The 53,146-nt window shown below is 44.4% G+C and overlaps 1 protein-coding gene across 5 annotated transcripts; it reads right to left on the bottom strand.

Moving 5' to 3' along the window:
* Positions 1-4,999: 4,999 nt before the first annotated feature.
* bnc1 (basonuclin 1) lies at positions 5,000-38,443 on the bottom strand. Of its 5 annotated transcripts, none has more exons than XM_052063868.1 (5): positions 38,067-38,442; positions 21,173-21,275; positions 16,420-16,620; positions 10,540-12,587; positions 5,000-8,179 (listed from the first exon to the last, which is right to left on the bottom strand). In XM_052063868.1, exons 2-5 carry the CDS (start codon positions 21,188-21,190, stop codon positions 7,378-7,380), a joined length of 3,069 nt encoding a protein of 1,022 aa, XP_051919828.1. In that variant the 5' UTR covers positions 21,191-21,275; positions 38,067-38,442; the 3' UTR covers positions 5,000-7,377. The 5 variants fall into 5 exon arrangements, with proteins under 5 accessions (XP_051919828.1, XP_051919827.1, XP_051919830.1 ...); XM_052063867.1 differs by having other exon boundaries at positions 16,420-16,655; positions 38,067-38,439; XM_052063870.1 differs by lacking the exon at positions 21,173-21,275 and having other exon boundaries at positions 16,420-16,655.
* Positions 38,444-53,146: the final 14,703 nt, after the last annotated feature.

Below are 53,146 nucleotides of genomic sequence, written 5' to 3'. Positions count from 1 at the left end.
AGGAGGAGGATGGCGAGTGAACCGGAGTCAGCAGAGAGAAGAAGGTCATTGCATATTTTGAGGAGGGCAGTTTCGGTACTATGGAGGGGACGGAAGCCAGATTGAAATTGTTCATAGAGCTTATTGGAGGAAAGATGGGTGTGAAGTTGAGCAGCTACTGTTTTCTCTAGAAGTTTGGAGATGAACGGAAGGTTTGATATGGGACGAAAGTTGTTCAAGTCGCAGGGATCAGAGCCAGGTTTCTTCAGTATGGGAGTGACAGCAGCAGTTTTGAGATGAGATGGTACAATGCCAGTAGAGAGGGAAGTTTGAATAATGTTAGTGATGAGAGGGGACAGGGCCGGGATAGAAGCTTTGACTAAAACAGTAGGGAGAGGGTCAAGTTGACAAGTAGAGGATTTGGACTTCTGGATTAAGATGGAGACTTGGTGGACAGATGGGGATGTAAATGCAGAGAATAGGTGGCTAGGAACCGGGGAGAATGGAGAAGGAGGGTTAGGAGCAGCTGAAGGGGTGAGTTGCTGGTGGATAAGTTGGATTTTGGATGTAAAAAATGAGGCCAGAGTATTACAAAAATCAGTGGAATAGAGATGTGAGGGAAGAGTGTCAGCAGGTTTAGTGAGTTTAGAAATGAGTGAAAAGAGTGATCTGGGGTTGCCTTCATTGGAACTGATTAATCCAGAGTAGAAGGTTGATTTGGCTTTGGATATTGAGTCCTTGTAATGGAGAAAGTGGGTAGTGTACATTTCTTTATGAATGGCGACTCCAGTTTTTCTATATAATCTTTCAAGTTGACGGCCTTTTGATTTAAGTTGTCTGAGGGTAGGGGTAAACCAGGGTGCTGTTTGGTTGAAGGAGACAGTTCGGGTTTTGAGTGGGGCCAGGATATTGAGAATGTTATGGAAATTTGTATTGTAGTGTGTCAAAAACTCATCTGTTGTAGAAAGACAATCAGTACTGGGGAGGTTGTTGATAAGTGATTCTAAATTGTCCGGGTTAATGTCCTTGATTATACGGAAATGTATAATGCGTTGTGGGTTGGATTTGAAAAATGACAGGTTAACATTGAATGAAAGCAATAGATGATCTGTGTATGGGAGGAGATCGGTTTTACAGTTTGTTGGTGATGCACTCTCCCCACAGCTTTTCTGCATAGGACTGAACCCCCTAAGACAAGTAATCACCGAGACAGGCTATGGATACCGCCTCAGAAATGGAGCTACGATCAGTCACCTCCTCTACATGGATGACATAAAGCTGTATGCTAAGAGCGAAAGGGACAGAGACTCTCTGATCCACACAACCAGGATCTACAGCAGCGACATCGGGATGTCATTCGGGCTTAAGAAATGTAGTCGGATGGTGACTAAGAGAGGAAAGGTAGTCCGCACTGAAGGGGTCTCACTCCCTGAAGGAACAATAGCAGACGTTGAGGACAGCTACAAGTACCTCGGTATACCACAAGCCAATGGCAACCTCGAACTGGCAACAATGAAAGCAGCTACGGCCAAATAACTCCAGCGAGTGAGGCAAGTCCTAAGAAGCCAGCTCAATGGCAAGAATAAGACCCGGGCAATAAACAGCTATGCCCTGCCAGTGATCAGATACCCTGCAGGAATAATAAGGTGGCCAAAGGAAGAGATTCAGACCACGGACGTTAAGACCCGAAAGCTCCTAACCATGCATGGAGGGTTCCATCCCAAATCCAGCACCCTGAGACTGTACGCAAGCCGAAAGGAAGGAGGACGGGGACTAGTGAGTGTGAGAGCCACTGTCCAGGATGAAACATCCAAGCTCCATGAATACATCAAGGAGAAGGCTCCAACGGATGACGTACTCAGAGAATGTCTCAGACAATGAGGAACAGATGGATTATCTCCATTGAACCCTCAAGCTTCCTGGCCTCTGGTAGAGGACCCGAGGTGAATGAGGGACGGACACCACCCGAGGGGTGAGATGAGGATTTTATATATATATATATATATATATATATATATATATATATATATATATATTCATGAATATAGTCATTAACATCCATCCCTTACTCATCGGAAGGCAGGGTGGTTTGCTCCGGTAACTTCCCACTCTGTGTACCAATTGAATGGAGTCCGGCCGTCGGCAGGATGTGTGCCGGTCAAGTTCCTCGGGTTGAAATGGCAGCACATCACTGGCTTTGTGTGTCACTAACATCGGTGTCCAAACTTTTTTGACCGAATATCTACTTTTCGATCAACCGACGTACCAGGATTGATCCGTTTCCGCGCATGCGCGCATACACACGCATCCACGCACATACAGCCTGATGCTGAGGCATGCGATGCACTTTTGCAGCCTGTTAACTATCATAGCTCTCGCGTACCGTTTTAAAATTCTTCTCTCGGTCCTCCACATTACGATTCTTTGCTCGTCCTCTTGGTGAATTGTACAAACTTTGAATGAGAATAATGATAATGATACTTTTTTATATACTTTTTGTGAAAGTGAGACTGATAGAATTATTCGGGTGCAATGTGCTTTAACACAAAAAAATATATTAATGACGTGCACAGAGACACCGTTTTTTTTTTTTGGCGGGGGGTTCCCCTCTACACACCCCGATTTGGGACCAGTCTCTGATCGACGTAATGGGCACCCCTGCTACACCAACCAACCCCAATCAGTTTGTGCATTCCATGAGTTTCTGAGTCCTTCTGCACTTGGGCCCTTGCGTCGCGTGTCGTCTGCCAGCTCCACGCAGTGTGCCTTGCCCAGGAACCCATTGTCAAACCTTTTAAACTTTGATGATGTGTGAGGTGGCCCTTCAGTTGAGCATCAGGACCCATCGGTCCACTCCTGCAGCTCCCTCGCTTACTGGGACAAAATACTCCCTGTCCTGATCAGCCGTCTCCCAGGACATGCGGTGTGCATCGTCTCAGTTCCGCCGATGGTTCTGTCTGCAGGTCATGTCCCGGTGTGTGTTGCTCTTGCCGTGGCTGCACCACAGTTTACGCTGGCAGGCTCTGGCCAGGTGTCCCTTCATGCCACATTTCAGACACACCATTTCGGCTGCTGCTCTCTCGGCTCCCCAGTCACCTGCCACTGCAGGTCTACCTCTCTGCTGGCACACGCTCATCACGTTGTCATCTGTTGCTGCTTCGCACATCTTCTGTGTGCTTGTAGCTGCGCAACTTTGTTTTGAACTCAGCAAAAAATTATTGTCTCATCACCCTGTGTGATATGGATTGCAAATAGTTTGAGGGCCTCCGACAACATCATCGCTCAGCAGCATTACTTAATATTGTCGTTTGCGCCGGGATCACTTACTCCATCACTCTCTAACGTCTGGAGTGAAGTTAATTCTGTGCCGAGACTTATGATGCCTGATCATAGTTAGACTTGATAATTGTTCTCAGAATGTGCAAGGCTCTTCACCTGTCATCGGCAGCTTCCCTCGTGACCAGCACCAAACTTTTATTGTCTTGAAACTGAATTGCCAAACCTTCCAAACGAAGGTGGCACAACAATTTCACCTCCCATATTTCTTCTCATCTCCATCAAGCAGGAGCCGCAACCAGCGACTGCTGTGCCTCGCGTCGGCTCGTCCGCTCATGGTGCAAGCAACATGCTATCTTCACGACATACCAGTGGAAACACGCTGTTGCACGACTGAGTTTCTTTGGGCCCATAACCTGTTGGCAGAGTAAGCCCTTCCTGCGGCAACACAAACTGAACATTTCAATTGTAGCACCAAACATGAAGAACGAAGGGAATTGGTGGCAAATGAAAAACCAAGGAAACACTCCACTGCTTGTTCAGTCACTCACTGCAATCCACAGCATCTGTGTGCATTTATTGGCCACGCCCGCACAGGTACACATCAAACCACAAATCAAGATTACATCACAAAATGGTGGTTTCTCCATGAAACACATGAAGGAAATAAACAATAAATGAGAGTATTGTTCATTGTGCATTGCCACAAACGTCTTGTTGCAACATCATAAAGACCTAAACACTCTTCCAAGCAAATATGAGGTATTTTTGTTATCCCACTAGGAGAAAAACATCGAAAAATAAAACATATATCAGGTATCCACAACTATGACGAAAATAGGTTTGCAAATGTCTAGGCCTAGACTTATCAAATGTGCCCATTTTTCTAAATAAAATATGATCTTATGGGTCAAGTTATAGCAGCTTTTGAAGTCAAGAGGATGATTTAAAGTAAATTCAAATGGTGGTCTTCCTGTTATGTATGGCTCCTAGATGCTTTTCTGTAGGTCTTGGGCTGTTACATAAACCACCAAAAATTCTAAGGGTACTCGTGCGCCTTTTTTTTTTTTAATTCCACGATACCCTAATAAAACATTAATGGGTTAGCCAGGCCTGATATCTATGCATCTACTGTTGTTCAATGAGAAGAGGTTCCATATTTTCCAGCATTTCATACCAGATGTCGCCACGCGAAGGGTGACATTCACACGGGCAGAAAGAGTGCTTAATTCCAGTGCTAATGTGAAGTTTGGCCTCCAGTACCTCCAGCCACTGGTATGTTACATCATCGTGTTCCATGGTGTATAATTCTCCAGTTCATTCCACATCTAATGTGGGTAGCCACTATCGTGGTCTTTTGCCACACTGGCTAAGAGCAAAGACAATGCTCCAGTCATGCATGGATCACTGTTCCTTTCCTGCACAGAAATGTTTCCATGAGAAATGTGAGTGCACTACAAGTGCACGAGAAGAGGCTCTTTGCTTGACAGCAGATGAGGGTTGTGTTCATGGCCACAACAGCATAAACAGTGCGTTTTTAAATGTGCTGGCTTACGTGCGTCTGCAAATTTTCGAACACCTAGTCTAACATGCAAAGCGCCGTACATGCGATGGTCACAGAAATAGAGCTCAACAGTTCTGTCTGATATTTTTCTGCCTTTACACATATTACAAGAAACGTATTTAATGTATTTACAAATGGAAAACAGAAAAATGTTGATGGAACACCGAAAAAGAGTAGCCATTCAAATATATGACTTTTTATTCTATGTCCTGTTAATAAAAATAAACTGGTGAAAAAATAAAATAAATTATAGTCACTTAATTTCACTTACTAGTAAAAAACAAACATACAAACAAAAAAACGACAGAGAATACAATCAACAATGTGTGTTACCAAACAATGATTCACCTACAAAGAAACAAGTAACAGGAGCACTATAAATTATCCTAGTCAACAACATGACCTTTTTGTCATTCATTAAAAAATAAATTATAAAACCTGGAAGGCCATAAAATGACCCTAATTACCATTGTTACCGGTATGATTTAGTTTAGCAAAGCCACTTATGTATTCACATTACAATGACCAATGTCTTTATGGCTTTTCACATCTGTATGTTTGTGTAAACACATTTGCATTATCTTTATGAATATTTTGTCTTTCAGTGTTTGATGCATTCACAGTACATATATTGCAAACCTCCAGACATGAAGTTTTTTTTGTCCGGTCAGTCAGGCCACTTGACAACCAGTGCAACACAGGAGAATACTCATAATTTTTGGACTATGAACCGCTACTTTTTTCCCCATGCTTTAAAGTTCATTTGTGGATGAATTCATGCCGCCAATAGATTTAACCGTCGTCTCGTCACGTCTGACCAATGACATTACAGAGTATGCCACAGTGGACCAATAAAACTATGTGAGTCCGTGTTCATACTGAATATTCATGTCAGTCATTTGCATAATTCAGTGTGAGACCTGTATGATGATATCTTCGGCCAAAAAAATTTTAAAGTCAGCCAAAGAGTGTTTAAAACTCCCTACATGCGATACACAACATTGGTGCTAGCCATGAGATTAGTGCCCTGGCATTTGTAACTATTTTCCCTTTGGCCAAAACATTTACTACAGTAATTCGAAACTTGTACTATTATGGAGTGAATCTGCTGGCCCCATTTATTCATAACAACTCTCGTGAACTTCGAAAGGCTTGGACTACAGTGTGGTGAAGAGGACTGCACAAGCTCTCTAACGAATTTCAACCATGGAACTAGCCTTGTTCAGCATTGTTTCGAAAAAAAAAACTGACTGGTGTTTATGCTAATTAAAAATTTCAGAAAAGAACATCCTCTTAACCTCTCTTTGCAGGTACAGTATCCCATGTTATAACATGGAGACACGTTGCTAAGAAACGGAATACAGTATATGTAAATATTTGTTTTTATGACTAACTTTAGCTGCTGCGGCTTTTAATCAGGTATGTAGTCTGGAAATATGGTACACTCCATGGGATTTGAAAATCCCATAAACCTGTGCTTTTAAGAGGCATTTTTTAAATTACAATTGAGATGATGCCTGAATACTGGTGGAACGTTTTTAAAGTTTTTTTTTTTAAATACTGCATACTCCCTCCCTTCATATGAAGGTTTTTTTTTTTATCCATCTATGATTAGAAAAATCTTTGGTCAACATTTGTATTATACAACAGAACTGAAAAGAAAGACTTATATATATCACAACAAATAATATAAATTACTGGTCAAGTAACACCACAACAGATCTTTTTTGAAATCTATTGTCAAAATTAACAACATGAAAGAGAAACGTTTTTTTCACAAGTTTGATTATTACATTATGCCCATATTTATACGAAATATGTGACTAATTGAACACAAAAACATCAGGATATCTTTACACACACACATACACACACCCACACACGCACACGCATAGTCACACAAAAACATGATGGTCGACTGGTTAGCACATCTGCCTCACAGTGCAGAGGTGCAGGGTTTGATTCCACACTTCCTGTGTGGTGTTTGCATGTACTCCCGGTGTCTCCGTGGGTTTTCTCCAGGTACTCCCGCACTCCAATAAAACATGCATAACAGATTCATGGATCACTCGAAATTGTCACAAGTGTGATTGTGATCGCAAATGGTTGTTCGTCTCTGTGTGCCCTGCGATTAGCTGGCAATCAGTTCAGGGTAAACTCTGCCAACTGCCTCAAGATAGTTGTATGGACTTCAGCACAACTGCGACCCTCCTGGGGATGAGCAAATTAGAAAAAGGATGGATGGACGTCTATATAATGTGTGTGTGTGTGTGTGTGTGTGTGTGTGTGTGTGTGTGTGTGTGTGCGTGCGTGCCATTTCTTTCTGCAATTTTATGTGTATTGAAATTTGGACCATTTTAAGTGCACAAGATTTGCACTGGCACATGTGTTGTTCAGTTGTTCTTTTTACACAGACAATTATATTTTCATCGTTTTCCTTTCCCCGAAACATTTGGCAAGGTAGACTACACTTAAAAGTTCAAATCGGTGAGCCTCACAGTTGCTCTAAAAATGAACCACATAAGTATGAGCAGACAGAATGAATTCTGCCACAACCACTATCCCTGGTCCAGAGATGCACCTGTGGTAACAACCAGCTTTTTGTGGAGGTTTCGGTTCTGGCTATGCCTGTTTCTGCTGCGTACTGAAGAAAATGTCATGTAACACCCAGGAACTTTACATTTGTGAAGCAATTTGAGATGCACAGTCTTGTAGTGGGCCCTGAATGTCCCTTTGTTGCAGTAGACTTTTTGGCACAAATGGCAGGTTATTGGCGACTCACTTTCTCCTCCCGGAAGTCCATTCTGTGCCTCACCACTGTAAATCAAGATCTCGCTTCCCCCATGCAGCAATGTGCCTCCTTGAGGCCTCTCTATACCTACATCACAGCTCTCAGCACTGTCCTCCATATGGAGCGCCGCAACATCCTCCTCTGCCCCATTTCCTTCCTCATGGTCAACTCCATCTGAGTCCCAGCAGGATCGACCACTGCTGGTGCAGTGATTTGGAGCATAGGAAGAGGTGCTTAGATCCAGTACGATCCCATCGATCCCATCCTCACCGCTTTCCCCTCTTAATCCCGGAATGCCATCTTCGTGAAATGTTTCATTGTGTTCTAAAGGTAAAGGATTTTTTCTGATGGCGTACACCAAACCCATGTGATTGTGTCCTCTGAAGATCACGGAGTTCTGGCAGGTTGTGTCTTGAAAAGACAGAGCTTTGTCTGATAGATCCTGGTCGTGGTTCCTGGCAACAGAGTCTCTCACTTGGCAGTGAGTTGAGGGAGTGTAGAGGAGTTTTGTTTTGTTTTCATGGACTTTGGTCATCAGCTTGTGGTGAAGGTTGAGATTTCCACTATGTCTGCAGAAAAAAATACCATCATTTATTAATCATTCATTCGTTCATTCATCTTCCTAACCGCTTGATCCTCACTAGGGTCGCAGGGGGTGCTGGAGCCTATCCCAGCTGTCTCCGGGCAGTAGGCGGGGGACACCCTGAATCGGTTGCCAGCCAATCGCAGGGCACACAGAGACGAACAACCATTCACACTCACACTCACACCTAGGGACAATTTAGAGTGTTCAATCAGCCTGCCATGCATATTTTTGGAATGTGGGAGGAAACCGGAGCACCCGGAGAAAACCCACGCAGGCCCGGGGAGAACATGCAAACTCCACACAGGGAGGCCGGAGCTGGAATCGAACCCGGTACCTCTGCACTGTGAAGCCGACGTGCTAACCACTGGACTACCGGGTCGCCCATCATTTATTAATCATTTTTGCGAAACTTTAGTCCAGTGCCTAATGCAGGCATGTCCAGCTCCGGGCCTGGAGGGCCACTGTCCAGCCTGTTTTCCAGCTCTTCCGGTTGCAACAGACAGCCCAACTCGGGAACGACCTCAGAGTGGTGTTGGACGTGCCTTTGGGTTAAAAACAGTTCCCACTCAACAGCCGACAACTGGATCTGCAGATACCAGTCAGATGTGTGACTTTAGAAGTCACTTAAGGGACCCAGTTGGATGTTGCTCAACAGCAACAGCAACAGACCTGATTAGGATGACCAGTTCATCATCCAGCTCTTTTTTTTTCACTTGCAAGGAGCTTTTCCATGGTGATGGAGGTTTGGAGTTTTTAAACATTGATCACAAATAGCTAAAGTCACAGTAATGAGTTACAGATTTTTAATGTTTTATTTTGGGGGGGGGTGGAGGAGGGGATTGCTTCAGGCGTGTTATTTGAAAATGTATTTGATTGTGTGATTGTATTGCATGTGACACAGCATAGGTCAACCGAACACTCACCTTCTTTGCACCGGCTACAAACATGGGTTCTGTCATGAGCGCAGTATTCTGATTAAATTGCTTTTATTATATTTATTCAAAGCAGATTGCAAAAACACACGCCCCTTCAAAGTAGCCATTTCGATAAGCCGCGCCAAGGCGATTCCAGAGAGCTGGGAGGGGCGCGGTAAAAAGACTTCGGTGCACACCCGCACGACGTGCCGCAACTGTAGCGATGAAACTCGCTTGGCTCCGCCAAAGCTTCACCAAGCCAGGAGGGCCAGGAGCGACGCGGTTTGCAAATAAAAAAACTTCAGCGCACACCCAAGCTATGGTCTGGGACTGAACCGATGCTGCACGCTTGGCCCCGCCAGAGCTGCGCCATGCCAGGCAGGCGGGCAAAGGCCTGGGTTACAAGCAAAGGGGAGATCATCTCACCTGTGTGAAGGGCCATATCGAGCCATTGCCACCCACAGCCCCGAGTGAGCTGCGCTGTGCCTGCACAAATGCGGCTCCGATGAGGAAGAGGGTGTGGAGTGTCGGGAGGGGCATGGGTGTCAAGCTAAGGGCAGAAAAACCTCGACAGAGGCCTGCACAAACTGAATTGATGCCGCGCACTTCATTGCACTGGACCTGCACCGCTGAGAGCAGAAAAAAGTTGGTGCACCCCCGCGTGACGTGCCGGGACCGAAGCAATGCTCCTCGCTAGGCCCCGCCGGAGCTGCACCTTTCCATGAGGGTCAGGTTGGGCGCGGGCTGCAAGCAAAGGGCAGAAGACTTCGGCGCACACATGCGTGACTGTGCAGGATGGAACCGATGCCACCCGCTTGGCCCCTCCAGAGCTGTGCCACGCAGTTGGCAAGTAAAGAGAAGGAACATCTCACGCCTAGTCACATAAAGTGTCGGACAGAGACGATTTTGCACACTACCTCGCCTTAGCTGCACCGCTGTCGCGCCAAGGAGATTACAACGAGGATGTTGGTGCGGGGGGATGGAAGTGGCGCGAGTGTCAAGCAAAGGGTAGAAGGCTTCGGCGTACACGGATGTGCCGGGAATGAAGCAATGCTGGCCGTTTGGCCCGGCCAGAGCTTCTTCAAGCCAGGAGGGCCAGGAGAGATGCACATTGCATGTGCAGTAAAGGGCAGAAAACTTTAGCGCACACACGAGCGGCGGTCCGGGACTGAAACGACGCTGCCCGCATGGCCCCACCGGAGCTACGCTGCGCCTGGTGGGCGGTTAAAGGCACGGGTTACAAGCTAAAGGGAGAATCATCTCGCGTCCCCTCGAGTGAAGGGCGTTCGATCATTCTTTAAACGTGTTCGGTTCTCAGTTGTAAAAATATGAAGTTGTTACACTGCACCACTTCTTTCCATAATTCCTGATTCTAAGCCCGAGTCTTCATCTACTTTCTGTGACATATTCAAGCTTGTCTTCATCTTACCGGTCTCTGCTCCTGCGTGAGGGAAATGTTGCACTGCAGCCATTCACTGTGCAGATGTGCAGCTCCTTCAGGTGCACATTTTGGTAGTGCATCTTGACTCCGTCGTGGTTCTTAAAAGTCTTTCCACAAATCTCACAATGGGGAAACTGGTAAGCAGAGGGGTCAAAGTCTGACAAACTTGAGTTGTCATGACAATCTACACAGGACTCAGTGGGTTCTTTCTTGTGCTCTGAAAGTTGAAGTGCATTCCCATTAGTCAGTGTGTGCTCACGCCACTTCATCTTGGAAACTTGATGATGTTCATGTAGCGTATTTTTCCATTCTTTTTCATCAATTTCCTCATTGAAGCCTGGTTCCTGACTGGCCAATCGGTTGTCGCAAAGGCTCTTGATAAACTTGTTTTTTAAAGGAGAGGATGAACTCATGGTGGTTGCGGTTTCCCCTTGCTGTAAGTTTTCATTTTTGTGCTCATCCTTGAACATCCCTGTGGTTTGGTCCAACAAACACTTGCTACACTTCCTTTCTTGATCCTCATCAAAATACACAATTTTCTCTTCGTGCTCAATGCCACCTCCCAGGTAAATAATATTCCCTTCTGCTATGTGACACCCGCATAATTCTTTGTCTCCATTCAGTAAAGGATGGTCCTGCTCAAAGTTACTCCCCTTATCAATCTGCTCATCTTGCTCCAACATCTCCTTTTCTATCTTAATCGGCATACTTGACTTTCGAGGCTTTTTTTTGGGTACGGGGTCAGCATTGCAGATTGTAGGAACTGTGGTAGGTTTTACAGACACCGAAGATGACAGTGAAGGCAGTGAGGGTATAGTTTCTGGGGTGTTGGCAAGTTCTGCCGGTGTAACACTGCTGCGGTAGAAAGGCAGGACTGGCTGCACTGTCTTTCCATTTGGGAAAAGAATACCCTTCTGTCCTCTACTGGGGAAAGAGCTGATGTTAATCCTTAGGCCACCATCCACTCGTTTCACCATGTAGCTGGAAACTGATTGGTGACTTTCTGCCGAGGAGATTGGAATAGATGTGACGTATTCTGACATTTTCTCTCCAGGATAGCATTCCTCAGGAGGTAAGTTGTCTCGCATGTCTTTGTCTCGATTGTTGCGATTCGTGGGCATGTGAAGTCGTGGGTTAGGATTGGCACTGTGGCGGTTGCGACTACGCAGTGAACTGAATACCATGTTGCATCCTTCAATTGTACACTTGTGCTTGATCTTAAGGTGAACTGCATTGTAATGGATTTTCAGTGTACCTTTGTCATAGAACGTCTTCTCACAGGCACTGCAAAACACACGGCCCTTCTTCAGGGATCCTCCACACCCACTTCCTTTTGAAATGCCCAATCCAATGTTTCCATCACACATCTGACCAAAAGATAACATTTGAATTGCATCAGAGGTCATACAGTGTTTCGAGGGTCCATCAGAGTAGTTGGCGTGGGTTGAAAAATCTTCCACTTTAACCTTTGTTGAGGAAAGATATTCCATCGCTTTGCCTGGAAAACCAGTGAATGCGACGGAGCTGGAAGCCATATGGCTGCTGTCTGCTGAATATGGAAGATGGAGGGGGTACTCAGTGACTGTATTGTCCTCTTCTTGATCATCTTGGTTCTGACTCTGATGCTCTACTGACCCTTGGCATGTCTGCTGGTAATGTTGGTGAAGCTGCTGGCATGTACCTGCTGGGGAGCCAAGAAATGGAGCTGGAATAGAATTTAACAGATGGAAAGGCAGCATAAAGGCCATGCTTTTCATGAAAGTCTCAAAGTGGTGAATGTTGTAATCTTTCAAATTCTCTGTTTTGATTGTAGACAAGTTGGCAGGAGGGCATGGAGTATTTCGTTCAATTAAAGTGTGAATATCTGAGATGGTGCAAGTGCTGGGAACTAGTACTGCTTGTCCTTCCTTGTCTTCTCTTGTCATGAGCTCCACGATGGATTTGGTCTCACCGAAGCGCAGAAACTGCTGTAGGGTGGCAATCTCCTCCTCAAATGTCATGATGGACCAACGATCCAGTACTTTCCCTGCTACATCCTACAGACAAAACAGGGGAAATGGGATAGCAAAGTAGGACAAGGAAGCAAAGCATGGATGAATTGATATCATGGAATGAAAGTAAGAGATCCGCCTTCCTTTCATTCTCATGAAGAAAGCCATTTCAACATTACAAACTATGTCCTAGAAAGGACTGGAAAATAAAATACAGTGTTGGCATAACCACAAACCTTGAGTAACGTCATTATATTGCTGTGCAAACATTTAAATGATCAATTACTCTGTGTTGATTTCTGATTCCTGGATAGCTACTTGAGTACCGAGTCACTGGTGAGTTCCTTTCATTTCATTATGTCTTCATCACTGTGTGAATGTGCAAATATTACTCAGCTTTACCCCTTTCACTGAAACAATATATTGTATAGGTTTTGCTTTGATGAATCAGTTTACAATTCCCTCGAGTAATAATACTTTAAAATAAAGGAATTCTGTATTCTAAGCAAACAGTTGTGCTAGTAAAAGTATGCCTGTGCGTAAGTCTGTGCATTAATTGCAGTAGAAATAATAATATCAGCATTTGACACTCATGAACACACCCTTGGAGTCACAGATCTGTTTAAAATGCTGATAATTGAAGAAACATGAATTCAAGGAAATACTGTTATTGTATACTATTATTATCCTACCCACCTATTCTCTGCATTTACATCCCCATCTGTCCACCAAGTCTCCATCTTAATCCAGAAGTCCAAATCATCTACTTGTCAACTTGACCCTCTCCCTACTGTTTTAGTCAAAGCTTCTATCCCGGCCCTCTCCCCTCTCATCACTAACATTATTCAAACTTCCCTCTCTACTGGCATTGTACCATCTCATCTCAAAACTGCTGCTGTCACTCCCATACTGAAGAAACCTGGCTCTGATCCCTGCGACTTGAACAACTTTCGTCCCATATCAAACCTTCCGTTCATCTCCAAACTTCTAGAGAAAACAGTAGCTGCTCAACTTCACACCCATCTTTCCTCCAATAAGCTCTACGAACAATTTCAATCTGGCTTCCGTCCCCTCCATAGTACCGAAACTGCCCTCCTCAAAATATGCAATGACCTTCTTCTCTCTGCTGACTCCGGTTCACTCGCCATCCTCCTCCTGCTTGACCTCAGTGCAGCCTTTGACACCATCTCTCACCCCATCCTCCTCGACAGACGCTCCTCCATTGGCATCACCAGCATCCCCCTGTCCTGGTTCCGCTCCTATCTTTCTGACCGCACCCAGTTTATCCAGCTCAAACGTTTTAGATCTCACCCCTTTCCCCTCACTTCAGGTGTTCCTCAGGGTTCTGTCCTTGGCCCATTGCTATTTCTAATATATCTTCTTCCCCTTGGTAATATCTTCAGGAAACATCACATTCATTTTCATTGCTACGCGGATGACACCCAGCTCTACATCTCTACCAAACCTAATACCATACTTCCACCATCCTCCCTAACCAACTGCCTGCAGGAATTAAAATCTTGGTTCACCTCAAATTTCCTCAAACTGAATAGCAATAAAACTGAATTCCTCCTTATTGGCACTAAATCCAATCTAAACAAAATAAACAATTTCTCCATTCCCTTCGAAAGCTCTTCCATCTCCCCCTCCCCTCAGGTCAAGAGTCTGGGTGTCATCCTTGATAGCACCCTCTCCTTAACCTCACATATCAACCACATCACTCGTTCTGCATATTATCATCTTTGAAACATCCACCGGCTCCGCTCTTCTCTCACTCCTCAGTCCACTGCTATACTTGTACACACCCTCGTCACCTCGCGACTCGATTACTGTAATTCCCTTCTGTTTGGTCTCCCTCAAAAAACCCTCCATAAGCTTCAGCTGGTCCAAAATTCAGCCGCCCGCATTATCACACTCACGCCATACATAAACCATATTACACCTGTCCTTCAACATCTCCACTGGCTCCCCATTTTACACCGCATTCAATATAAAATCCTGCTCCTCACATTCAAATCCATTCATGACCTAGCCCCTCCATACCTATCTGACCTCATCCAATTTCCTACGCCTGTCCGCTCTCTTCGTTCCTCCTCCTCTGTCCTCCTCTCTGTCCCCCCTGCTCGCCTCGTCACCATGGGAAATAGAGCCTTCAGTCGCTCTGCTCCCCAGCTATGGAACTCACTCCCCGCTGACCTTCGTAATACAGCCTCATTAACACATTTCAAATCCCGCCTCAAAACACATCTGTTTCGACAAGCCTATTCACTCAGACCATAAAGCCATTATTTTATTTATTTATTTTTTTTGTATTTTTTCTTATCTTATTTGATGTAGTTTTTAACATTGTACTCGTGATTTTAACTGCTTGTTGTAAGGTGTCCTTGATTTTCTAGAAAGGCGCCCACAAATAAAATGTATTATTATTATTATTATTATTATTGAATGTTGTGGCGGTAAAGTGGTAAAATAAGTTAAATATTTGAGTAAGTCGTTGTAGAAAAATTGCAATGCTTATGAAAATACAAGGAAGTAAAAATTGATTCTGGTGAAAAGAGTCACAGATTTATGTTGAAACCGCTGGGAATGTAAGAAACATGGAGGCCAATGTCAAATGTTAATGATGCAGAAGTTGGGTGTTCGATTCCGGTCCCGGCCTTCCTGTGTGCAGTTTGCATGTTCTCTTTGTTGTCCGGGTACTCCGGTTTCCTTTCACATTCCAAAAACATGTACGGTTGATTAATTGATCACTCTACATTGTCCATAGGCGTGACTGTGTGTGAGTGTGTTTGCGTGCGTGTGTGTGTGTGTGTGTGTGAGAATGGTTGTTTGTCTATTTGTGCCCGCCGATTGGCAGGGAACCAGCCTACCGCCCGAAGACAGCTGCGATAGGCTCCAACACGCTCGTGACGATAAACGGATCAGAAAATGGCTGGAACAATGAGACACTTTCATAATTCATGAACATTAAAGCTCATGAGCTGTGTTCAGCCCCCTGCTTCTTGTTCTCCTTGTCGCTGGGGTACCCCAATATGGACATGTTCCCCTTGAAGAAGACCAGCTTGTCAAAGCTGGCATTGGCCAATGCGGTCCTCTTTGGCTAGAGGATGTTGCCGGCTGTCAAAAAAAAAAACCCTCCCTGCAGCAGTGGAGCTAAGGGAGTGGGATGTTGGATTTAATAAATAAGTCCACCCACACCTCACAGTGCTCCACCAGCGTGTTCCGTATGCAATACGTGTGTTTGGGTGACTATTGGCGTGTTCAAGCTGTTCCAAGGCAATCTTAGCCCATTTCACCCTAGTAAACTGAAATTAACCTTTGGCCACCTTGCGTCGGCATTGAAAACATATAGAACGTCACACACAACCGGTTCAGGGTGTTTCTTTTTTCCCAAATAGTTCTGGAGATACCACTACAAAGTGAGTTCTAAAACTTAATGATTCAGACACTGCACTCTCTTTTTTTCATCTAAAAATATACGTACTTGGATGAAATAAAATTTCACAGCAGGTACATCATTGAAAAAAGGTTGAGAACCACCAATGCAGTGTACAGCACATAATACGTCACAGGGATTATGGGAACTGGTCAAAAATGTCCAATATGGGTATGTCATTACTGTATTTCGATACTCAAGCACTAGCTTTTTTTCAGGGACTCGGATGTCATTCATATTTGTACGATTAATGTTTATACACACACTCGCTAATACAATGAAGGATAATGAATTTTTTGTGGTGTGTCGCTTTAAAATCTACAATCTCCTTTCATTTGTGGTACTATGAGAAGAAAAAAAGTTGTGGTTAAAGTTAAGGTTAAAGCATAAAAACATGTTCACATATGTACGAGTCGCCCCAGCCCACTTGCTCATATTTACCTGGAGTATATATCCGCGTATGTAGTCCTGTAGTGTCCAGTCAAGTGCATTAAGAATCTTGATAACCTCTTCCTGTCTGAGAACTGAAAGAAGGCGGTCCAAGAGAATCTTCAGGCGTATGGGAATAGCTTGGGTCCCATAGAGCATCATGCTGCAGATGTCAAACACCACATTGGAATGCACGATCTCCACCTGGCCGTTCTGATACATGTGGTGTAACTTCAGTTTACTAAGAGCTAGAACAAATACACAAAACTTTCACATTCACATTTCACATTCCCTGGATGACACATTTTCAGTACTGTACCACAGAACAGCGTGTTGGTTTTCAATAAACATTTGAATATTGTAATAGGACAAGTATGATTGTAATGCAGGTTTGAAACACACTTCTTACATTTTCTATTCATTTTGGCTTACTGCTTGTGAATTAACCCAAGTAATAAATGCAAAAGTGTGTAAAAAACACAATATTTGTACAGTATTTGTTTGTATTGTGTACTGTATATGAATTTGATATAACTGTGCCCCAAAATGATTTGCCACAGCGTCATTAGTAATGTGCATATTATTTAACATATTTTAGCCTACATTATTTGGTATGAGGTAAATTAATGTCATCATGGAGAGGGTAAAACATTTTTATAACGTGCAAATTCAAACAATGTACAATGGAACCTCAACTTACAAACGCCCCTTTTAACATACAATTCGAGTTATGCACAATTTTCAAAGAAAAATTACCCCATTTGCGTACAGATTTTGGTATATGAGTGGTCATGGCATGGACGAGTGAATGAATCTATTTATATCTTTGCACACATATGCAAATATGTCGTTTTGCTTTGCAGCGGTGAAGTGACATCTTTTGCAGCAGAATGTTTTACGTCAGTAGAGTTTACGTACCAAGCTGAGGTTTATGCCACCTGTTCCTGTCATAACCAATAAAGAGAGTTCACAAATATACTTGACTTGGATCATTCTAGATATTGTCAGAAGTGGGAGTACTTGCTCTAGAAGACAATTCAGCATGGCAACATTTAATTCGCTGACAGGGTTTTTGTTCGAGAAACCAAATTAATGGCTGGACTAGAGGCTTAGTTTCGAATGGTTCAGGCTCACAACTAGGCTGGACAAGAATGACAGCAAAGTCTAGGTGTGCTGCCTAATATACTGTGTGCCATTGGCAATGAGTTGATTCATGTTTGCCAAATAGGGCCACGGAGATGCGTTGTGATGAAAGTTAGTTGCAGCCCGGTAGTCCAGTGGTTAGCACATCGACTTCACAGTGCAGAGGTACCGGGTTCAATTCCAGCTCCAGCCTCCCTGTGTGGAGTTTGCATGTTCTCCGCTGCGTGGGTTTTCTCCGGGTACTCCGGTTTCTCCCACATTCCAAAAACATGCACGGCAGGCTGATTGAACACTCTGAATTGTCCCTGGGTGTGAGTGTGGGCGTGGATGGTTGTTCGTCTCTGTGTGCCCTGCGATTGGCTGGCAACCGATTCAGGATGTCCACCGCCTACTGCCCCAAAGACAGCTGGGATAGGCTCCAACACCCCTCGCAACCCTGGTTAGGATAAAGTGGTTCGGAAAATTAATGAATGAATTATAAAAAAAGTTAATCACTACATTTTTCCTGCATGTTTGCACCAGCGTATCCAGCGACTGGGTGAAAACGCAGAGTGTTTCATCCGAGCCTTTTCCAACCTTTCAGAACATTGCGAATTGGTAGGGAACCTACTGAGCAGATCCTGGCAGTAAAAATGATACTACTATGGCGAATGGATCATGTGACACTAACCATTGATCGCTTTCAGCAAGCTTTTGCTGAGCATGTCACTCCGAGCCTGTCAAAATGCATCTGGAGGATGATGCGATGCCACACATCATTCACACTGGCCGCCATGTTCCCTTCCTTGACAAAGTGAAAGAGGAATTACACAGGATGGAGAAAACTGGCATTGTCAAGTGGGTGACACAAGAAACCGAATGGTGTGTGCCTCACCCTACGATGAGGTCTGATACCAGATGAAATCTCCCTCGACAACCCCAGAGGTGAGATACTGTGTCTTGATCACACCAGTGCCACAGTTTGCTTCAAGGAAAGGAAATCATCTTTAGTGTGCGACCCAACTATCAAGAACCTACTTAGCAGACCTCTGTGAGTAAAGATGAGCCTAATAGGCAATTGGATCAGACCATTCATGGCTTCCAATATGCTTTTTGTGAGCATGGCACTCTAAAAATTGAGCCTATCAAAAAACATCTTAAGGATGATGCTATGTCACACGTGTGTGCACACTGCCTCCCCTGTACCCTTCCAAAAGCTGAATAGGTTATGCATGTAGTTAGCAGGCCTGAAACTCAACAAAGACAAATGCGCCTTCAGACAGAGTCAGCTATGTTTTCTGGGACACATCAATGACCAGTCAGGGGTCAAGCCCAATCCAGAAAAGGTTGAAAGCATTCACCAGCTAGCACTTCTAGAAAACGTTCAGGAGCTAAAGAGAGTCCTTGGTCATGGTGAACCATGTCAGAAGGTATGTCCCCAAGCGAACTGCCAGCCATTTTATGAGCTTCTGAAGAGCAAAAACTCTTGGACGTGGAGCTACTCACAGCAGTCAGCCTTTCAGAACATCAGGGAGATCCTGGCAACTGCACCAGTTCTCACCTACTATGATGTCTCTAGAACCACTGCTGTGTCAGCTGATGCGAGCAGCTATGGGCTGGAGGGTGTGTTTTTCAAGCTCCATGGAGAGGAATGGAAGCCAGTAGCCTTCTGCTCCAGACGTCTCACAGAAGCTAAAACCCAGTATGCGCAAATTGAGAGGGAATTCTTGGCCAGTTTATGAGCGTGTGAGAAATTTGATAAATACCTCTATAGCTTGGTTCAGTTTTGGCTTGAGACCGACCACAAGCCATTGGTACTACTTGTCAACAGCCGAAGCCTAGACAATGTTTCCGTGAGCTGTCATTGACTATTGATGACGAGACTCCTGAGGTACAATACAAAAGCAGAATATGTACCTGGGAAGACCCTGCGGCAGACACCCTGTCTCGTAACCCTCAAATGCATGTAATGGACAGAGCGGACATACATGAAGATGTGGCCTCCCCAGCTGCATCAGAATGGCAACAGCCACTGACAGTGTACTACAACGAAGTTCCACTACACATTAGAGACTTTGCAAAAGTGAAAAACAAGCTATCAGAAGGTGATGAAACGATAATAAGAGGAACCCGAATTGTATGTCAGAGGAAAATAAGAGCAGAGCTCTTGCAAAAGATACATGGTGGAAATCAGGGGCAAACAAAGTGCAGAGACAGGGCCAAAGGATCAGTATGGTGGTCTCTACACTCTGTGGAACTCAAGATCATTGTGTAGTCATGCCAGAAGTGCTTAGAGGATAGGAGAGGCTAAAACAAGCAATCCCCCCAAGCGCTGCCCAATCATCCATGGAAACAGATTGGTCTTGATCTCTGTGCACATCTCCTGGATTTGTACTACTATTCACAATTCCTGGATGTACTGCACCTGCCAACGACCACATCTCAGGTCATACTGAACACAACCTTTGCTAAATTTGGTGTCTCAGATGAGGTGGTAGGTAACAATGAAACTCAATTTTCTAATGTGGGGTTCCGTCGGAAAACTTTTTGTTGCATTTCAAAATGCAAAGTAGGCCTTTCCCACATCGCTTGCTGAAGCCCAAGAAAGTATGGAGGAGTAGGGGATTGTTTGAGAAAACAGTCAGTAATGGAAGCCAAGTAAGGCCGGCAGAGTGTTGAAATGAAGAATTAAACTAACCAAGAATGCATCTTTATTGAACATAAGGCTCTCACTCATTACACTACTGCAGTAGGAGTAGCAGATGGCCAGCTTTTACTTGTAATCTGCCGGATAGTGCTGCGGCACGGTCTTTGCCTAGATAGATAGATGACTCGTTTCATAAAACATAAGCATCAAGCACCATGGATTAGTTGATCTTGAATTCTCTCATGGTTGCTTGATTCTGATAGACCTCCGCATAACTGATAGCTTGCAATTCAAACTGTGCTTTGTCAGCATCTCTTCGTAGGCGACTTTACGAGACGTTATTTTGCGCAATGCACATACCGCCACCGAGTGGGCGCGTGCCTATGGTGTCCTCTTTGACGCCCACCCCTCTCACTTTAACATCTGTATAGTGTCCTCAGTTACGTTTGGCTTTCCTCTATTTAAGCAAACATGTCGGCACAACATCAGTCTGTCAAGCGGAACCCTCATTGAAGTCACGCAACAGCAGTCACAGATTTTGGAACTCGGTGCATACACAAGGCGACTTGCATTATTAGGTGCCCTGACGATTTGGAGAAAATGTATTTTTTTGGACTTCTATGTGTGTGTTATGGGCATGAAAATACAGTTATTGCATTTGGGAAACATTACCACGATTCATGAACATGTTACAAATGGACTCACAAAATCAATGACGTTTGAAACTTGAGGCTCCGCTGTAATTAAAATTTAATTCAACTAACTGCAGTGCGCACAACTCAAGAAAACGATGCATTTCCTGAATATCCCCTTACTTTGACTGAAAACAGACATGCCACTCTCCCAACCCTGAAATGTTTAACCATTTGTTTGTGGGATAAAATACTCAAAAACAGTGAAAAATGGCCTGTCGTCCTATTTCAGAGCTGCACAACAATAAAGTCAATATATAAGTATGAATATACCTTGTACTAGAGAAAACATGTCCGCTCTTACCATGTGCAACCCAGCCATGCTTGCAGTTTTCACACTGCCGACGTTTCATCTTCCCAGGTTTAAAGTTGTCACAGGTGCAATTCAATAAAGTGCAACAGATAGCCTACCAAAAAAAAAAGAAAAGTATGAATGTTAAGATTAAGATGATTTGTCATGTGCATAGTAAAAACAGAGTGGTAAACACTGAGAAATTATCCCCTTTTTTGTTTTTTTAGCCATAGCTTGCCTTCACATTCCACGGAACTTGGGTCAGGTGAATAAAACGCTTTCCTCATCTCTCAGTGATATAATCTCATCATTGCACAGCAAAAAGTATTGACTAGGTCCATCCATTTTCTAATCCGTTTATCTTCACAAAGGTCGTGGGTGTGCTGGAGCCTATCCCAGCTCTCTCCAGGCAGTAGGTGGGCTACACCCTAAACTGGTTGCCTGCTAATGGCAGAACACACAAAAACAAAACAACGCCGAAGGACAATTTAGAGTGTTCTATGCATGTTTTTGGAATGTGGGAGGAAACCAGATTTCACAGAGAAAACAACGGGGAGAACATGCAAACTGCACACAGGAAGCACATAATCAAACCCTCGACCTCTGTACTGCGAGACGAGGTGCTCACTAATCTTCACAGTGCTGCCCAATAAAATTAATATGGTAGATAAAGTCTCTCCCTCACTCAGTCTTTTCAACGTGAACAATTACAGCAACAAAACACACTGTAAAAAAAACGAAATGACAATACTCTTAGAGAGTTGAAATTTTCATCGATTCAGATATTTGGTCCATCCATCCATCATCTACCGCTTATCAGAGGTCGGGTCGCGGGGGCAACAGCTTTAGCAGGGAAACCCAGACTTCCATCTCCCTAGCTACTTCTTCCAGCTCTCCCCGGGGGATCCCGAGTCGTTCCCAGGCAAGCTTGGTGACATAGTCTCTCCAGCGTGTCCTGGGTCTTCCTCGGGGTCTCCTCCCGGTGGGACATGACAGGAACACCTCACCAGGGAGGTGCTCAGGAGGCATCCGAATCAGATGCCCAAGCCACCTCATCTGGCTCCTCTCGATGTGGAGGAGAAGCGGCTCGACTCTGAGCCCCTCCCGGATGACTGAGCTTCTCACCTTATCTCTAAGGGAGAGCCCGGACACCCTGCGGAGAAAACTCATTTCAGCCGCTTGTATCCGGGATCTCGTTCTTTCGGTCACGACCCATAGCTCGTGACCATAGATGAGGGTTGGGACGTAGATCGACCGGTAAATTGAGAGCTTCGCCCTTTGGCTCAGCTCCTTCTTCACCACGACAGACCGATACAACGTCCGCATCACAGCAGACGCTGCACCGATCCGCCTGTCGATCTCCCGTTCCCTCCTACCCCCACTCGTGAACAAGACCCCAAGATAATTGAACTCCTCAACTTGGGGCAAGATTTCCTCCCCGACCCGGAGGGGGCACTCCACCCTTTTCCCACTGAGGACCATGGTTTCAGATTTGGAGGTGCTGATTTTCATCCCAACCGCTTCACACTCGACTGTGAAACGCTCCAGTGAGAGTTGGAGAGCCCCGTTTGAAGGAGCCAACAGCACCACATCATCTGCAAAAAGCAGGGATGCAATACTGAGGCCCCCAAAACGGACCCCCTCAACGCTTCGGCTGCGCCTAGAAATTCTGTCCATAAAGGTTATGAACAGAATCGGCGACAAAGGGCAGCCTTGGCGGAGTCCTACCCCCACTGGAAACGATTCCGACTTACTGCCGGCAATGCGAACCAAACTCTGACATCGGTGGTACAGTGACCGAACAGCCCGTATCAGGGGGTTCGGTACCCCATACCCACGAAGCACCCCCCACAGAACTCCCCGAGGGACACGGTCAAACGCCTTCTCCAAGTCCACAAAACACATGTAGACTGGTTGGGCGAATTCCCACATACCCTCAAGGACCCTGCTAAGGGTGTAGAGCTGGTCCACTGTTCCACGGCCGGGACGAAAACCACAGTGCTCCTCCTCAATCTGAGGCTCGACTTCCCGACGGACCCTCCTCTCCAGCACCCCTGAATAGACCTTACCAGGGAGGCTGAGGAGTGTGATCCCTCTGTAGTTGGAACACACCCTCCGGTCCCCCTTTTTAAAAAGAGGGACTACCACCCCGGTCTGCCAATCCAGAGGCACTCTCCCTGTTGACCACGCGATGTTGCAGAGGCGTGTCAACCAGGACAGCCTCACAACATCCAGAGCCTTGAGGAACTCCGGGCGGATCTCATCCACCCCTGCGGCCTTGCCACCGAGGAGCTTTTTAACCACATCGGTGACTTCAACCACAGAGATAGGAGAGCCCACCTCAGAGTCCCCAGGCTCTGCTTCCTCCAAGGAAGGCGTGTTGGTGGAGTTGAGGAGGTCTTCAAAGTACTCTGCCCACCGGTTCACAACGTCCCGAGTCGAAGTCAGCAGCGCCCCATCCCCACTGTACACAGTGTTAGTGGTGCACTGCTTCCCCCTCCTGAGACGTCGGATGGTGGACCAGAATTTCCTCGAAGCCGTCCGGAAGTCGGCTTCCATGGCCTCACCGAACTCTTCCCACGCTGGGGTTTTTGCCTCGGCGACCACCGAAGCCGCGGTCCGCTTGGCCAGTCGATACCCGTCAGCTGCCTCTGGGGTCCCACAGGCCATAAAGGCTCGATAGGACTCCTTCTTCAGCTTGACGGCATCCCTTACTGCTGGTGTCCACCAGCGAGTACGGGGGTTGCCGCCACGACAGGCACCAACCACCTTACGGCCACAACTCAGATTGGCCGCCTCAACAATAGAGGCGCGGAACACGGTCCACTCGGGCTCAATGTCCCCCGCCTCCCCCGGAACATGGGAAAAACTCTGTCGGAGGTGGGAGTTGAAACTCCTTCTGACAGGAGATTCCGCCAGACGCTCCCAACAAACCCTCACTATACGTTTGGGTCTGCCAGGACGGACCGGCATCTTCCCCCACCATCGGAGCCTACTCACCACCAGGTGGTGATCAGTTGACAGCTCCGCCCCTCTCTTCACCCGAGTGTCCATAACATGCGGCCGCAAATCCGATGATACAACAACAAAGTCGATCATCGAACTGCGACCTAGGGTGTCCTGGTGCCAAGTGCACATATGGACACCCTTATGTTTGAACAAGGTGTTCGTTATGGACAATCCGTCACGAGCACAGAAGTCCAATAACAAAATACCACTCGGGTTCTGATCGGGGGGGCCGTTCCTCCCAATCACGCCCCTCCAGGTCTCACTGTCATTGCCCACGTGAGCATTGAAGTCCCCCAGCAGAACACGGGAGTCCCCAGCAGGAGTACTCTCCAGCACACCCTCCAAGGACTCCAAAAAGGGTGGGTATGCTGAGCTGCTGTTTGGTGCATATGCACAAACAACAGTCAGGACCCGCCCACCTACCCGAAGGCGGAGGGAGGCAACCCTCTCGTCTACCGGTGTGAACCCCAATGTACAGGCACTGAGCCGAGGGGCAATGAGTATGCCCACACCTGCTCTGCACCTCTCACCGTGAGCAACTCCAGAGTGGAAGAGAGTCCAACCCCTCTCGAGAGAACTGGTACCAGAACCCAGGCTGTGTGTGGAGTCAAGTCCGACTATATCCAGTCGGAAATTCTCTGCCTCACACACCAGCTCGGGCTCCTTCCCTGCCAGAGAGGTGACATTCCATGTCCCAAGAGCTAGCTTCTGCAGCCAAGGATCGGACCACCAGGGTCTCCGCCTTTGGCTGCCGCCCAGCTCACATAGCACCCGACCCCTTTGGCCCCTCTCATGGGTGGTGAGCCCATGGGAAGGGGGACCCACGTTGCCTCTTCGGGCTGTGCCCGACCGGGCGCCATGGGTGTAGGCCCGGCCACCAGGCGCTTGCCAACGAGCCCCACCTCCAGGCCTGGCTCCAGAGGTGGGCCCCGGTGACCCATGTCCGGGCAAGGGAAACCTAGATCCATTTATTTCATTCATCATAGGGGTCTTTGAGCCGTGCTTTGTCTGGCCCCTCACCTCGAACCTATTTGCCATGGGTGACCCTGCCAGGGGCATAAAGCCCCAGACAACTTAGCTTCTAGGATCATTGGGACACACAAACCCCTCCACCACGGTAAGGTGACGACTCTCGGAGGGGCAGATATTTGGTCCCACTCAAAAATAAAATAAAATTTAATCTAACCCCAATATCAGATGTTCAGAGTTACATCTGCCCAATTCACTAACCATAATTCATAATAAACAAGTGAGGATACGCAGTATGGATAATTCAATTTAAATGAATGTGTAAAGATTCCCTGTTTTCATACACCTGTTCAGAGAATTATACCTGTTCAGAATACAATACTGTGGGTCCACCGTATGGAACACTGCACTTAGATCCAACAAAACAAGACAGACATAGTCTCCAGTGTCATTTTCTTGGAGGATGATTAAAAACTCATAACACACACACACACACGCACACACATAAATATTTTTTTCCATATTTATGTTCTCCGACCCGAACCTTTATTCGACACTGAAACATCTACGTGCAGGCATGGTGAACTGTAGTCAGGGGCAAACTGACTGCAGATGTAATTGGACTGTTCAACAACATATTTCTGGTCCCCACCAACCACTAGCATGTTGTTCGAATAAAAGAAATACCAGTAAATAAAAAAGCAGTTTGACAATCAGTAATCCTCTAATGCAGGGGTGTCAAAGTCAAATGGACGGATGGCCAAATAAAAAATTTTGCTCCAAGCCGAGCACCGGATTGATTGAATGTTCATCGAAAAATTTTAAACTTACCGCATATAATTTAGTGAACCAATTTTAATCTGAACTGGCGGTCCGATCCTCGGCGACAGAAGCTAACTATATGGACATGGAATGTCACCTCTCTTGCAGGGAAGGAGCTGGTATGCGAGGTAGAGACTGGATATAGTCGGACTTGCCTCCACACACAGCCTGGGTTCTGGTACCATTTCTCTCGAGAGGGGTTGGACTCTCTTCCACTCTGGAGTTGCCCACAGTGAGAGGCGCAGAGCTGGTGTGGGGATTGTCATTGCCCCCCGGCTAAGTGCCTTTACATTGGGCTTCACACCGGTAGATGAGAGGGTTGCCTTCCTTCGCCTTCGGGTGGGGGGACGGGTCCTCACTGTTGTTTGTGGGTACGCACCCAGCAGCAGTTCGGCGTACCCACCCTTTTTGGATTCCTTGGAGGGTCTGCTGGAGAATACTCCTGCTGGGGATTCACTCGTTCTGCTGGTGGACTTCAAAGCTTACGTGGGCAATGACAGTGAGACCTGGAGGGGCTGATTGGGAGGAACAGCCCTCCCGATCAGAACTCAAGTGGTGTTTCGTTATTGGACTTCTGTGCTCATAACATGTTGTCGATAACGAACACCTTGTTCAAACATAAGGGTGTCCATATGGACACTTGGCACCAGGACACCCTTGGCCGCAGTTCGAGGATTGACTTTGTGGTTGTATCATCGGATTAGTGCCCGCATGTTTTGGACACTTGGGTGAAGAGAGGGGCGTAGCTGTCAATTGATCACCACCTGGTAGGCTCCGATGGTGGGGGAAGATGCCAATCCGTCCTGGTAGACCCAAAGGTATTGTGAGGGTTTGTTGGGAGCGTCTGGTGGAATATCCTGTCAGAAGGAGTTTCAACTCCCACCTCCGACAGAGTTTTTCCCATTTCCCGGGGGAGGCGGGGACATTGAGTCCGAGTGGACCATGTTCCGCGCCTCTATCGTTGAGGCGGCCAATCTGAGTTGAGGCCGTAAGGTGGTTGTGCCTGTCGTGGCGGCAACCCTCGTACTCGCTGGTGGACACCAGCAGTAAGGGATGTTATCAAGCTGAAGAAGGAGTACCTTTATGGCCCGTGGGACCCCAGAGGCAGCTGACGGGTATCGACTGGCCAAGCGGAATACAGCTTTGGTGGTCGCTGGGGCAAAAACTGGGAAGCGTGGGAAGAGTTCGGTGAGGCCGTGGAGGCCGACTTCCAGACGGCTTTGAGGGAATTCTGGTCCACCATCCGACGTCTCAGGAGGGGGAAGCAGTGCACCACTAACACTGTGTACAGTGGGGACGGGGCGCTGCTGACTTCGATTCGGGACGTTGTGAACCGGTGGGCAGAGTACTTCGAAGACCTCCTCAACTCCAGCAGCACGCCTTCTTTGGAGGAAGCAGAGTCTGGCGACACTGAGGTGGGCTCTCCTATCTCTGTGGTTTAAGTCACCGTTGCAGTTAAGAAGCTCCTCAGTGGCAGGGCCCCAGGGTTGGATGAGATCCGCCCGGAGTTCCTCAAGGCTCTGGATGTTGTGGGGCTGTCCTGGTTGACACACCTATGCAAAATCATGTGGCCATCGGGGAGAGTGCCTCTGGATTGGCAGACCGGGGTGGTGGTCCCTCTGTTTAAAGAGGGGGACCGGAGGGTGTGTTCCAACTACAGAGGGATCACACTCCTCAGCCTCCCTGGTAAGGTCTATTCAGGGGTGCTGGAGAGGAGGACCCGTCAGGAAGTCAAGCCTCAGATTGAGGAGGAGCACTGTGGTTTTCGTCCCGGCCGTGGAACAGTGGACCAGCTCTACACCCTTAGCAGGTCCTCGAGGATATGTGGGAATTCGCCCAACCCGTCTACATGTGTTTTGTGGACTTGGAGAGGGCGTTTAACTGTGTCCCTCGGGGAGTTCTGTGGGGGGTGCTTCGAGGGTATGGGGTACCGAACCCCCTGATATCCTGATATGGGCTGTTCGGTCACGAAACCATCAATGTCAAAGTTTGGTTCGCATTGCCGGCAGTAAGTCGGAATCGTTTCCAGTGAGGGTAGGACTTCGCCAAGATTGCCCTTTGTCGCCGATTCTGTTCATAACCTTCTTCTGATTGGCTCTCGACAAAGGCGGACGCTTTTTGCACTGCTCCTCCTGCCCTCACCCCCACCCTTTCCGTGCTCGCCACTTAGTCTTTTGTGCTGTCTTTCTCTAACTTTTTTTTTCCCTAGCCTCCTACCGTGTTTTCATCCGAAGAACTAACCATGGAATTAGTTGGCTGGTCTCTCGATGTAATCGACAAAAAAATTTTGATGAAAAGAGCGGGCAGTGGGGAGCCTGCTTGCCCTCCGGGGGGACACTTGCTGCCGGATACGCCCTGGACCCATGGAGAAAGTGGAGACCGGTGTGCCTGGCAGTACTGTCCGTGGAGGATGTGGAAGACATCTACATTATTGGCCTTTTGATAACAGTTATGCTGCTGTTGGGTGTTGGCAGCTTGCTGTTCTATCGCAAAATTCAACCGACGGGAGCGGCTCTATTGGAATTGAAGAAGCTGACGGTCATTCTGAATGGTTTGGCGCGAATGTCCAACACTCAGACTCAAGCGGTGACTGAGCTCAACCGCAATATTGTTGCGGTTTTGGAGCGACTCCGCGCGATGGACAATACCACGGAGAATGTTGGAATCCAAGCTGCGGAAAGAATTTTCTGATTCGACTGATCAGCGCCAGTGAGGAGATACAGACCAAGGACTCAAGGCTGTCTGGAATTGTTGGCGGCCGTCTCTCCAAAACAAACAATGCTATCTGGCCTTTCCACTGGATGGAAATACGCATGGAGTTTAGGGCCCCCACCACCACCCCGCTCCTTCTCGGCCATGGACTGATAAGCCGGGACTGTCTTCATGATGAGCAGACCTCGACGAAGCATCTATGACCTGTACAAGCATACACATACACAACTGGACAACCACACGCGCATACACATCCTTGTTATCACCGTCTTCATCGCTCAGATTCTTTTTCCCCCGTGACGTGGTCGATATGCGGAGCACAACGGTGACCGTGCAGATGGTCATTCCGGCCGCATTGCGGTTACCCCCCACCCCCCACCCCCCCTTCCCATTCATCCTCCCCCTTATAACATGTTATGTCTTGTGACTTGTTGTAACTGTCATATGCTTATTTATGTGCTAGGGTCTTTTTTTTATCCTGGACTTAAATTATCCTCGGAAGAGGATAGTTCGAGCGTGTTTTTTTTTTCCCCTCTCCCTACCCAGCGTTTTTCCTTTCTGAATTCTGATTGTAATTTCCCCATTGCGAGACAAATAAAGGATATCTTAATCTTATGGACAGAATTTCTATGCGCAGCTGAGGCGTTGAGGGTTTCCGTTTTGGTGGCCTCGGTCTTGCATCTCTGCTTTTTGCAGATGATGTGGTACTGTTGGGTCCTTCAAGCAGGGCTCTCCAACTCTTGCTGGAGCGTTTCGCAGCTGAGTGTGAAGCAGTTGGGATGAAAATCAGCACCTCCAAATCTGAAACCATGGTCCCCAGTCGGAAAAGGGTGGAGTGCTCCCTCCGTTTCGGGGAGGAGATCTTGCCCCAAGTGGAGGAGTTTAAATACCTTGGGGTTTTGTTCACGAGTGAGGGACATGGAATGAGGGAGCGAGAGATCGACAATAGGATCGCTGCAGCGCTGCTGTGATGCGGACTTTGTATCGGTCTGCCATGGTAAAGAAGGAGCTCAAAGGGTGAAGCTCTCAATTTACCGGTCGGTCTACGTTCCAACCCTCATCTATGGTCACGAGCTATGGGTCGTGACCGAAAGAACGAGATCCCGGATACAAGCGGCCGAAATGAGTTTTCGCCGCAGGGTGACCGGGCTCTCCCTTAGAGATAAGGTGAGAAGCTCAGGGCTCAGAGTCGAGCCGCTTATCTTCCACATCGAGAGAAGCCAGATGAGGTGGCTCGGGCATCTGATTCGGATGCCTCCTGAATGCCTCCCTGGCGAGGTGTTCCGGACATGTCCCACCAGGAGGAGACCCCGAGGATCACCCAGGACACGCTGGCCTGGGAACGCCTCGGGATCCGCCAGGAAGAGCTAGAAGAAGTAGCTGAGGAGTGGGAAGTCTGGCCTTCCCTGCTAAAGCCGCTTCCCCCGCAACCCAACCTCGGATAACGGTAGAAGATGGATGGATGGATGCATGGATGGATGGGAATGATAGGTCAATTTAACACTCTATGTTGTCCTTAGGTGTGATTGTCAGTGTGAATCGTTTGCCTATGTCTGCCCTATGATTGTCTGACAACCAGTTCGGAGTGTATCCTGCTTTCTGCTCGAAGTCACCCGAGAAATGCTCAAGCACGCCCGCGACCCTCATGAGGACAAGTGGATTAGAAAATAGATCAATAGATGGATGTTGATTCGATCAAATCAAAACCCAGTTTGTTGTCTTGTGTACGTAAATCTTTATTTTATTTTTTTATTGTAATTTTGACATAATATACAATAAAAAGAGAAATAGCATGACAGAGAGAAATAGAGAAGACATACATTCTGTCATGATTGTTCTGTTTGGTTTGTGTTCCCAATTGTAGTGGTGGGCAGTTCCCTCCGGCGACACTCCTGTCAGGCATCTCAATTAGTCAAGTATATAAGAACTGCCAAACTGTCAAATAGTCATTGAATCTTTCCTCATCTTTCTCATTACTTTGTCTTAAGTGTAGAATCCAGTAAAGCAGGTGTCAGCAACTCACGGCTCTGGAGCCACATGCAGCTCTTTCATCCTGATGTTGCGGCTTTGCGTGGCTTGGGAATATAAACTTAGCTATCAGATTGAATTGTATGTTGTATATCTCAAAAACGCTATCACTTATTTCTTCAGACCGTGTGCAATTTTGGTGTCAGCATTCTTCAGAAACGTTTGCGAGCACTTGACATGAAAGCAGGCAGATTTGACAGGCTGCAGGCATCGAAGGCCCAGCAACACCAAAACTGCACATTATATGAACAAAATATTTTATTAGTGTTTGTTCGTTTGTTTAATTGTAGTTGCAGATCGTAAGATTAATGTGATCTAAAATATTTAAATTAAATTAACAAGAACATTTTATTAGTCTCACAATGGAGAAATTCCCAATTAACATCAGCAAAGTTATGAAAGAAATAAGTATTTTTTTCATTTTCCGAGCCGCTTGATCCTCACTAAGGTCGCGGGGGGTGCTGGATCCTATCCCAGCTGTCTTCGGGCAGTAGGCGGGGGACACCCTGAATCGGTTGCCAGCCAATCGCAGGGCACACAGAAACGAACAACTATTCGCACTCACACTCACACCTAGGGACAATTTAGAGTGTTCAATCAGCCTACCACGCATGTTTTTGGAATGTGGGAGGAAACCGGAGCACCCGGAGAAAACCCACGCAGGCCCGGGGAGAACATGCAAACTCCAGAAATAAGTAGAAGAACAAAATATAGAAGCTGCTGTAAAGGTAAAATTATTTGGATTGATAGATAGATAGATAGATAGATAGATAGATAGATAGATAGATAGATAGATAGATAGATAGATAGATAGATAGATAGATAGATAGATAGATAGATAGATAGATAGATAGATAGATAGATAGATAGATAGATAGATAGATAGATAGATAGATAGATAGATAGATAGATAGATAGATAGATAGATAGATAGATAGATAGATAGATAGATAGATAGATAGATAGATAGATAGATAGATATCATCTGTCAAACGATTAAAATATTTAATCTAATTAAAAACTCATAATTAACTCAAATTAACTGAAAAATTAATCGTGATTACTCACACATTTTTAATCGTTTCTGATCCATGATCCATGATGCTGTTTGAAGGTCTCTTAGTTAAGGCTCGCTAGCAGGGGATGAGGTCAGGAGTCGGAGGTGACCCCCTCGATTTGATACGGCCAACTGCCTCGCTGCCCAGCTTGCCTTGCCCATCGCTCTCTGAGGATCAGTATCAGATCCGTAACAGACAGGCCTGTGTTTAGTGGTATTCTTCACCAAGTACTGCTCACTCACACATAAGTGAAACCTATATGTAACGTGTTAAGTGCATGAACAACTTTTGTAGTACACGTGTATCGTTTTAAAATGCTTCTCCTGGCGCTCCAGAATCACAGTCTTTGCCAGTACCATCTTTGAATTGCAGATGAAACAAATAGACAGCCCTGATTGCAATGTGCAATCAAAGACTGCTGACCGCAAACAACTTCCTCAAGTCGGTCAACATCGTCAGGTTAAAGGTGACCTGTTTTTTTTTTTAACTTAATCTGTTTTTTTTCATACTTTTTTTGACAGTGAAACTGAGAGGATGTTTAGTGTACAGTGTACACGAACATAAAAATATATAATATTAATAACACGCACACAGACACAGATCTAGTCAACAAGTCAAGTCAAGTCAACAGTATTTATAGAGCACTTTCAAACAGCCATCGCTGCATACAAAGTGCTGTACATAGAGCGATTTAACATATACAATAAACAGTAAGACGAATCAGTAATAAGTAATAAGTAATAAGGCGGTAGAAAGCACCAAGCAGTAAAACCAATAGCAAATCTAAGTCATGCTGAGTCAAACGCCAAAGAATACAAGTGAGTTTTGAGGAGGGCTTTAAAGATGGGCAGCGAGGAGGCTTGCCGAATGTTCAGTGGGAGGTCATTCCAGAGAGATGGACCAGCAACAGAAAAGGCTCGATCCCCTCTGAGCCTCAGTTTAGTTCTTGGTACGTCTAGCAAAGACTGGTCCACAGGCCTGAGGCGCCGGGCAGGGGTGTAGGGGCGTATGAGCTCAGAGAGGTAAGGTGGCGCGAGATTATTCAGAGATTTGAAAACAAAGAGGAGGATCTTAAAAATAATTCTAAAATGAATGGGGAGCCAGTGAAGGGATGCCAAAGTAGGAGTTATATGCTCCCTCTTACGAGTACCAGTCAAGAGGCGAGCAGCGGCATTCTGTACCAGCTGAAGGCGCTTGATGGAGGACTGGCTGACTCCAAAGTACAGGGCGTTGCAGTAATCGAGCCGGGATGTGACAAAGGCATGAATTACTGTCTCAAAGTGTTCATGTGAGAGGAAAGGTTTTATTTTGGCCAGCTGTCTAAGGTGAAAGAAGCTGGATTTAACAACGGCACCAATTTGCCGATCGAGTTTGAAATCACTGTCCAGTTTAAGTCCCAAGTTTGAGACCGTTGATTTCAGATAAGGAGATAGGGGGCCCAAGTCTACAGGATGGAATGTACAAGGTCCACTGGGGCCAAACAATATCACCTCTGTCTTCTTTTCGTTGAACTTCAAGAAATTTTGTGCCATCCAGGTTTTGATTTCTTCAAGACAGGATAGGAGTGGCCTTAATGAGAAGGTGTCTTTCTTGCTCAGTGGGACATAGATCTGGCAGTCATCTGCATAGCAGTGGAAAGGAATACCATGTTTCCTTAAGATGGAACCCAATGGGAGCAGATACAGCGAGAACAGCAGAGGCCCCAGAATTGAGCCCTGTGGAACACCACATGACAGGGGAGCAGTGCGTGATTCAGAGCAGCCAAGGCTGACACAAAAGGTCCTGTCAGCTAGATAGGACCTAAACCAATCAAGAGCACTCCCGCCAATGCCCACCAAGTGCTGCAAACGAGTCAGCAGAATACTGTGATCCACTGTATCAAATGCTGCAGTTAAGTCCAATAAAACCAGACACACGTGGTCTCCAGAGTCATTTGCCAGGAGGATGTCATTAGAAACGCGTAACAGGGCTGACTCCGTGCTATGCATCGTCTTGAAACCTGACTGGAAGACCTCCAAGATGTTATGTTCATCCAAGAAAAGTTTCAACTGCATGTGCACCACTGTTTCCAGAATTTTGGAAATGAAAGGCAGTTTGGAAATGGGTCTGTAACTTGACAGCTCATCTGGATCAAGACCAGGTTTCTTGATCAAGGGTTGGACCACAGCATGTTTAAACTGTTGGGGAACTACACCAGAAGAAAGGCTGCTGTTGATGATATCCAAGACCGATGCACCAACACTCGGGAGAACCTCCTGAAAGAAGCGTGGGGGAAGAGAGTCGCAAGGGGAGCCAGATGGCTCTTTTTAATTTTTTAATTTTTTAATCTTTTTAATTTCCCCCGACACGAGGGGTAGGGAACTCCGGTTCCTCAAGAGCCATATCCTGCCTGTTTTAGATCCCTCCCTCCTCCAATACACGTTATTCAATTGTTCATGATCATCTCAGGCCTCAACAGAGCTGATCCTTTGAATCAACCCGATCTGATCTTTGTCTCTTGACAGTCTTGTCACATCTCACTGAGAAATCATCTCAAGCCTCTTGGTGGTACTGACAAGTGCAATTGTCTGTCTGTGCAATTTTTTATGGAGAGAGGGTCGATCATAGGTTGATTGGAGATCAAAGATCAAATTTCTGCTCTAAAAATAACATTTAAATAAAGCGAATTAGGCTTGCATAACATCACTGATGAATCAGCCATTTCCTCTGGATGTAGTCATATTTTCTTCTCTACTACAGGTGTTATGACAGCTTACAAATTAACATAAGTAACACAAAATGACCACAATTTTTTCTCCTGCAAATGCTTCATGTTGCTTACACACACTAGCGATAGACAGATCCATCTGTTTGTTGCAGCGACGATAACGATTATTTGGCAAAAATTGTCCGGACGATGTTTTTCAGAGCTGATATTTGTTTGCGATAAAAGGGAAAATATTGGGTCTTGATTATTATTATACTCTTGATTATTTTGTTTTATTTTGTGTTTTATGTTGTGTAGTGTATGTGTAAGTTTTTGCTGCATGTACGCAGCAGCACAGAGGGCCTGACCAAATAAAAGTCAAATTCAAATTCAATTGACTTTATTTAAATGACTTCAAGGATGTTCATAGAGCAGAGAGAATTGTATTTATTTATTTTTTAATTGTAACAAAAAGTGCAGTGCTTACAAGCTCAGGAGCGTATCTTAGGAAGCTAAATGAAAACCTTAACAACTGAGAAGCTCCCTTGAGTCTTCTGCAATAAATTACATTTTTACAAAAATTCTATATAAGTAAAATTTTAAAGTCTCATTTTTCAATGATTATTATTAGCTTTGCTTAAAATTCATTCATCTTCCGTACCGCTTGATCCTCACTAGGGTCGCAGGGTGTGCTGGAGCCCATCCCAGCCGTCTCCGGGCAGTAGGCGGGGGACACCCTGAATCGGTTGCCAGCCAATCGCAGGGCACACAGAGACGAACAACCATTCGCACACACACTCACACCTAGGGACAATTTAGAGTGTTCAATCAGCCTGCCATGCATATTTTTGGAATGTGGGAGGAAACCGGAGCACCCGGAGAAAACCCACGCAGGCCCGGGGAGAACATGCAAACTCCACACAGGGAGGCCGGAGCTGGAATCGAACCCGGTACCTCTGCACTGTGAAGCCGACGTGCTAACCACTGGACTACCGGGCCGCCTGCTTAAAATTCAAATCCAACAATTTGAATCCTACACTTGTGGCCTCCGGTTACATGTGTGGTACCAGCGAGAACTTAAGATCTCAAATAACCTAGTCTTTAACAGCCATTGCATTAAAAAATAATAATTAAAAAAATCCAGTATACGCCAAAATGCCGAATATCGGTTTCAATAATTCGCCCGGGTGATGGTCTATCATTAATGCATACAACTTGCTTCCAACAAAACCACCACCACATCATTGCTGTAACAAAACACTACGCTAATATTATTTTCAATTTTATTTTCATTTTTTCCCAATACTTCAAAACTCGATGCCTGAAGGACGCAGGAGGCTGAACTCGTCTGACACTCTTCTGTCGAACATAAGACTGATCTTGACCAAGTCGCTGATCATGATGCAATAATATAGACGAGATGCAAATTAAATGACATCAATATGTTGAAATAAAGTTACTAGGTGATTTAATCAAGGTGCAAAATATGTTTTACTCTTGGCAGAACAGTTTTGATTTCATTTGAGGAACAACTTTTCTTTTTTGTTCTTTTTATAGCAGGTTAATCCCAGTAAACTGAAGCAAGTTTTTTTATTCAACAATTTAAAAAAATGACAATATAATGAATGCACAATTTTAATTTTCTTGTTGAGAAGCAATGCTAAATTGATGTTAAAATTATTCCAGTATTTATTTGTGCGACATAGAGCTCACAAAAAATACTTTCAAATTATCTTTTAATAATTTCAGATTTTAACTCTTTTCTGATTAACTAATTTTAAGTGAAACAACACCAAATCACTTCAAAACAAAATTAAATATACATTTACATGTCCAAAACAAAACGTGGGGGTGTGCATTCAGATAACTTTTTAAGAGTTAAGAACAGCAAAGAGAAAAACAAAATACGGTACCTCTGCTTTGAACAGCTGATTTGGTTTCTTCCGTCAGAAAAGATCTGCGCTGTTTTGTCAAAGATTATTTCAGGAGGGACTGAAATTGTACAATTTACAGTCTCTGTTCAGCATCACGCGGCAACACTTGCATTAGAATCACTGATGCCTCATTAATATAGAATATATTTTCGTTTTTTTTTTCCCTTGAGGACTCTACATTCTGTCTTGGTATTGTCACTAAAGATTATAGTGTGTGTGTCCAGGTATACAATAACTCCTTTTCCTGCTGTCCCGAATATTCTTCACTATTCCTTCCTTGCATTGTCTCTCCATTGTGAGTTCTTATTGTCCACTTTGCTTCTGTGAGGTCAGTAACTAATTGTTAAGCCATCTTTGACAATTAGTAATTGAACACCATGCGTTTTTTTTTCCCCAAGTCAACCTGACAATGGCTCCCAATACATGACACTAATTTGTTGTTGTTATTGTTTTGTCATTCTATGTGGTTTTATGAGGCAAACTGCTATGTGAAACTACTTATTTTGAGCCAATCCGTGTCATATCAGAGGTATAATATTTTTTCTTGTTAAATTGTATTGTGTTCAAGCGCCACAGTTGCTGACCTCTGAGCACATCCACCTCATGGATCAAAGGTATTTTTTTTCAAACTCAGCCTCCAGCCTTCCAGTGTGGACTTTATGTGTTCTCACTGTCTCTGTGTGGGTTTTCTCTCCGGGTAATCTGGTTCGCTACCACATTCTATAAACATGCATGGTAGGTGAATAGCACCGTAGAAATTGTCCGTAAGTGTCAATGATTGTTTATTTGTGCCCTGCAATTGGCTGGCAACCAATTCCAGGAGTTCCCGGCCACTCGCCCAAAGTCAGCTAGTATAGGCTCCAGCACGCCTGCAATCTTAGTGAAGATGAGTGATATAGAGAGTCTCTGGATGGATGTGTTTAGATCTTTTTCATCATGAAAATATGACAAGGTACAAGTAATAAAATGTCTAAACATTTTTAGTTCACTTTGATATCTGCAATGTGAATGTGAATATAATGTATAACAAAGTACAGTTAAATAATAGACACATTTTCCAAGAAAACTGCAAATCCCTCTTAAATGGAAGTGAATGCAGTAAAGTGTTAACAATAATAACTTGAGTAATTAATTTCAATTATTGGAATGTTTCTGGGATACAAAATTTATTTACGGAACTATTTAAATTGTCATTTGTGGTCAGTTGTTTATATGAAGTACTATTTCGTCATCTTTGCAAGGTCAAACTGATGGGTAGCAGTTCATGTCTGACTCGTTGAGTTCTTTATTTAGGTCTAAAAAAAAGAATGCAGGATACATGTTGTTTGTGTGTCCATAATTGAATTCTTAATCCAATACGACAACTCCGATAGAATTTCTCTGATAGAATGATGTTGTTTTTAACATTGTATTCGTGATTTTAACTGCTGGTTGTAAGGTGTCCTTGAGTTCCTAGAAAGGCGGCCACAAATTAAATGTATAATTATTATTATTAATAGTAGTAGTAGTAGTAGTAGTAGTAGTATTTCAATTAAGAGTTAAAGTCAATTAATGTTGCAAAAGTACAAAAAGAGAGAAAAAAAACAAATTATTAGAGCCTGTCTCAGGGATCTACACGCTTTCATTTCAGTTTCCCACTAGTAAACTTGCATCGCTGCAGTGAAGTTGAATTTATGAAATGGTCTTACCTCAGGCTCAGCCATTGTAATTATCTTCAGCCAATTCAGTCAGATGTTCCCAAGAGTACCCACCGAGTTGGCCATTCCCCTTTGAGTCCCACAAAACAACTGCGCCCAACTCTCCTATTCGCAAAAGTACTCATGCAAAAGCGCCATCACACCGAGCAGTTTCTCCCTCAACAACAAGCACTCTCTCTCTCTCTCACACACACATTAATGCGCGCACAACGACACGTGCACACAAGCCTACCCCCTTAGAGACACAGGGCAGTCCCCTCACAGCTGGCTGGAAGAGGGAATGACACACATCTTTCAGAGATGTGATCAAAAGGAACCACAAATGCTTGAGACTCTTCTAATTCAGTCAGGAGAGACTTAAACTCTCCCCCACCCCTTCCTCTCTTTCTCTGAGTAATGCCCTAAGTCAACGGCGCTCCTCTCCGCGCACATAGCCAAGTGGATTCACCTTAACACAGCCTTGCGAACGGCCACCAAAACAAGTTGTGCCTTGTGCCGTCAGGAATGTTTCAATGTCTGTTCTGGATGTTTCTTGGGAAAGAGAAGGGATATGAGCCCAGGACCAGTGAGCCTTAACATTTACGCGACCACACAGTTCGAATTTAATTTGATTAAAAAAGAATGTAATGCACACAAAATATTTTGGCACTGGGGAAATAATGATGAAATATAATGTTTGACATCACTCTCAAAACCCTTTTTTAAAATAAGGACTTTCTAAATTGCTTTACAGGGACGAATTTATGTATAATCATTATCACTCATTTCTATGTGCGAAGAGGATAATCCTGACACTGCATTTAAAGTAAATCTAAGAATATAAGGAAAGGGAGTTTATGAGTTGTGTATATATAATCCACGTCTTAAAAGTAATTTAAAACATTACAAAATGTGTGATAATGTTGTGTTGTGAAAACCTCAGGTCAGGTCAAAGTCATGTTGTTGGGATTGGAATAGCCAGTTTGCAAAGGCCAAGGCTTCCAGAACACCGAAGGTAAGTAGGGCCGCATCTGGCCTGTCAACAGTCTCTGACCACGGCTTTTGCAGACTTTATGAAGGGAAAATGAAATATGTACTGCTTGCATTTTGCTTTGCACATTTGTCAGCAGTGGAAGCAAGTGCAACAACTTGCCTCTGCTACTTAGAGATTTTTGCTGTAGACAGTGACTTCTCCAAAAATTCTAGCAACTATTTTATTCCCCCTCCCCCAGCAAAAAATGAAGAGCACCAACGGCAAAGTTCGTCCTCATGTTAGCAACATTATTATGTCCCACACGGTGGTCGGAAGGTAGGAATATACCCTGGTAATGATTTGTGAGTCCTAAGAACACCTAATTGTGGTTTGTACTCATGTTAGCACACTTTAAAAACATGTTTGTAGACATGTTTTTTGGGGTGTGTGGGGGGAATGTTGATTTGTATGTGTGCATGTGTATATGATCTTGTTGTCTGATTGAGAGGGAGGAAATTTCATCTGTGCTGTATGTTGCATGTACAGTGAATTTGACAATAAAGTTGTACTTGTGCCCATTACGTCGATCCTGATCTACCGGTAGATCTAAAACAGGTCCCAAGTAGATCCGAAGAGTGTCGAGGAGAAAAAAAAGAACCATTTGTGTGTTTTTGTACATGTGAGTAATATATTTTTTGTGTTAATGTACGCTGCACCGTAATCATCCCATCAGTCTCCTTTCCACAAAATAAATATTTAAAAAATAAAATAAAGCAGGTAAATCTTGAATTTATGGTTGCGCATGATGACGTCACAGGAAGTTGTTTGCGCTCCGCAGTCTGCATTTGCAGCTTGTGATCAGAGCTATTGCGCTCTCAATCTTTTATCGACATTATTCTCATTTAGAGTTTGCTTCGTGTAATATTCACCGAGGGCATGGGCAAAGAATAGGAACCTACGAGGGCCCAGGGAAGCACTTTAAAACGGTCCGTGTGAGCTACGATAGTTAACAGGCTGCAAAAGTGCATCGCGTGCCTCAGTTTCAGGCTGTTTCTCATCATGGCGTGCGCGTGTGCGTGTATGTGTGCGCGTGCGTGTACATGCGCGTGTATGTGTGCGTGTGTGTGTGCGTGTGCGTGTACGTGCGCATGTACGTGTGCGCGTTCGCGTACGTGTACGTGTACGCGTGCGTGTAGGCGTGCGTGTACGTGTGTGTGTCGGTAAGGGTAGATCCCGTGAGGTTAGTTGATCGAAAAGTAGATCTTCAGTCCAAAAAGTCTGGGCACCCCTGATTTACTGTATATATCTAAAAAAATAATAATCCTCGTCTCACCCCTCGGGTGGTGTCCGTCCCTCATTCAGCTCGGGTCCTCTACCAGAGGCCAGGAAGCTTGAGGGTTCTGCGCAGTGTGCTTGCTGTTCCCAGCACTGCACATTTCTGGACTGAGATGTCCGATGTTGTTCCCAGGATCTGTTGCAACCACTCATCTAGTTTGGGGGTCACTGCCCCGAGTGCTCCGACCACCACAGGCACGACTGTCACCTTTACCTTCCAGGCTTTCTCCAGCTCCTCTCTGAGCCCTTGGTATTTCTCGAGTTTCTCGTGTTCCTTCTTTCTGATGTTTCCATCACTTGGGACCGCGACATCCACTACAACGGCTTTCCTCTGCCCTTTATCTATGATCACGATATCTGGTTGGTTCGCCAATATCATCTTGTCAGTCTGGATCTGGAAGTCCCACAGGATCTTTGCTCTGTCATTCTCCACCACCTTATATCCCATTTTGACCTTGGGGTTTCCAGTCCTTACTGCACACAGATGTTTCGGTAGACTATGCCAGCCACCAGGTTATGGCGTTCCATGTCGGCTTTCCCTGCAAGCATCTTACACCCTGCAGTTATGTGTTGGATCATCTCAGGTGCCTCTTTGCACAACCTACACCTTGGGTCTAGTCTGGTGTGGTATATCTGGGCCTCAATGGCTCTGGTGCTCAGGGCCTGCTCCTGAGCAGCCAGGATGAGTGTCTCTGTGCTGTCCTTCAGGCCAGCCCTCTCTTGCCACTTATAGGACTTCTTGAGATCAACCACTTCAGTTATGTTCCGGTGTGGGTTGGCTGCAGGGATTTTGAAGGTCCAGCAGGTGGCAGTGTGCTCACTCGCAGTCACTTCTGGAACGCCCCCTTATAGGCGGGACCTCTCAATCAACTGGAGTATGACGTACAGTACAAACGTTCATAAAGCACTTCTCATATAATAATAGCCTATTATATGACAGCCGACATGACGCTCGAAGTCAGACGGATACATTTTTTCTGATAATCAGTGTGTTTTCCGTATTGCCCAAAAATATATATCTTTATTCGAGCGAGGGTGAGGTCTGGCTTGTTTCGGCAGTCGGCATCGTGTCGCCAGACGCACTTCCTTAGATACACTGTACGACTTTTGCTGCGTCAATGCCCCCTGCACTGAGTCCACGCCCCCTGGACTAAGTGGCGCAGCCTGGACTGTGTCGACGCAGCCAATGCAGTCTAAACTGCACCGGTGCAGTTCACGTGTCAATCACGTGACATAATGAAGCAGCACATGCACAGACACGTGGTTTGCTCTGTGAGCCCGGCGCATGAGTCAACGAATCGGTGTCGCTGGACCGATCACTACCACACACCAAACCACAACAGTGTGTTTTGTCTGGGGTACAACCATTTTCTGTTGCAGAGCGTGGTGGAGCACACCAAAAAGCAGGCAAGAGGGAGGAGGATCAGAGTAAACTTGACAAACTGGATTAACAAAACACTGAGAAAGACAAATCCAAAACAAGCAAAGTCCGACAAACAACAAGAATTCAAAGTAACAACAAAACCCATGGCATAAGCAAAAAATATGACGTGATAAACACAAACCAACAGAAGCAGTAACAGCAACAATGACCTGTGGCCGGAAGTCCTTTTAACAGAAAACCTACTAATGACATGATGACCAACAGGTGTGCCGCTGTAGGAGGAGCCCTACAGAGCCACCTGTGTGTCCCAAACAAGTCAACCGTGATATTTTCTTCTTGAAACAAAGGAATGAATCAAGTCTGTGCCCCCCCAAAATTAACAAACAAAGGCAAAATGCTTGGTCGCAAATGCACAATGAAATATTTGAACTGGAGTGCAATTTTCAATTTTCAGTATGGATGTGCACTGGCACTACATGTGCACCGCTCCATATAACTCCTTTTCTGTCTTCTCGCTCATTTGTTCCCATTTTATGGGTGGCTTATGTCCACCTCTTAACTTTTTTTGTCATACCATGACTATTCCCTCACACATCCGTGTTCTAGGAGAACACAGCTCATTATTCAGTGAAAATAATTGTATTTCATTTTATTTATTTTGATCTTTAAATCTTAATGCCCTGCGATTGGCTGGCAACCGGTTTAGGATGTCCCTCGCCCGAAGGCGGCTGGGATAGGCTCCAGCACCCCCACCACCCTTGTGAGGATAAATGGATGGATGGATGGATGGAAATCTTAGGCAATGTCTTCTTTTTATTTCAAATTAAACATAAAATGTAATAATATTTTGCCTTGAAAATAAAACACGCTTAAAGTAAAGCAACAAACCTAGCTAACTCACAACATTTACTGTCAAAATTGGGAGCTCCTTTGAATAATTCCCCTCAAAGCAGGCATTTAAATTTGAAATGCTTGGAGCGAAACACTGAACAAGAATAATATTCTGACCTTTTCATATCTTTTCATCAGTCCTTTGAGCTTTAATGAGACAATTTGAGTTGACACGCACGAGGCTGATTTGATTTTAGCATGGCTGTGCAACAGGTTATTGATCTGGAAGATGAATTATTAAACATTTCCACACACCTTAACTAATTAATTAATGCCACTAACAACACTTGAATTATTTCCCATGTGAGATCAAAGCTATTTTCATTCAAGAAAATTCCCCAAATGGTATGAAGGAGACATCTCGTCAAAGCATGTAATACAAGGTTGGAAAGCCCTCAAGTCTCTCATGGTTGTCCAGCCAAGCAGATCTGCTAACTAGCGTTGAATTTATTCCATACCTAAGGGATGCATACCAAACACAGCCCCAGACCTGGCCGGGATTAGGTCTGCATTGCTTGTCAGATTGCTGCTCCCTCGGTTGTAGCGCCACAGACATATTAGTGCCCCAGAGGCAAAGCATGGGAATGTGGCTAAAACCACGGCAAATAAACTCCATGTGCAGCAGAACCGGTCACGCTGCCAACTTACATGTCTGTCATTCACCTTCCAGCAGGGAAGAGAGAATGATGCTTGAGTTATTCAACAGAAAAACTTTAATAACTCTTTTAGACATAAAAGAGGAAATGTTTTCAGCTAATGGAAGCAAAAAGGAAAATTCAAAACTTTTCCCTCCCAACTGGTTCATTTTCATCAATGCTATTTTTAAGTAGATTGTTTTGTGTGGGGATCATTGAGTCAAGTCAAGTGCAACTTTATTGTCAAATATGCTGTAATATACAGCACAGATGAAATGTCCTCTCTCTTGAACAGACAACGTTGAAAGTGTGTAACTGAAATTGAGTCAGATAGCTTTCAGTTGACTTTTTCACCATTTCACAAATTCTTCATCCTGAATCAGAATTTAGTTTTCAATTTGAAAAGTTTGTTTTCCTGAATACATTTTACATGGCCGGTAAATATCAAAACATTTCACCTGCATTTTTAGTATTGTTCTAATTGACGGACTATTTTCAACAACACTTTCGGGTCAGCTGTGTAAAGCGTGTACTCTCACGGATGTGTGTTTAAACATCATGTGAATCTTCCAAGTTGTGGCCTGTTATTCTTCACTTTGTTGACAGTTTAAAACACGGGAAGCTCTTTTCTCCTTTTTCTTTGTATAAGAGTTCTGCACCAGGCTCTGGCTACTGCACTAAGTGTTATGTTTTATTCCACACCATGTGATTTGAAGAGTACACTCTTAACAACCGCCACCCCCCCCCCCCTAAAAAAAAACACTGCTTTAATTTAAGAATAAATGAATCTTTATTGCTGTATGTTATTTCACACTAAAATAATTGTAGAGGCAGTTGGTTTACTAGATTGTGTGGATAGCGCAGTGCAGTCATGCAACAGTGCATTTATGATTGTGTTTCAAGAGGAGGACTTTATACTGCGGGAAAAAAATGTGGAGAGCACTTTTGACGTGTAGTATGAGATTGTTCGTTTGTGTGGGAGGTACAGGGCTTTCATAGAGATTGCTTTTATATACAGCAGCATTAGTGAAAGTAGAAATAGCTACTGAGTGCTCTTCAAACGTTAACAGCGAACCAAATGTTATTTGTGCTTAATATGGACATATTTTCTCTCTATTTATGTGGTAAAGTGTGACCACAGATAGAGTAGATGAGAGCAATCCCAATGCTATGCTCATATGTAATTTAAATTTTTTTTTTGTGCTAACACTCTCACACTCTACTTGAATTCTACATGACACTCAATTGAAAGTGAAAACAGAAGAAACCATTATTTGTCACATACTGTACAAGTTGGTCTGAAAATGATACATTTCAAAACAAAGCAGTCAAGAATTGAGTCCCCAAGCTGTGGCTTGCCTGCTGTTTTATTTATTTTTTCTTATTTATTTTGTGGGGGGTGTCGTGGGGGGTTTATAAACATGTTTCCTCTACGACAGTGGAAATTGTATTTTTTATTATTATCGGACTCCTCTTGCTGTACCAACAATTCCACCATGTGGATAATATGAAATTCTCATACAGCAGAGCAACATTTCTGGCTCTGCAAACCACAGGACTTTCGCATCCCCCCAACCTGCCTGAGGTCATTACTCAAACCTTGGCGAGAAGGAAACAAATTTGAAAAAGGGGAAGGAGAGGAGGAAACCGATGTAGAGGCCTCCCCTGCCCGCCATGATCCTGGTCAAAATTAAGTTGTTACAGCAGAAGATGGATGAGCTGCGCATCCACATCAGAATCTAACATAAGAACTGTGAGTCATCTTTGCTTTTTTTTTTGTCTTTTAATGCAAACGTGGCTTCATCTGGAATATTCATGATGCGGTGTGTGAACAAGAGGGTTTTCCTCTTATTCGCTGCAATCAGAGTGAAGATTCAGGGAAAATACAAGGTGGGACAGTCCCCTATCATCTTTCATCTATAACTGCTGCAAAAAATACTGAAAAAAGTCCACATCAGGTCCACACGATGTAACAACAAACACAAAGTGACAAAACAAACACAAAAAAAAAAAAAAAAAAAAAGCAAGGCTCATGAGAGCACTTGCTGACGGCCGCCTACTCGGGCGCCATCTTGACTGACTGAAAAGGTGTTACCAGTCAGGCGATTGCTCACTATGCTGATGTTTGCCTTGGACATTTTCGAAGGATTGTTAAAAGCCAACAAATGCAAACGTCCTTGGATCAGTTCTTGACAAAACACTAGACAAACCCCACTTCTGAGAGTGTCACGTTGCGTGGTGGACCCCAAAAAGCAGGCAGGAGGGAGGAGCGGGGTGTATTTGAAGAAGTGTATTGATCATCAAACAAAGTATCAAACAAAAACCATGACTAAATCTAAAACATAACAATGAACTAAACATGACAGATAGTGATGGGTCCAGCGACACCGATGCATTGACACATGCGCTGGGCTCACAGAGCAAACCACGTGTCGATGCATGTGCTGCTTCATTACGTCACGTGATTGACACGTGAACTGCATTGACACAGTCCAGGCTTCTAATTGACACACCGGCTGCGTTGACACAGTCCAGGCTTCTAATTGACACACCGGCTGCGCTGACACAGTCCAGGCTGCTAATTGATACATCGACTGTGTTGACACAGTCCAGGCTGCTAATTGACACATCGGCTGCGTTGACACAGTCCAGGCTGCTAATTGACACGTGAACTGCACCGGTGCAGTTTAGACCGCATCGGCTGCTTGACACAGTACAGCCTGCGCCATTTAGTCCAGGGTGCGTCGACTCAGTGCAGAGGGCGTTGACGCAGCAAAAGCCCGCCGCACAGTGTTTATAAGGAAGTGGGTTTGGCGACACAATGCCACCTGCCGAAACAAGCCAGACCTCACTCACGCTCGCTTGTCGAAGTTCGTGTCAGTGAAGACTTCGTGTTCGTGCCTTGCCTTCCTTGCCGATTATGGAGCAGAGACGCAAATCATCCGCCGTGTGGGACCATTTTGATGTCCTGGAGAATAAGGTATTATTTATTTATTCAAATCGCCTTCTGTCGCCGAGAGCCTCTCAGATTATTGACGTTTGTTGTACCATTCTAATCCGAATACATTTCAAGGTAACTCTTAGTTACTTCTTATTCACATTTCATTACAGGTGAAATGTCGAATTTGCCAAGTCGAATTGTCATACACCAACAGAAGCATTGTCGGGCCAAGCATGAGAAAGTTGTCATAATTTAGGGGGTACTAATCTATACAAAAAAATCCAAAACACGAACGAACATCACACAAAGGAGGGTATCTGTAATAGGTGTAAATCTGTGGAATGATTCTGAAACGGACCAGTAAAATGAGGAACTCTCTTGCTGAGATTAAAAATGAATTCGAGAGTAGTACAAGACAACTACACAAATCAGAATTAAGCTGATAAATTCGATACACTCATGAAATATAGCAATACATCAGAAATACATTGATGATATTTTTTAATATATTAATGAAATGTAGCATCCATTATGAATATGAGAAAATCGACATATACATGTGCTCTAAAGAGTATGTACTGTATATACAAACCTAATGTTGTAAAAATGTATTAGTACAGCATACATAAGGGTAAAAGCATTTGTTGATATTTCGACTTTCTTTCCTATTTAGAAAAATGATCAATTCATATATAAGAAGGGGTAGGACTCGGGGTAGGTTTTTTGCTTCTTTCTACTCCTTTGAACACATATTTGTGATGATGACTATTTTCTTTTCCTTTTTTTATATCTTACCTTCACCTTTTGCCAATTTATTACCGAATTGTATATTTTATATGTTCAATATACAAAACAATATATCAGTCAGTTCAGTCTGTTAAGTGGGTTGGCTGCAGGGATCTTGAAGGTCCAGCAGGTGTCAGTGGTCAGTGACACAGTATCAGCACAGTATCAACACAGTGTGTCAGTGTGTCGACACGCCTCATGAGGCCTCATGGACCCATCACCAATGACAGAAAACAAGAGCAAACAGCAACACAAGTGACAGTATCGAGAAGCAACAATGACCCGACACTGAGTGTTCGGGCAGCAGTCCTTTTATACAACTAATTACCAAATGACAAACAGGTGTGCAGCTGCCAGGGGAGCCCTACAGTGCCACCTGTTGGTCCCTAAACCGAATCATGACAGGGCGGAGGTCCACTACTAATGATTGAATGTCTTCTCTGTCTTGCTACAATGATAAGCTGGCCATCTAGCCTTACAAACTTTTGGCGTGCAGTACTTAGTGGGTCCAGTTAAGGGCCAAATCAATACCTCACTTTTATTATATTTCAACTGAATCCAATCCAATCCAATCCAACTCAAGGCAACAAAGATAAAATACTTTTATGACTGGTGTGAAAGCAAAGCTTTGAATATATTTGGAGAAAACTGTTGTAGGAAACACGCATTCCAAAAGCTTTGCAAATATGCCCACTCTTCAGTATTTGTGCAATATTTATGAGGTTAATTTTGTGTACCAAAGGGAGGTAATGTACTTTAAAGTCTTTGGAAAACAATAGACACATAAAAAGAAAGGAGAGAAAAGGAGCTACCTGGACACCATCAGTCTCAGTGAAGGTAAACAGCTGTGACATTCTTCTCGGCACACTGGACTACAAGGGTCAAAGGTCATAATGACAAACGAGTGGCCCAGGTGCCCTGAGAGACCAAGAGAGGAGCCTTTGGAATCTCAGCAGTGAGACGGGGAACACAGACACAAATTTACCACCAGCCTCGAGCCCTTCCACACCACAAATAAAAACCGAAAGATATTAGGCCATCATGCAAGACCCAACCTGTAGCTCTTCAAGAAATGGTTATTTTTATACTGATGTAGGAGTTCTCAGTATTTATTTTTACTTTATTATTTACAGTTAATTACTTTTAAAATGATACAGATGTATAAAAACTAAATAAAGGAATATGTCCATTACACTAATAAAGTATTTCACTCATTTTAAAAATATTGACAACAATAAATATAAAAAATTGCTAAATGTTTCCAATACCCCGCCCACTCCATTGCGGGGATTTAGATTCAGACCGTGAAAACATGCAAAACGTACCATGCTCATTTCCCAAATGAGGAATTTCTGTTATCAGGACAAATTGGACAGCGCAAACACAAGTCCGTACTAGAGAATATTTACTGAATAGCCATTTTTTTCCATCTCTTTTGATCACGAAAATGATTTCTATAGATTTAATGTGTTTATTTAATCTATATTATATATAACTCTGTTTTTCGGTGCCCAGAGCACCCATTTCCTGAACCGCTTTATCCTCACAAGGATCATGGGGCATGCTGGAGCCTATCCCAGCCATCTTTGGGTAGTAGGCGGGGGACACCCTGAACCAAACCGGTTGCCAGCCAATCGTTTATATATATATATATATATATATATATATATATATATATATGCAGTATAGATTTTTTTCTTTTTTTCCCAGCCAGGAGACATGTTTAATGTATACCCAATGTGTTGCAGTCATTTGTAAGAATAATTTAGCACTGCAACAAAAACATTTCAAAGCAGTGTTTGTGCACTTGGTCTGCTAAAATGTCTGAGAATATACTTTTCACAATTTCATGGATAGATTGTAAAGCTGTTTAGTCTCTCCACATTGCTATAAATATTTTAATGTCTTGTTCAGAATGTTTTACCTTCGTGCCCTCGAGGACCAACCTTGAAATTTTAATGACACTTGTCATGCCCGAGTCCTTTACTTCTTGTTGTCAAAGTCACTGTTTCATCTTTCACATTTAATTCTCAAGGCTGCAGTTGACAATTAAAGACAGAAGTGGGAAAGCATCTCGTTTTGTCCTTGTCAATCAAATAGGACTACCAACTCTTCCAGCAGGCCACAGGCAAGGCTGCAGGGAATGATTGTCAGGTGACATTACTGTTCTAGTAACACTGCAAAAAAAAAAAAAAAAAAAGCTTTTTTTACATTACAAAAAAAAGATGTACTGTATGAATTATTTAAGACCGAGATGAGCCACAATTTCAAGAAGGATTTTGAATTCTATCAGGGACTGTCGCAAATTAGGCTCCAAAGTGATATGACAGCTAAGTTGCAATGAACATGGATGGGAATTGCTACGATTTTTACGAGTCCGATCACATTATTGATTCCGTTTTGCGATTTAGTTCGTTTGTGATATTCTTATCGATACTTTTGGGGGGAGAAAGGAGAATAAACAAGTAGATTAGTTTCTTTTATGTCTTAATTGTATCTGTAAACAATATAAAATACATTTTTTAAAGTAACATGACCTTATAAACCCGTGTGGTCTTAAGAGGTCCACATCCGAGTACTCCTTGATGTCGCGTTGCGAGGTGGTGGTGGACCACAAAAAGCATGCAGGATGGAGGAGCAGGGTGTACTTGACGAATTAAAACATAGAAAACTAAATCCAAAACAAAGTACTCAGAACAAAACGAATCCAAAGTGACAAACAAAAACCATGGCAGAAACTAAAAACTCTCAATAACAAAAACTTGACCAAAACATGACAGTCACGAAGAGCAACAATGACCCGACAATGAGTGCTCAGGCTGGGAGTCCTTTTAAAGCCACTAATTATCTAACGACCAACAGGTGTGCAGCTGCAGGGGAAAGTTCCACAGTGCCACCTGTTGGTCACAAACTGAAACATGACACTTGACAGGGTGCGCGGAATAAAACAAGATATGTTGGCTACTTAATAAATGCTTACACGTGCATTGTATTACGGTAGCATAAATGTTAATACTTGCCACTGTATGACACTATGTATAAACTGACCCAAACAGCCATTCATCCATCAATGTCTCCAGTCAGGAGAGGATTCTTCTTAATTGATAAGAGGGACAAGACATGTCGTCCATGTGTGATTACTGAAGTCTTAAATTCCGATCAAAAATGAGTATCCTCTACCCCTGTTAGATTAGTCATTTACACCGTTAGACACTACCAGAATCTTTCCTAAAATAGATTTGCACGTGTACCACTTGGTTCACATAAGGGAGGATGACGAGTGGAAAAACAGCGCACAATACCATACCATACAATTCGTACCATCTTTAATGAGTCAGCCACTTCCCATCGCAGAACCTTCACCACTCAGGCCCCAGGAACAACTGTCTCCGGAATAGACTCTTCAACCGAAGGGCTATAGAGACGGGACAGGGCATCGGGCTTTATGTCCCGAAATTCTGGTCGGTTAGTGATTCTTCTTCTTCTCGTGTATGAGGGCAGCTTTGCGGTGTTAAATGTCCAGGCGTTGCAGCCATTGGACAGTAGGTTCATTAGGTGCTGTGAGGTTCAAGTTGCCATCTGGTGGTCAATGAATGGGACAGTCGTAGAGGAGATGTTCTGCAGTTTGGAGTTCTGGTCCACAGTCACAGAATGGTGATTCGACGAGACCCCATTGGAACATGTTGTCGTTGAAACGGCCTACCCCGGTTCTTAGGTGATTGAGTTGTACCCAGACTTTCCGGGGTAGCGTTCAGCCAGGTGGGGGTTCGGTGTTGGGTTGGTGTTGCAGTTTTATCCCAACTACTTTTCCACGCTTCCAGGATGTTAAAGTTGGAATAATGAAGTTCTGCAGCATGATGAGGAAAATGTGGCGAGATTTTAGCCTTTGGCGCTTTCCAGGTTGTACCTCAGCGATCAACTGGTTTAGGGCATGGTTTTTGTCCAGCACGGCATGTTGAGCAAGGCAGTGAGTACCTTTTTCTCTACGTAAGCTGGCTGGGGCAATGCCTGCCAATACTGGTAGGAACTCTGTGGGGGTGGGACGCAGACATCCGGTGATTTTCCTCATGGTGTCGTTGAGGGCAACATCAATTTTCTTTGAATGGGTACTTTGGCACCACACTGGTGTTGTGTATTCAGCTGTGCTGTAAGTAAGTGCAAGAGCACTTGTACGGAGTGTGTGAGTGCTTGCACCCCAGGATATGCCAGCTACGCATCTCAGCAGATTGTTTCGAGCTGTTACTTTGGCACGAAGAGCATCTATGTGCTGTTTATATGTGAGCTGTCGGTCAAGCTTCACTCCTGGGTACGTGGGGGATGGGTTATGTGGGAGTGGAGTCCCATGTAGGTAGACATTGAGTTGGCGCTTGGATTCCATGTTGTTTAGGTGGAAAGGTGTGGTGGTAGTCTTTGCCAAGCTCAATTTAAGTCTCCACGTTCTCAGGTATTCCACTATCAATGTTGGTTAGTGATTACAAAGTCAAACCGGGTCAAAAACAAGGCCCACCAAGACTGACAGGAGTTGAGGTAACTTCGAAGTAACTTAAAGCTCTCAGTCAGTTACCGGAGGAGCAGACTGTGTGACCCTAAATTGTTGTTGTTGTTGTTTTTTTCAATGAACCTCCAGTTTCTATCTGTCTCCACGATTTCATTTCCGCATTCATTCAATCAGCAGCCCAGTTTTGGCAGAGCCTAGTCCTGCTGTCTGTCATTGTTTGGCCCTGCCAGAGTTGCACGGCGCCCGAAGGGCAGAGAGTGGCGCGGGCTACAAGCCAAATGCAGGAACATCTCATGCCCATGCGTGCGAAATGACAAATCTCTACGATTGGTCAAAGGACAGGTGAGGGATTATTATTTGTATTATTATTTATTTTATTTTTTACAAATTATTTATGAATCTAAAGTGTTGGAAATGGCTCGCAGTCTTGCTGCAATATTAGTGGTTGAACAAACATGACGTTTTGGGGTGTAAGAGCGTTCTACCCGATTCTAGTGACATGCACAAATACACGGTGCACGGTGTGGCTGATTCATGGCTAACTTAAGAAGGAAATATTTTATTCATTCCTTAATACACACATTTGATAATAAATTAATACTGAAATAATAAAAACAAGAAACATTGAGATGTAATACACTGGGTTTCTTGTGTTAGAAGCGAAACCACAAAAAGTAAAACTTGATGATGGTGTGCGAAACACTTCTTGAATTTGGGCATCAGTCTGGGCTGAGAAAGCACTCTGGGTGAGTTGGCGGGACGAAAGTAGCACCCAGCTGAGTAGGCTTCCCAGCTATGTGCTGGTTAATGTGGGATGAATGCCTCATCAGACCCACAGCTGGCTGCGAGATAGCTCACATCAATGCACAGCATCTGGTGGCATTATATCAGCTAGCTTAAGCCATGTTAAAAGTCTAACTTACACCCCATGGTTATTTGTCTCAGCTGCTGTTTTTAGGTCCTTGTACTTGGTTCACTGTCAATGAAGGGTGATTAATGTCAGGAAATCATGAGGATATTTAACAAAGATTGGGTAATTGATTATGGCAGATCCTGCAAGCAGCAGAGGCCCAGCAATGATGGAGATAAGGAAATTATCTCTACTTTGGTGATTTAGACAGAAAGACACTTGAAACTCAAGTAAATCAATATAAATGATGCTCTCTAATTTTGGACTGTGTTCTATTTTAACTAAATAACCAAACACACACACATAAATAAATAAACACAATAATAAATAGTGAAATAAAAGATGCTAAAATAGGTTTAAAATCCTATCAGTTAATTTGTTTTGTGTTCATAGAAAATAAAAATAAATGCAGTGAGAGCAGATACAGACTAGACATTTTGAGCTTTGCAAATCATTTAATTTGAATGTTGTGGCACGATGGTCGACTGGTTATCACGTCCGCCTCACATTGCAGAGGTGCAGGGTTCGTTTCAGGCTCCGGTCTTCCTGTGTGGAATTTGCATCTCTTTGTGCCTTTATGGTTTTTCTCCGGGTACTCCGGTTTATTCCCACTGGAACACTCTAAATTGACCCTAGATCTGACTGTGAGCACAAATGGTTTCTGTGTGCCCTGCAATTGTCTGGCAACCAGTTCAGGGACTACCTTGCCTACTTTATTGCACCAAGAATGCAACTCTAA

The sequence above is a fragment of the Hippocampus zosterae genome, chromosome 4 (genome assembly GCF_025434085.1).
Source record: "Hippocampus zosterae strain Florida chromosome 4, ASM2543408v3, whole genome shotgun sequence".
In the NCBI taxonomy this organism is placed as follows: Eukaryota; Metazoa; Chordata; class Actinopteri; order Syngnathiformes; family Syngnathidae; genus Hippocampus; species Hippocampus zosterae.
This window is presented reverse-complemented; position numbering and strand designations above follow the sequence as displayed.

What these genes read in the sequence shown, in the direction of transcription:
- bnc1 (XM_052063867.1), bottom strand. An exon ending in TACGCGGATATATACTCCAG is followed by an intron (nt 12,588 to 16,419) that starts GTAAATATGAGC and finishes TTTTGTCTGTAG; the next exon opens with GATGTAGCAGGGAAAGTACT. An exon ending in TCACGCAGGAGCAGAGACCG is followed by an intron (nt 8,180 to 10,539) that starts GTAAGATGAAGA and finishes TTTTTTCTGCAG; the next exon opens with ACATAGTGGAAATCTCAACC.